This window comes from Ixodes scapularis, unplaced genomic scaffold (assembly GCF_016920785.2).
Source record: "Ixodes scapularis isolate PalLabHiFi unplaced genomic scaffold, ASM1692078v2 PGA_scaffold10__122_contigs__length_95168666, whole genome shotgun sequence".
In the NCBI taxonomy this organism is placed as follows: Eukaryota; Metazoa; Arthropoda; class Arachnida; order Ixodida; family Ixodidae; genus Ixodes; species Ixodes scapularis.
In genome coordinates, this window is record NW_024609836.1 from 12,718,448 (window position 1) to 12,790,536 (window position 72,089).

A 72,089-nucleotide genomic window follows, 5' to 3' on the forward strand; every position below is an offset into this window, starting at 1 on the left:
CAATTGCAAAGAAGACGACGTAGACGATAGAGATCCGCCAGCTCCGACTATTCAAGCTACAATGTAAATACCTCGTTCATCGACTCTTAAAGACTACCGAAACCGACAAGTTAAACTCTACGTCACTACCTTTTTCGTAACACTTGCAAGACGAAAATGCAAAACATCAGTTTTGGTATTTCGCGTGCATTACTAGGTACAAAATAAGCCTCACATGATTCTACAAAAAAAAAAAGAGAAAAAAAAGAAAAAGAGCGGTATACGAGGGCACCACCCCGTCGAGAAACACCCCTTTAGAAAAAGTTGGGAACGGTTATGCATCTCGCGAGCTTCGAGTGTGCACGCAGCCAAAAGCACGACAGAAAGCAACAACTACGTCCGGCCGCCTGGTTGCCGAGCGCCGAGCCTGATTTTCATAGGGCACGCTCCTTACGTAAAAAAATATCCGCTAGACAGGTCGAGCACGCGCCCGTACCGCGAAACGTATCCAAAAGGCCGCCACGCCGCACGCACCACTCCAGCAACGTAAGCGCACAGCGCACTGCATACAAAGGGTGAGGAGCATTTGCGCTTGCCCCACCTGCGCCCTGTCCACACCGCAGTGCGCTGCGAACACGGGAAGAACGCGAGATGACAAGCCAACGCCGCGTCAATGAAAGAGAGAAAAAGTAAAAAAAAAAAAAAAAAACACATGTCGACGAAATGTAGCAAACTATGTCGAGCATCGAATGTCGAAGAAACGATCTGCCGATGAAACATCGCACTGTCGATGAAACGATCTGTCTAGGAAACCTTGTTCGATGAACTGCGTGCCAAGAATGACGCGGCTTGCCGCATGAAAAGTGGCGCACCCTCCGTGATCGAGAGCGCGACAAAGAGATACACGGAGACGACCCCAAACCCCCAATCCCCAATCTACTCCAAACCAAATTAAGCAAAGCCATGCCAAACCAATCCAAATGAAACCAATCCAAGGACGGCTGCACGTATCAAGATAATAAATGCTGACAGTATTTTATAAAGGCCAAGATGACTGAAAAACAATGCCGACTGATGGTTCCTTAAATCGCAGCCTACTCCGGCAAGCACAGTCGATCCACAAAAGCAGAAACAACTTGAAAGAGAAGGAAAACGGCCTCCAACGGTCTCTGCTGATAGAATAGCATACGACTGACGGACACCACTGCCAAGAGGGATTATGGTGATATTTTAAACCAGAGGTAGGTCACCCTACCTAATATTACCGCCCCCCCCCAAAAAAAAAGAGAAAAAAAATTTGTTCGATGCATATGTTTATAGCATATCTATATATATGCTGCATAAACTTCCATAGAAACGCGTGTGGGTGGCACAAAAAAAAACAAAAAAAACGGGGGTGGGTGATATATGTATTAATCATTCATTGGTGTACAAATGAGTGAGTCACGCACAGCGAGGCGATGCTCTAATCACTGCGACGTTGTTTGTGTAAGCTGTCGGAAGGTGCGTTTGTGTTTTACCGCTGCCCTTGTCAGCAGGCGAAAGTTCAACACACCCCATTTCGTCAGTTTGCATTTAGTTTCTTTCGTAGTTAATCCAGGTGAACAAATTTTGGTAGATATGTGCGGAACATAAACATAGTACATTTCTTTCAAATTGGATGAGCGGTTCAGTAGTTCACTCTTTTGGGGTAGTTTCCCCGCCGCACGACCACGGCGAAGACAAACCAACGGCTTGCGAGGAACAAAAGAAAAACAAAGAAAGCAACCTATAAGCGTGTTGACCTGTGAGTGTGAGGACCTGTGAGTAAGATGAGCGTGAAGGCATGTATGAGTGTGAGGTCCGTGAGGACCTGTGAGTGTGAGGACCATGAGGAGCTGTGAGCGTGAGGACCTGTGAGTGCGAGGACCGTGATGACCTGTGAGTGTGAGGACCATGAGGACCTGTGTGATTGTGAGGACCGTGAGGACCTGTGAGTGTGATGACCGTGAGGAGCTGTGAGCGTGAGGGCCTGTGAGTGCGAGGACCGTGATGACCTGTGAGTGTGAGGACTGTGAGGGCCTGTGTGAGTGTGAGGACCGTGAGGACCTGCGAGTGTGAGGACCATGAAGACCTGTGAGTGTGAGGACCTGTGAGTGCGAGGACCGTGATGACCTGTGACTGTGAGGATCATGAGGAGCTGTGTGATTGTGAGGACCGTGAGGACCTGTGAGTGTGAGGACCGTGAGGAGCTGCGAGTGTGAGGACCTGTGAGTGCGAGGACCGTGATGACCTGTGAGTGTGAGGACCGTGAGGGTCTGTGTGATTGTGAGGACCGTGAGGACCTGTGAGTGTGAGGACCGTGAGGAGCTGTGAGTGTGAGGACCTGTGAGTGCGAGGACCGTGATGACCTGTGAGTGTGAGGACCGTGAGGGACTGCGTGAGTGTGAGGACCGTGAGGACCTGTGAGTGTGAGGACCATGAGGAGCTGTGAGTGTGAGGACCTGTGAGTGCGAGGACCGTGATGACCTGTGAGTGTGAGGACCATGAGGACCTGTGTGATTGTGAGGACCGTGAGGACCTGTGAGTGTGAGGACCGTGAGGAGCTGTGAGTGTGAGAACCATGAGGAGCTGTGAGTGTGGGGACCTGTGAGTGCGAGGACCGTGATGACCTGTGAGTGTGAGGACCATGAGGTCCTGAGTGATTGTGAGGACCGTGAGGAGCTGTGAGTGTGAGGACCTGTGAGTGCGAGGACCGTGATGACCTGTGAGTGTGAGGACCGTGAGGGCCTGTGTGATTGTGAGGACCGTGAGGACCTGTGAGTGTGAGGACCGTGAGGAGCCGTGAGTGTAAGAACCTGTGAGTGCGAGGACCGTGATGACTTGTGAGTTTGAGGACCGTGAGGACCTGTGTGATTCTGAGGACCGTGAGGACCTGTGAGTGTGAGGACCGTGAGGAGCTGTGAGTGTGAGGACCTGTGAGTGCGAGGACCTTAATGACCTGTGAGTGTGAGGACCGTGAGGGCCTGTGTGAGTGTGAGGACCGTGAGGACCTGTGAGTGTGAGGACCGTGAAGAGCTGTGAGTGTGAGGACCTGTGAGTGCGAGAACCGTGAAGACTTTTGAGTGTGACGACCGTGATGACCTGTGAGTGTGATGACCGTGATGATGACGGCGAGTGAGTTTTGGTTTTGTGTTGAACCGTGAGGATCAGTCCTGGTGATGACCTCTTTTTGAATAAATCGTGATCGTGAGTGGGCGTGAGTCCTGATTGAGGAAAAAGTGGTGATCGTGAGTTTGAGTGGGAACAGCTTAAAATGCCGACCTATGGGCGCGACGGCCCCGACTCGGAAACCGGTTCCTCCCCCGCCCCCTTGTCATCGACGAGTCGGCAGAAGGCGAGTCGCCCGCAAGCCCAGAAGCCCGAACCGGAGCAGCCGCCGCCTTCTCCTCGACATGCGACCCAGGTGTGAGTCCACGAACTCCCGTGGAATTCGCCATCGACTACAAGGAAAGCATGGAGTCGTCGCCGTCAGAGAGCGACTCCTTCAGCATCCCGGCGCTTGACCATGCGGCCAAAAGAAATCCCCCGTCCTCGTCGGACTCTGGACCCGGCCCTATTCGTTTGACGGGTACGAAGAAAAAGGTTCGACGTCTGAGCTTGATAGACCGTCCCGTGATTCGACGCCAGCCCCCGGAATCAAGAGGCCTTGCTCGTCACTAATTGTATGTCGCGTTCCAGCCTTTTTCTTTCGACTATGATTGTGTTTTTTTTTTCCTTTTAATAATGGCCCTCCGCATCTTATCCCTCAACGTCCAGAGTTCCCGGGATGAGGATAAGGAACCCGAAGTTGTTCATTTCTCTCGGGGTTTGGGCTGTGACCTTCTTTTCGTACACGAAACTAACTTCTACGGTGCTCGCAATGTCATAGATTTCAAAGCTTGTTTTTCTTTGCCTTGTTACTTTTCTCACAGTTCGCCGCGCTGCACGGGTGTGGCCGTGATTTTTTTTTCGACCGTGCTTATTCTTCTTGGGTTGCCAAAGGCATGGTAGCGCTTTTTTGGACGAGGACAAAAGAAAGAAAGACAAGACAGACACGAGCGCTGACTGCAACTATTTAATCAACATGGAAATGAGGCATATATACACGCTTCGATCCTATCAATCAACCAACCCCAGGCCTAGCCGCCACCTGCATGAACTGCACTTCCTTATCGAAAAGGTCGATAGATGCAACGCTGACACACCCTAGCCCTGCCCTTTTTATTTCGTCTGCTTATTCACTAGTAGTTTTTGCACTTCCAACCTAGACGGCAGCGTCCCTAGCCAAAATTCTAAGAGGAGTATCTATGAGACTAATAGACATTTCTATTAGACTAATAGGAACTCCTATAAGACTAATAGCAATGCCTATGAGACTAATAGACATTTCTATGAGACTAATAGGAACTTCTATAAGACTAATAGCAGTGCCTATGAGACTAATAGACATTTCTATGAGACTAATAGGAACTCTTGTAAGACTAATAGGAACTCTTGTAAGACTAATAGCAATGCCTATGAGACTAATAGCAACTCCTATGAGACTAATAGGAAACCTTATAAGGCTAATAGCAGCTTGTATGAGACCAATAGGAATCTCTATGAGACTAATATACATCTTTATCACACGAGTAGAGATGCGTATTACACTAATACAAAACATTTGTCTAATACAAATATTTATTAGCTTAATCTATGCCAGGGGTGGCCAGGCTGACCCGGCCTAAGAGCCGCATTCAAAACTACGAAAATTTCAAGAGCCTCAAGGAAGAGAGAAGGCAGACAAAGGGAGGGGGGGAAGCAAACTTTTGTCCAGAGCAAAAAACGAAATGTAAACTACTTTCAATCTATCCGAGTCAAAAGCAGTCCAACTGTACGTAAGGTAGCTGCAGCACAAGACTACCAAACCGCAGCCTGTCCTTCGATTTAAAACACAATAGATTTTTCTTTTTGGGAAAGTGCTTGTGCGACCGGGAGGGAGGCGGGTGGGCGGGGGGGGGGGGGTAGTTGAGGGAGTCGCGACTCGCGAGCCGCACTTTTACACGCGAAGAGCCGCGTGCGGCTCGCGAGCCGCAGTTTGGCCACCCCTGATCTATGTCTTCTATTAGAATAATACAAAGTTTCATAGATAATTGGACAAATTTACACATTCTACTAAACAAATGAAATGCTCATTAGACTACTTGTAACACAGCCATTCTATTACAAGATTAAATGGGCATATTAGAACAATTGAAGCTCGACAACAACAAATAAATGTGAACAAATAACTGAGATTTATTAGATGTGGAAACTCTTAATTGTCTATAGGTGAGCTGGTCCCCACCGATACTTTCAACCAGCTGGCTAACAGAAGTTACTGCGTTGTAAATTTTTTTATCAAACATCAAAGTGAATGTTCACAGCAAATTGTCTTCATTGGATGTGCAACTCGAGAAGACAAAGATGGACCATTCATTCATTCATCCATTTATTTTTTGTGCTCATGAACAGTTTTCTCTTTTGTAATGAAGTACAATATACATATCGCAAAATGGGGTACGAAAAGTCTAGTGATAATTAAGGAAACACTTGAACGCTATACAAGATGGGTTAAAAACGTCACTACATGGAGCATCTATGGTACTATAAAAAATTTTAATGTGTGTCATTGGGCAAGTTTCGAAGATTTGATTAATTTCGAGAACCGCAAGTTCCAAAAATAACAGGCAAGTTCAAAATTGGAACTTAGTTGTACCCAGTAGCAGCAGAGTCAGGAGAAAAAAGTTACAAAGAAAAAGATGTGTGTATGTGCTAGATTTATATATTAATTTCAGCAATGTGCAATCTCAATTCAAATGAACAAATGGGAATACCAATGACATCTTGATATCATTTATTCACGTCACCAAAGGCAAAATGCATGGTCCATATTAAAATGTGGCTATCAATGACAACAAAATGCCTAACACTTGTCAAGGATTCTGCAAGCAAGCAAGAAAATTCCTGATTGGGAGGAGGAGGAAGAGGACACAACTTAATTTATAATCTATTGGATTGGTAGGGTCAAGATGATACGTGGAGAGACGGCCACGTGTTAATGTAGCACACGTTTCTATGTTCTTACGTTTAGAGTAATTACGATATTTTGAAAAGAACCTGTTTAAACCAAAAGAAAATCACCAAATCCTACCATTATTTGAGATAAGTCATCATAATTTTGGGCTTGATATTATATATATTTTAAAGCATGAAAAAGCCTATGTCTAGAAACCAAAATGTCCACACGGTTCAAAAACATCATGTGCATCACAAATTTTTGGGGTTAAAGTAACAGTGACATACCACTCATTTTTTTTTTTTGTAGAATAAAATTATGCAGGATGTTGTTGTGTACCCCCAGAAAGTTTCGTGGTGCATGTGGGTGAATTCCTAATTTTTTTGCCCCCTTCCTCACTTCTATTGATCTCTGGAGCCACACTTCGGCCTCAAAAAAGGCCTCTATATCGGCTCAAACATTATGTTTCACGAATGTCAATAATAAATGCTATAGAAATGTGGCTTCCGAGGCCTCTAAATGTTGCTGTTTATCATATCATCACAACCAGGTAACGTCCTCAATTTAACTCGTGCGGCGGCACGCACGGAGGGTGGTCTTACGGCAGGTCAGACAGTCAGTTTTGAGACAGAATAAAAAGGAATGCCTAGAGATTACCACTTCTCCTTTTTGACATTGCTAAATGGTGTGGGAGATTTGACTTCGGCTTTCGCAAATCATACTTCATATTTTGAGGGAGCGTCACTTTGTCATCCGGGAAACCTAAAAAATTTTTTTTTCAATTCAATATGAGATCTCCTTTAAAGGAATGCTGAACCGAAATTTGGATGTCACAAGCTAAGGCCGACGAAGCGCTCAACAGGACACTTTGAATCTCAAAACATCACTTATATAGAGATACCTCGAACGGCTTGCCGTATTTTTGGGAAAAAAAGTGTGATTGAGCGACGAATCTGACATATCCATTCTCCCGGGAACAGTTGAGAATGAGAGAAAGCGGCTTCCCTTCTCTCATTTTCGCTTCGGTTCACCTCCTTGAGGGGACGAAGCGAAGAGGAGAGGGAATGAAAACCGCAGCAGGACCGGCCTTGTCTGCCTCGTTCAATTGCTTTCTTCTTTTCCAGAAACATGGCCATACGTTCAAAAAATCTCTGTCTGAATGATGTTATGGGGTTTATTTTATTTATTTTTTTATTTATTTATGACATACTGCGGACCTAAATGGTCCAAGCAGGAGTGAATACAGATCGTAAAATACACGACAAAAAACAGTCTTCAACAAAAGATATCAAAAAAGGCCACTAGGTTAAAATGTACAGTAAATAACAAATGCAAAAATACAGGACAAGAAGCCTCCAAGAGCAAAATACACATTACCAGTAAAAACCTATACTGTCATGAGGTAGGAAGAAGGAAGTGACTCAGTGGGCAGAGAATTCCAGTCATTGATTGTCCTTCGAAAAAAGGAAAATCTGAAAAGATTGGTGCGAGCAAGTAAGGAGTCCGTGAATGTGATTGGTGATGTCTGGTCTGTCTCGTAGCAATGGGTTTTAGACATGCATGGCGATTAATAGATAGCTTATCATTTGCAAGAAGAAACAGAAACTTTAGCCTTGCTATTTGCCTTCGTTCCAGCAACAATTCAATTTTGTTTATCTGCATTACAGAGGAGGGAGAATCTGATCGCTTGAACTTATCGTAAATGAATCTGACTGCCCGTCTTTGAACCCTTTCCAATTTATTTATGTCTTTTTTGGTAAAGGGATCCCATACAACGCTGGCGTATTCCAGTTTAGGTCTCACAAGCGTATTGAACGCTAACAATTTAACGTTAGGGGGCGTATTTCTCAACTTGTGTCTTATGAGGCCTCGCTTTCTAAAAGCGGCAGATGTAATGTTGTCGATGTATTTTGACCAGCCCAAATGCCTATCAATTGTCAACCCTAGATACTTCTAATGGTCTACCTCAAAGACGTTATAATCTTTTATTTTGTACTGAAAGGAAAGTACTTCTTTTTGTTTGTGATTCTAAGAAAGACAGTTTTCTTGAAATTCAATTTCATTTTCCATTGGTAGCACCAGTCTTGTATAGAGTTTAAGCTTGAGTTAAGTGCGAGTTGGTCATTAGTGCACAAAACATCTTTGAACAATACACAATCGTCCGCAAATAAACGAATGTTCACTCCTGGGTCCACAACAGAAACAATATCATTGACGTATATCAAGAACAATAGTGGCCCAAGGACACTTCCCTGGGGTACACCGGAAGTCACATCAAGCATCTCTGGGCAACCAGAACCAACCTCGACATACTGTCTACGACCATGTAGATAGGATCTGATCCATTTAACGATGGCTGAGTCAAGACCAATACTTTCCAATTTAAAAAGCAGTTTACCATGTGGCACTCTGTCAAATGCCTTGCTGAAGTCTATGAATACGGCATATATCTGACCAGATTTATCCAAAGTGGAGGCAAATTCGTGCACCGTGGTAACTAGCTGTGTCACTGTTGAATAGCCCTTTCGAAATCCATGTTGAAACTCGGTTATTAAGTTATTTTTATCGAGGAAGTCAGTTACCATATTTGAAATTATATGTTCTAGTAACTTACACGATGTACACGTAAGCGAGATTGGCCTGTAGTTGCTCAGAGATAAGTGGTCTCCTTTTTTGAACACCGGCACAACACGTGCTAAGAGCCAATCATTCGGCAGAACTCCCGATAAAAATGACGTGCGGAATATCACAGTTAAGAGGGAGCGCTCCTCCAAGCCCCATAGAGAATACACGCGATTTTCTGCCATTTTACGAAAATTCTCATTTAATAACCGTTACTCCGATTTTTTCAAACTTTTTTGCTATAAAAAGATTGATTCTTCGTCCAACTATCCCACAGAGCATATTTTTCATAAAAACATTTCTTATATTTTATATTAAATCGTGAAATCGGTCGGAATCGGCTGTTTTGACATGTTTACGTTAGAACGCGTTTTTAAAAACCTGTGAATTTTGAACTACAAATGTGTCTGGTGGGATATCTGCGGAATTTAACAATATTAAAATTATAGCTGTAAGTACATCTGTTCTTTAACTACATCGAAAAAACTGAACCAAGGTGTTGTGGCTTGTTTTCCTCGTTTGGACGGTCAAGACTAGTTCGACGAGCGCCGCGTGAGGGCGCCACCATTTCGCCATGCACACTGCTCTGATTTTGTATTACTCCGCGCGCATGCGCTCTTCAGTAACGCGCTTGTGGTGGTCGAGGGACGGCAAGACCCGTCCAGACAGAGTGGTTTTGTTTCTCGGGGTAAGGTGCCAGGCGAATAGCTGTGCGTGTTTTCATAACTAGAAAGGCCGTTCTCGCAGTTATGGGTCCAAAGAGGTATAAATATGGCAAGCGAAAGGTCTCGAAGTCGCAAATAGAGTTTGCACGTAAGGGACCCTCTGCTGAAACTACGGATGGTGAGGTTTCAGGTGAGGTTGAGTCATTGTGTCGTAGCGCTGCGAGAACGATTTGACTCGGGGTGTTGAAGATGCCGCTTGGGAAGCCATGCAACAGGCCGGAGTGGAAGAAGCGAGGCGCGCGAAGGAATCTGGCGAGATCGATGCCGAAGGCTATCCGCTTGTTACCGTCGTTGCAGACTGTGCGTGGTCAAAGCGATCGTAGAAGGAACGACGCTCCTTTTGGAACGGTAAGTACTACATTTCTTCCTCTAAAAGGGGCGCGAATTTTGATCGTAGATATAATATACATTTCTTTAGAGTGCGTTCGAAAGAAATCCGAAGCATGTTTTTCTCGCCGCGAAAATACATTAGTCTCTGTCGCTAGGCTACATTTGGGCGGAGACTGAGCATATGGCAATGCGTAGTTTGTTTTTATGGTGAGATGACCGGTGGTTAGAATCCCTCTCTGTTGTATGTGTATTTCTGTGAATGCAAGATTTGTTTCGGCAACTGGGGTCCGACGATTTCTCACGAAGCACTGGAAACAGTTATGCTTTTTGTGTGACTGTTTTAGTGACCGCTGTTTTATGTACTATACATTCCGAATATACGCGGTGCCATGCAGTCAGTTCGTCAGACGACGTTTTAGACAGCTCGTTTCTTCGAAGCTGCACTTTTTCAAGGATAAATCGTTCCATCGGAAATAACCGGCGTTCGTTTCATCGATACACCTTGTGACGTTTCGTCTAGTTTTTCTATCATGTGCGTGCTCGCGCTTGCGTACGTAATTGCGCGTCCGCGTCTGCTTGCGTGTGCGCGTGCATGAGCGAGGATGCTTATGTGCGTGCCCCCCATGCACATGCGTGTTTTCCTGCCTACGCGTGAGTATATATACCCGCGTATCTGTGTGCGTGTTATACGTGCATGTGCGTGCGTGTTTGCACGCGTGGGCGTTTGTCTGCTCATAAGTGCGCGTGCCTGTGCGAGTGCGCGCGTGCACGTGCGTGTGTAATTCGTGCGTACGTGTGCGCGGGTGTGCTTGTGCGTGTGTACGTGAATTTGCATCCGTGCCTGCGCGTGCATCCGCGTATCTGTGTTCGCGCATGCGTATGAGTGCCTAATTCGTGCGTGTTTGAGTGGGCGCATGCATACTTGGGCGTACGTGTGGCCAAGTACGCACGTTGTCGGACTTTGCCGGAAAGGTTCGAGAAGCTCGAACCTGGTGGAACTCGAATGTCGGCTGGTTCGCGACACCTTTAGTACTCACGTTGCGGACGGTTGGTGATTGGTCGCTGATAACTTCTCCGTAACTTTTTGCTTTATGTTTAGCGCCATTTTTTTATAATTTTATTCGTGCGATTGTAATCTTTTGCGATTAAACTCTCTGTACCCTTTCCTTGTGACCTATGAAACGATCTCGAACGCCTCGAACAACAGCGGCGCTTGCGTTCGTTCTCGGGGCTAGTAGGCAAGGAGGTTACAAGTATTTATATGACGTCAGACTGCCTTTTGATGCCGAGTCACAACACAGAAGTATGGCCACCGAAGGCAAACGCAGTTATCCCATTGGCGAGTTTGCTTTGTCTTTCTTTTTTCACAACTCTCGCGAATCAAAGTTTTGCTTTATCGTTTGGTGGTCATGTTTGTGGGCGATGACTCAGCACGTGAATAGACCCTATAACCGTTCATGGTGTTTTTCTCTGCTTTTATTTTTTAGATTGAACGATTCTGCTGCAGTGTGGAACGAACTACACGAAAGTGCTCAACCTTCTACGAAGTCTTCCGAGGAGCAGAACGTGTGGGGATCAGGACTATGGGATGATATGTTCTCAAGTCATGAAAAACTGCCCGGTCGCCAATCATTACAAATTGTCTATGAAATACTATAAGAAACGATCAGTTTCGTGAAAAATTTTATAAAAATACTTTGTTGTGCAGTGCTTGTGACTAGTTGTGATGAAGTAACGAAGGTATACATGCCGGTAGTTTGTCATATATGTATTCGATTATGTATTTATTTTTAAAGTACCTAATATACAGTGTTGTTTTTACTTAACTGGAACGTGTTTTTCTTTTAGAAGAGGGGAAGGCATTTACCTTAGTGCCGTATTCACTGTGCCTTTAGGGGGCTCGGCGAACATTACATGGGAGATCATTCTAGCGATAAGCTGTGTGGGTAAATAACTAAAATCTGCTAATCAAGTTTCCCACGAGCGGGTTTCTAGCTCGTGTTGCAATTATATATTTAAAGTCATTAGACGGTAAATAAATTTGGACGTATTGCTAAAACCCAAAGGGACTTTAGGTATCTAGGTTTTCAGTTTTTTTATGGCCAAAACATAATTGGCTCGTTTGGCCACGGGAATCGCAGTACCGCTATTTCTGCATACTTGAATAAAGCAATCACTCGCTAACACATCGTACAATATAAATAACGTGTTAATAGCAAACACAGTGTTTATAGTGAGAAATAATATTCCGGGGCGCCTCTCGCGGCACAGATCATTTGATAGTGTTTTATCAATGTCATTTATGTAATAGGCCCCTTTCAAAAAATCTGGCAACAGCGAAAATCCGCTGAACGAGTCCAACAACATTGGGCGCCCGGCGCCATTGGGAAGGACTCCGTTGCGGCCGGCATAGTTGTTTTGACTGTAGCGTTCTTGTTTCGACGATCCCTTCGCCTCTGTATGGCTGCAGGTAGCGCTTTCCCGATCACGGGTTGGGTAAACGACCTTTCCCAGCTCCCAACCGTTAAAGGTGATGAGGTATATCGCTTCTTCAAGAGCCGATCGGACTCAGAACGACAATTCGACAGAAATAACGACTTCCTCGTTGAGGGGTTCGTGGTCGCCGTATCCCTAAAGGCCAACTACGCAAGAAAAAGGTAATTACTAAGATCTTTGTAGTTACGACATCAAACATGTATTAATATGCATTAGAAAATGATAGGACCCGGTTATAATTTACGGGCTGTAGTTAGAGGTCGCCAGTACTCTCCGGATGTGCGACGAAACAGGCGCAGGGGTCCCGCTTCGCTGTCGCTCGGACAGTCGCGCGATGAAGCACACCGCATAAAAGCGACGAGCGAGCGACCAAGGCGATGAGCGTCGTTTTCTAGAAATTTAAAACCAGGCGACGCGACAAGCGACAGTGAAACATTTTCGCCGCTCGTAGCCGACTTTCGTCGCTTGTGCAGTCGCTTGTGCCGTCGCTTGTGCCGTCGCTCGACTCGTCGCTCGTCAAATCGCTCAGATGCGATTCAGCCTTTAACATAGAGAGTGGTCACGCGAGCATGAAACGCCATCTTTACTTGCGCATGGCAGGGTCGAATGCCAAAATTTACCGCCTTGATCGGTGCTTCAGATAAGCACATTTTAAACCCACTGGTAGCTTTCAATACTTTTACCTTTGCAGCTGTGGAAAGAAAAGGGACAAACTAGCGATCGCTTGTTATTTCTGTGGCACGCTTTGTACTCATTCACACATAGCGACGAAATGCTTTGCGGCTATGTGACATAAACGCCTTTGAAGTAGTGTGCCTTGCCACGGGGTTGGATGCAAAGCAAAATATTTTAAAAATGTCTGATGCAGAAGTGATCTAACTGTTTAATTTCCAAAGTTATTTGCAAAACAAAAAAACAAAACAATGTGTAATGCGCTCTGCTTAATACTTCATCGTGCATTAGTCATTGATAAAAAACAACATTAAAGCATTCTTTATTTTCTTTAGCGCAGGGATATGCTTCCTGAAAGCTTCATGCTTCCGAAGCAAAAAAAAAAAAAAAGAATGACCGTCCGTACCCCGTGGCTGCCCTAAGCGTCACTGGCAATGTTGAAGATGGCCACTGCGACTGCCCAGCATGAAGCCATACGACCGTCAGGTCATATGGCTTCATGCGTACCTAACATATAATTTACACGCGCAAGTTTGAAGCACCGCGAGCTCGTACATACCTGAAGCTAGGCGCTCGCGAAGCTATCACGTCCACAAGCGGTACCACGAGCAACATTATACTTGTATTTGATGCTTTGATTTCTTCAAACTAGCTGAAACTTGAAAACTGTAACTCCAAACGCAACAAAGTGATATTAAAAACACCTGACTCAAACACCCAAGGAGCGTAGCGTGGGAACGGTTCGTGTTCCGTTTTTGCACTTCAGCACGGAAACGTTTGCGCGGCTACGCCGCCGTCAACCGATAACGAGTACATTTACGAATACGTACCTTAATGCCAGACTTGTCCAGATACCCACTCTGCTTACAGAGGGGTGCGCAGCAGTACGTTGGCATCGTGGGTAGGAATTGACTAGCGTCTACGGCCAACGCAGCGTATACAGCGGCGCGCACTATCCTGCAGCATGGCGGCTTCCACTAGTTGCTGTTCCGTACGACAGGTGGCGCTTTTTTCTCTGATGGGTCTATACAGTATCGCGAGAAATATATTGTGTAATTAAAAAAATATTTATTATATATTGACAGTGCTACTGCCGAACTCTCCACGCCGGTCCACTTGTTAAGACGGATTTTGAAGTAATGTCTTGTGATTGTCTTTGTCGCCTCGTGTCCCATGTGTTTGTAGTTGACAAGTGTTTATTTGAATCTACGGTCAGTGCATTCAATTGTACGTTCAGTGCAGTTTCGCTTATTTTGGTCGAATTATTAAATTTGCATTTGTTTTAATTTTCTTCCCTTTAGTTGTGTCTGTGCGCCGCTGTTTTTACTCACATGAACACATATACAGGGTGATCCTCGAATCAGCCGGGACCCCTTCAACCGTCGCCGCGGACTACAGTTTGAGAACCGCTGAACTATGTGGGAACCACGAGTTTCCCGTCTCCCTATCTAGGCCTAGCACAAGCAGGCCGTGAGAGCGTTATGGCGACGTCATCCCGGATACGGGGGTAAGGCCGCATTCCTCGAAGAGGGCGTGTCTTCCCTCGCCCTTTTGGGTGAAAGTGCCTCAAGCGCACCCTTCGGAAATGATTCTGGACGTGGCCCATCTGCGGGATAAGCCACACTACCTACCCCGGGCGCGTCCACTTTCCGCTGGCTAGATAAGCGGCCACGAACGGCGGCCCGGGCTCTCGTCGGGGAAGGCTCTGGGCCACGGAGCCTCGTTCTTTTTGGAGCTTTCCCCTTTCCACGAATCTGCCTAATGCGGCAGCGTGGGCCCCCTCCAGGTGAATCTGTCTAATGCGACAGCGCCGACCTTTTCCGTTCTTTTCTTTTATTAGTTAGGCCGACGGGCACAGCGTGGTGGCACAGGAGCCAAATAAACCCGCTTCTTCAGTATCTTTGTGTTTTGGAGTGAATCCTCTCCTTGGAGTCCACGGCAGCCTCCGGACGGACCCGGCCGTAGCAGTCCTCAACATCGAGCTACGGAGTGGGATCGACCTCGTGGTGCAGTAAGGCAAGTCGAATCCCACATTTGGCGCCCCAACGTGCGGCCTGTCCGGCGACTGCAAACAAAGCAGCGCTTTCCCAATGACAGCGAACCACGCCAATTTCCGGTCAAGGATCAAACAGGTGGACAAAGGGAGAGGCGAACGCCCGACACCCGATGCCACTCAACGGCTTAGCGGCACGTCAGCCACGCAAGGACACACTGAATAAGTGTCTCGGCCGAATGCCCTCCCAGACGGAGGTGACTCAACGCCCGGAATGCGACCGAGGCATTCCCCTTCGGGACGACGCCAGCCTACTTCGCTGGGAAGAGCGCACCTGCGCTTTTCCAGGTCAAGGCCGTTCTCGAACAAAGCACGGTGACGCAACACGAAGCAAGTGCAGCTTTTTGCCTTCGACACGGCTCGCGGGGCCCACCCAGAGTGGACACCCCGTCAGCGCACAAACTAAAAGCGTATCTCGGAGCGAGAAAATGCGCTGTGCCTGCATCGCCCACTGGTAGAATACGCGGCGCAGGTGATTGCGAACAACACCGATCCCAGCCTAGCGCGGGTAGGAAGACCGCCGATGGTGCCCCTCTACGCTGCGACAACGGACCAGCAGTCAACACGTCGACGGCGGGACCTTCCCGGATCCAGAAGCGAGATCGACCATCCGCGGAGAACTACTGAGTGAGTCCTTTCATTTTTCTCCCAAGCCTTTCCGTCCCCATCGAGGGAACAGGACTGGCGTCAGAACGGTTTTCGGTAAACTAACTTTAAAGATTTTCCGATCACCCGCGATTGATTCCGGCAAGAGTCAATGAGCGTCGCACGTACCGACATCGTTAGGAACCTGTGACTCCGAAAAAAAAAAAAAAGCGACGTCGAAAACGTTGCGGAGTTTGGGAGACGTTTAACCAGCGCTACCGGACAAGCGCGAGAGGTTGAATAGCATCCCGAAAACGTGGTAGGAACCGCGTCGTAATTGCGTGTCATAAGGTGACCGCCATGCGGTCACTGGACGATATCGTGAACCACGGCACTCGGGGTGTTCGTTGGGAATCGACCGTAGCACCGATGAGTTTTTGATGCTCAGCAGAACGATCCGGGGTGTAAATATGTGAATAACTGTAAATACTTTCGCGGACTCTGCGGAGTCGGGCGGTGCGTCCGCCGGGCGGTACGCTCGCCACTAATGTCACTAAGCAACTCGTATTGTTGCAGACGGGCTTTGGCAGCCGGGCAGCGTACTCGCCGGGTCGAGCAACTCGTGCTGTTGCCGATCGGTGACGTAAATAGTCTTGTATTGCTATTGGCACGGGGTTTGTTTTTATTTGGGATTGGTTTCTGTTCTTGCTGATGCGGATAAACTCGTGCTACGGCGCTTGGCCTCTACGAACATTGCAGTTCAAGGTGGCTGTCCTGTGCGGCTGGGAGTTGCATTCGGTGCTCTCCTAGTTCGCGTTGGCCAGGGCAGCACGCGGCTCCAAGACTTTTCGAAGTTAGGTCGCTGTGCTATACCTGGCCACAGGAATTTGTGGTTTAGCCTAAGGTAGAAGCTAACATGTTTGGAAAATAATAATGTTGGCGAGCCTGCCCGATTGCAGCCCTGCATCGTTTCAATATCAAGAAAGGACAGGGTGGTGCATTTGACATTTAATTAATTAATTGGGTTGTGTGTGTGTTTATACAGCCTAGAACTTGGTCTGCCTCACAGGGGCGACGAGTCTCCCAGCTGTAGATGAGAAATTTAGCCAGTGCGGTACAGCCGCTAGCCTGGGGTCTTTAACGTGCACCACGCAGTAGTGATTTTGACATTTCATTGCGCCCGCAAATCCAAGCGATTAGGCATCGTTAGCAAAAGCAGCTACAAAGAACTTTGCCTCTTCGAATTGTCACCAACAAATCCATTGTGCGGGGTGACGCGAGTCAGCTTGGTATGTGGACATCCGTGTTCACATTAAGCGGAGTCGTGGAACTATTTTCACAATAACTTCGCAAGCCGAGCCAGTGCGATGCACGTGACTCACGGCAGAAAAGACACCGTTGTCTCTGCCTCCTTTTATCTCTGGGTCCTTGAGCACCCAGGGATTGGTCGAGTGTCCTCAGTTGGACAGCTCGACCTTGCTCGGAATTTCCGAGGTTTCTAGGGGAAAGAAACGGGAGAGGGGGCAGAGCGCAGGTTGCATTCCAGTACCAGGCGGGTGTGAGTCATGGCGCGGCCCACTAGGAGGACAACAATGCCGGGGCAGCGTCATCATTCGCCGGGGCAACGTCATCATCGCCGGGGCTGCCTGTCCCCCTGCCGGCCCGAAAGACTTTTTCACTTCCGCTGTGATCAAGATGGCGTCACGCGTCCTCCTGCTCCCTGGTTCCGTCTCCAACCCTGGGAACCTGGAGCGGGGGCTTCACGGTCATTCAAGAACTTCGAGTGTCATTCCCCGACACACTACGCCATCACGGCGACCCTGCTGCAGCCCCAACCTGCGGATTCCCTTCCCGATGTCTGGACCCCGCCTGCAAGCCACCTGCACTGCGGGTGCGCGCGCGTGCCGACGCCAACACGGGACGCGTCGTCGGGAGACGCCCCGGCGTCGTCATTGCTGGACTTCGGCCAAAACATCGTCAGGTCCCTGCGCCATGGTGAGCCACGGACTTCAACGCCGGGAGCGTCCCCGAAGATTTTCCATTTGTCAACCCCAGCATGTGGGGGTCGGTACCGGACGCGGTAGTTTTTTTTTCGGTTTCGTTTTTTTTTTGTTTGAGAGTCGGTAGGCCAATTTTGTTTTTAGTCCTTCCTCAGCCTTAAGGGGGGAGGAGTGTGGGAACCACGAGTTTCCCGTCTCCCTATCTAGGCCTAGCACAAGCAGGCCGTGAGAGCGTTATGGCGACGTCATCCCGGATACGGGGGTAAGGCCGCATTCCTCGAAGAGGGCGTGTCTTCCCTCGCCCTTTTGGGTGAAAGTGCCTCAAGCGCACCCTTCGGAAATGATTCTGGACGTGGCCCATCTGCGGGATAAGCCACACTACCTACCCCGGGCGCGTCCACTTTCCGCTGGCTAGATAAGCGGCCACGAACGGCGGCCCGGGCTCTCGTCGGGGAAGGCTCTGGGCCACGGAGCCTCGTTCTTTTTGGAGCTTTCCCCTTTCCACGAATCTGCCTAATGCGGCAGCGTGGGCCCCCTCCAGGTGAATCTGTCTAATGCGACAGCGCCGACCTTTTCCGTTCTTTTCTTTTATTAGTTTGGCCGACGGGCACAGCGTGGTGGCACAGGAGCCAAATAAACCCGCTTCTTCAGTATCTTTGTGTTTTGGAGTGAATCCTCTCCTTGGAGTCCACGGCAGCCTCCGGACGGACCCGGCCGTAGCAGTCCTCAACATCGAGCTACGGAGTGGGATCGACCTCGTGGTGCAGTAAGGCAAGTCGAATCCCACAACTAAGATGTGCAAAATATCTCGAGTTAATTCCGTGATTTGTCATATTGCAACTGCTGTTTTAGAGACAATTAATATGGGCGGCTTTATCTTGGCAGTGTAATTTGAAACGAGTTTAAATTTATCCTACTCGGAATTCGTTTTATCGTTTGGAAGAGCAAGGCTGATGAATTTTTACGACTCGTTATAGCATGAATGAACTGGCTTAGAAATAGTTACTGAACAGTGAGAGCGTCTCGTGAATTTGACTATTGGGGAAGGGATCGAACTATAGGGGCCGCTTTGTCTAGATTGTTGTCCACACAGTTGGGTGTTTATTTTGAGAGCATACACGTTGGTTATGCTCTGCAAGAGCCAGATGGGCTCTGCAAGAGCCTGACGAAGATTAAACTAGGGTGCCTCAATGACCTTCTGTTTAGAGTGATGCCACCCTTTGTAGTACCCGATGCCTACAGCACGCGCTCACGGGGAAAATACAAAGAAATCGACGAAAACAAAATGTCGCCATAGCACAGTCAGCGCCCAAGCGCGTGCAGGGACACGCTCTTTCACGCGCTTCTAAACAAAAAATAAAAATAAACGTGTGTGACAAAATGGCGAGATGCCACCACCCTAAGCAGAGCGCACATGAAGGCACCCTAGATTAAACATTGCGACTGCGAGGACGCAAGCCCCGCGTCGCCCTACGTGACGACGGACGACGTTCCTTCCCACGAACAACGGCAGTGCCTCCTCAAACCGAGAGTACTGCGCGTGGTTGCCCGACCGATCCTCGCTTCAAACAACGTGCCCATTCGCGAAGCGAGTTTCTTGGCCGTTGCACGCACCTTACGATGGACCGGAACTGGAGCTACAAGTCGTAGCAACCAATCCAGCGCATATGAACGTACCACGCGCCTCGTGCTTCGTTGTGTCTGTCCTAAAGCTGACGTGACGCTCACGCGGCATTGGATTGGCTCCGATAGCTCGTGGGGTCCTCTGCGGTCCATCGTAAGGAGAAACGGAACATACCAGGAACCCGGGGCAAAGGAGGGTCGAGGAAGAGAGATAACGAAGGGGGAATTAAATAAAAACAAAGACACGCAGAGAAAGAATGAGAGAGAGAGTGAGGAGACCCGTCCGCGCGCGTGGAAGAGGCTGCAGGTGTCTGCGCCCGCGTTTACCCGGCAGGCTTATGCGGGTTGATTTTGCGGGAAGCAGGCGTTTTTTCTTTTTCTTTTTTGTCTCGCCACCGTGAATAGGGTGCCTTCGTACACATTCGCTTGTGCGGAGTGGCGACATCTCGGCGATTTCACTGCCCGACCTTTTTTTTATTTATTTATTCTATTTTTTTGTTTATGCAGAGTATACGTGCTTTGGCATCTCTCGGTGCAAGCCCGCAATTTTGGCTATAGACGACAGGGTTTTTGCTTTGCCCACACCAGGTGTGGGCACTGCGGAATCGCAGCGTCTCGTTTTTGAAGAGAAGCCGCCTCTGCGTTGTGCGCCGTACTCAAGGCAGCGCCACCGCAGAGGGACGGCGTCGGAGCCGCGTGTCGGTGTATACTTCGTTTCACGTCATGTGCGAGCGAAGTCAAAGCTAGAAGCGCGAGCCCAAGGCTCCTAGCGTGCCGGCTTCGCACGTGCGTACGTGCGCCACAGGCGCTGTTACAAGCAGCATGCTCGCGCTTGGAGCGTTGGCTTCGCTCGCCCATAAAGTGAAACGAACTAGCCTTCTGATACCATATTCCCTCCCGAAGTTGATTTAGAAACCAAGTGTTTTTTTGTTTTTTTTTTAGTTGCACCAAAGGTACTACATGAAAAAAAAAATGACATTAGGACGCTTTTAGTTTTGCCGTTAGCTTACCCGACTTGGGCGTCACTAAGCGCAAGGTTGTTTGTAGAATTAGTTGACTAATTAACAGAGATATTTAATTAACATTTTAATTAACACTCTAAGACTTGCAAAGAATAAAGTAAACCGATTCAGAAGTCCAAGTGAGCTGGTGGATGTTCATCGTGATCCCAGGTAGTCTAAGTGCCTGCATGCGCGCATATAAAGTCGCATAAAGGTAAGCCATCCGTCCACATTTTCCTCTTCCTTCCGTTTTTTTTTTCTTTCTTTCTTTCATTAAACTTTCAAGTTGTATGATAAAGCCTCAAAGGCCATACAATGTCTCTGTCAGTTACTACAAAATATCTGTATTCCTTGGCAGAGTCCTGCCTTTTCCGTGCGGATACTTCGAAAGTCTAACTGATTATTGAATTCCTGTTGCCCACGAGGATGACGAAGGAATATGTGCAGAGAAAGACGCTTCTTTTGACGCTTACGAAAACAAAAGAAAAACGGTTACAAAACCTTTCCTCGGATCCCTGGAAAAGGTCAAGACCGCTCAAGATTTTACAACTGACAGCTGTCGAATTCGGAGTTGTTCAGATAAATCCGAATTCGCGATAGTTTTACCGGCGAGTGTTTCACGGAGTTTATAGCATTTGTCCGAAAGTTAGAGTCCCTATCTACAACCTAGGTTTAGGGCCCACCAGGTCCAATCACAGACCAGTTATAGGCACGTGTGCATTAGCGTGCTTTTCTTATACGCGCGTCGAAGTAATGCATTACGTGACTGGCTCCCGATTGAACCTAACGGGCCGTGGCGTCGGCTGACAGCCATCGCAGGACGAGACGAAATCATAGTGCTAAATTCTTCTCGTTGATAAGACTGAAGGATGTGAATGAGATGTACTGTACTTTTTGCTTCGTGGATGTTTTAATGATTTCGCGTACATAGAGCTGACTATCATGTCATGATTCGTGTGGCACCGAAATCCGGCTGGTGGATTGCTGAAATCATCACCTCATCAACCCTCCCGGAACCCGCTAGGAACCCACTTGCCAGTATTCGTTAGACCCACTGTGTCCGACCAAATCCGATCAACTGCCTCGCGCTTCGACACCAAGGCGGTTTTCGTTTGCAGCTTCTAGGCGATCTGAACCGATTATTTTATCTATACTTCAAATGGTGCAGGTGTCAGCGATTTGCACTTTGTTCAAGATACTCGACAAAAGTATTTAAGACAAGATACTAAATACCCAAGTGAGAAAGTATTTAGAGTAGTATTCAAGTTACTTTTGCGCCAAACTATTTTGAGTAAAGTGCAAATACTTTGAAAAATAATTGAATTACTTTCGAAGATACTTTATAAGCGCGCGACGAGCTGAAGTTATAACAACTAAATAAAAAAATGGGGGCATCTTGATTATATTAACTTAGCTGAAACGCATATCGTTCGATGACCTCCTAGTGTACATCTCATTTGAACCCCTAGACACGTGCAAAGGAGAAAGAAAGAACATTTAGTCTTAGTACTTCCCCTTTGGGGACAAACTTCTTCGTACGCCGGAAAAGGTATTTGAGATACTGAGTAGAAGATACTAAGCAATGTAATTAAGATAGAGTGCTAATTACTCCCAATCGAATGTATCTTCAAGATACCAAAATAACGACAAAAGTATTTTAATTACAGTATCTTGAGTAGAGTATTTGAGATACGTACAAGCCTTGCTATTTGCTTGTTTCAAGCGAACCTCCTGCCGTCATATTGCTAGCGACACAGGAGAAAAGTGGTTTGCCCGCCCTCTTGTTCAACTTACCATAAAATACGCAGTATAATTACGAAACATTTACATATATCTTTACTGACACGCGTATGTGCATATACAGAAAGCTAGTACACAACTGTTCAGGAAACGCACTGGTCGACACTTTTCAATATTTTAAAAATAAAGGTAAAACAAATAAACAGTGGGCGACACCGGTCCAAAATGTATACCTCGGTAAAAAAAGTTCCCGTGTGTCTGTGTTTCCCCAAAGCAATTCGAGAGCCAGTTCTGTAAGCTACGGAGGATGCTCGGCGAATAGCGAAGCCATTGATGTGTCTAGACTGAAAAATAGTCACCGAGGGGACACTCAGAGGCATGACACTGCTGTTGTCTGTCCGTCATAAAGACATCGTTTTTAGAGCGAAACAATAATTCGGATTCGCCATTCGCCGAGCTTCCCCCGCAGATTACAGAGATTTGTCCTCTACTCTAGGAAAAGTAGACGCGCAGGAAGTTGTGCGAGGAAAGAAAAAAGGTAGCGAGTGGCGAATATTTGTGATTGCGTGTGCCGGAAAAATATAAAAAGAACCTGAACAATACTTAAAAATTAAAAATCTCGACCAGCCAGCAGACTTCACTGAGGCCTGCATTTTCATTTTCGGAAATTTCGGCAAACTGCAGTCGTGTGGCCTTTAGCCCCATTACTTTTGCAACTGTGAATCCGTGGTCGTCAAACAACGCCAGGCCGCTTCGTCACCCAGAGCCCAAAAGCGACGTTCACGGCGCCCACCAGGATACCAGCCAAGGTCGCTGTACCGGGGCCACCCGATGCGTGATACTTGTCCGCCGCCAGCAGGCCTTTTTTCGTCTTTTTTCTCTCGGTCGAGGCAGGGCCGGCATTTGGAGTGGGCGACCTATGCAGTTGCACAGGGCGCCATTCATAGGGGGGCGCCGAAAGGGCCGCCAGGTCATGCAGGGCTCAAACCTCGAGGGGATAAAATCAAAAACAAAAAACGACCGCATCGCCGTTTGGCATTTCGGCCGCAAAACCAACGACTAAGTTCTCGTTATAATTGGCGTCCATCAACCCGCAGCCACCTGCGGATGTTGTTTTACTATAGACTTTTACTACTGTTTTACTATACTCTCCTCCGTGAGATTCAAAGCGCCATTGAATGAATCATGAACGACTAGGCAAGCGATCACCTCCGCACAGCTCTCAAATTACGAGCGGAGCAAAACCTGACTGGCAAAAAGCGATGGAGCCAGCATGCCGCACTCTTAGCGCAACTTACTAAACGGTGGCGCCAAACCCATCGGCGAGCAAATCAGTGTGTCGGAGCGAGTCACGGGACAAAATACTATTGGAACGGAGTTTTGCTCTTAGTTATCACGTGCTTCGCTCAGAGTCTCTGATTGGCTCGCAGAAAACGTAGGCTTCACCCTTTGCCAAGTTATTCTGAGCCGAAGAATGACTTCGCTCAGGAGGTCTGACCGGGGGTAAAATGAACCCGATTCCTCCCGACATTCGAGCTGCGCTTTGGGCAACGCTCGCTGTGGAGTTTCTAGCAGTAAGCTAAACAAACCAATGCCCCCTCAGCATCCGGTGAGTCTCTGTGCCCAGAGGCTTCAACCTGACTGAAAATAATATGTGTAAAGAACTTTGGATCCGCAGCTCTTTCTTTTTTTGTCTGTAAGCGACCTGCGACGACAACGGACTTGCAATGCCGATCAGTGTTGCCAACTCAAAATTCAGAAACTCGCCACAAGAATCCCGAAAACCGCGAAAAACATATAAATTTATAATGTGGCGCAAGAATGGCCGAATCACAGCAGGCAAGCCTGGTGTCCGACATGAAGCTCTAACTCTTGCAGTTCAGTTTCTCGTTTACATTGTTGTGTGGTACGACATTCTTTTTACAAGTTAATGTTGTAAGCGAGAACATGCAATGCAAAACGAAGGACATCGTAGCAACCACCCAGCTGATGAAAGCATGCAGCGATTGCATCGACAATTATCGCGATGTCGGGTACGAAACTGCAACTGGCAACTGCGAACGGTCTTCCCGAGAGCATGGGTATTGACAGTGCGATGAAACCGGCCCCTCGACTGCGGCGGAAAAAGCGCCAGTTCTGTTATGGGTGCCAAGACGAGGTTGATGACGTCGAGACAAAATTCAAGCGAGAGTTCTTCTACAAGATGATTGACACCGTGAGATGTCGATTGAAGAACGCTTCACGCGGATGGAGCAGCACGTGAGCTTCTGGGGGTTCCTTTACGGCCTCACCCGACTTCCCGACAAAGCGGAACTTCTTAAACTTTGCCAATGCCTTGGCCATGCACTGAGAGTCTGAGACACCTAGAAAGTGCAGACATCGACGGTACAGATCTCTGCGAGGAGCTGATCTAACTATGCAGCCTGCTGCCCACTGGATGCAGTGCTCGCCAGGACGTCCTCCAGTTCATTCTGGACAACCATCGTGACAAATTCCCTCATACGTGGGTGTCATTGAGGATCCTCCTCCCTTTGCCAATGTCAATGGCCACCGCTGAGAGGAGTTTCTAAAATTAAAGCTTATTAAGACATACCTAAGATCAACCATGGCAGGTGACAGGATATCGTCATTGGCAATTTCGTCCACTGAAAACAAGATAGCGTCTAGCCTGGATATGTCGCAAGACGTAGCCCAATTTGCGTTGTTGAAGGCTCGGAAGGTTGCCTTCTACGGCATTTGACATGGTTAACTTGTGCTTTTGTTTTCTCTGTCCATTAGACGTTAGCTTGCTATGGGAGACCCACAGCTGAAGTTTGGTTAATCTAAGAAATAAATGATTCTTGAACTTTGAACACGGTGCCGACAAAGCTCTCAATGCTCGCGAACGTCGTTCGTTTTTAGGACGCGGTTTTCGACTGACAACGACAAAATCGCGACCATTCGCGCTGGGTCACTGTGGCATGTTTGCTTACAACATGATGTTTGGTGCGAGAATAGTATACGTGTGTGTAAGGGGGGGGGGGGGGGCGCCACGGCTGCAGTTTGCCATGGGCGCTTGCTGCTCTAAGGCCTGCTCTGGGTCGAAAATTTGTGCTGAAAACGAAGAGACATGTAGTGGATGTATTTGGACAGAGCAGGCCTATTCAACTCAGAGTACCGCAAGATTGAACGGCTTATTATGATCATGGTTAATGCTGCTTCATTAGAGGGGCCATGCAACGATTTTGCTACTTTCACCGAATACTGTTCTGAATGAATACTTGAAGTTCATTATGGGCGGAAAGCGTGTAACAACCCTCCACAGACCTTGCGTATTCGTGCTCGTCGTGCTCTAATAAGTGATCGGTGGGCCATTGTCCGTGGGGTCCTGTGCACCACGTGACCACGCTGGAAAAAACGCACCTTTGGTGGTCACATTACCACGTGACCATGTCCCGTGGGGGTCATGTGAACATGGTCAGTTGGATCCCGCCCACCACGTGACCAAACTGCGAATAGCGCGCCTATGGGGGTCACATGATCACGTGACCTTGTTGCGTGGGGTCACGTAATTACGCAGCGACGATTAAACTTGTAGCTCATGGCGTTGCGCATGAGAATACTTGCGTGACACTTGTGTCAGTATGGTTGTGCAAAGTGCCCGAAATTCGAACTTAAAATCGCTGCAACGCAACTTTAAACCGCGTGGAAGCAAATTAGTTACGGCTTTCGGTTTTAGCGCACGCGCCAGCCTTTGTCCCTACAATAGGAGAAATAAAAGGCAGTAGATTGGGGGATAAGCGAGTGAGGAGAGGACACGTTCATGGTAGCCGGCAGGTAGACCGGCATAACATACTTGTTTGTTGCTGTTGTTAAAAAAAACATCTGTATTAAGTCTAATAAAGGAAAAATAGAAAGGGAAAACGATGGGTGGCTACCCCTATTCCGGGTCCCATTAAATTTCTATCGAGGTGCGCGCTGTCCGAGGCAGAACGAAAGTTCTTGTGTTCGTGGCTTTTATTTTCAGCGCTGTAATAATACGAATGTTGAGGAGCCAAATAAGTCATTAAGATTATCAAAATATTTTTCCTGCTTCTCCTGGCTCATGCAAATGTACTTTACCATTTGCGAAAATCAATGCCGCTATGCTCTAGAATGTAATGCGTCAAAAAGTAGGAGTAATCTCGTTAGACTGAACAAAATTACGCGTAAACTCCTCTCAATAGTGTTGTGGTAGGTCATATGATAGAGTTAGTATGCCATATGATAGTTGTCCTCTTCTAATTAGCTGCTTAGAACATCTAAGGACCTTGCATTTGCAAGAGACGAGCGATTTTATGGGAAAGGGCAACTCAGAAAGATACAAACTTACGTCCACATTCAAGACGACCAAGTTCCGCTCCTTTGTGCACTATATTGCACGTGGCAGTGCCTTGTTGAATAACCGTACTTCGGGCTCAACTGCCTTCTTTCGGAGTTGCGGTATGAGCTTGTAACAGAACACAAAATGTACTCTTTGCCTGAACCATAGGATCAGGTCCCGAAAAGCAAAGTCCAGATGCTAGCTGTCCTTTTGAATCATCGGAAAATATGTGATAGCATTTCTCGGTAGAAAGAACACGAAAATATAAAATTTAGCCAAAAGATGTAGATACGTCATGTTTTTCTTTGGGATCTAGTATAAAACTAAAATAGCAAGACCTTGAGATAGTTGCATGGTTTTCGTGTTGCACAACGAACTTTGATGTTTGCTTCAAACAACTATGAAGGTGTCAAAAAGAAAAAAAAAAGACGGGTTTATTATGGTTATCGAACGCGGTTTTATCCAGGTTCGTTTCAACGAAAGGGGTGCGGTATATCGAAGCACGGTTTAGCGAAAATGGATACATTTTATCGAGGCCTCCGTTTGAGAAATGCTGCTTGCAGGCAGCGGCAAGCTAGGCTTCCAAACAGACCGCGCTTTGTGCGGGCACCCCTCGCTATCGCTCGGGAAAAGTTTAATATAAGTTCGAGCGTGGATCGCCAAGGGTTGGTTAGCATGCGGGCGGTCGCCATTTTCTCTAAACGGCGATCCGATCTGCTGTTGTCGCGAAAACGGTGTTCGCTAAAACGATCTTCCCTCCGAAAATCAGCACATTCTTCTCTATAGCTTACAACCATGCTGGGGTGTTGTAAACTCTTCTTCTTTGACCAAGGCTGACCCCCAGTCGCCATTTTGCAGGTTGTTTCCGCCTCCGTATACTACCGCAAAATCGAACTTTTTGAGAGGCAACCCGTCAATGTTCTCCTTGAGAGCCTGCACCGTCGCTCCCGAGAAGCTAAAGCTGCACACCTGTATGCACTCATCTAAAAAGCGCGGCAGAGCCATTTCACTGGGCTGCTCCCGAAGATTGCGCCTTTCATCTTCGTCCGGACCTCAGTGAAATCTTCTAAATCTCACTTCTTTGTATACCAAGGTCGAACGCCAGAGCACGTTTTTTGAAAGCAATACACCACAAGCGCACACAAGGAACTGAATAAAGACCCAGGATCGGCTGAGTGAGAAACGGCTAGCTAGACTTATTTTTGCCTCAAACATGCAGTCCGTGTTTGAAGTGCAGGCCACTATAGACTACCGAAAAGTAGCTCCTAAAGTCATTTGTACGGAACGTGCAGATGATCTTCACCGGAGAAGAAAATTGCGGCGGAGCGCTTATTTGTACGTGTTTTACTTGTTTTGATATCTAGCATTCAACAATGCTGCAGAGTGCCACCGTGAAAACTAACACCAAACAAAAACTAACCCAAAACAAGCGAAAGAGCCAGAACCCGTGCAAACTCCGCGCGAGGTCTTTCCTTTTGTTTTTACTTTGTGCACGCGGCCCAACGCTGCCCGGTGCCGCGAGCTCCGTCCAGACGGACTTTGCGGGCACTGAAAGTGAAGGGAAACAAAAGGAGACAAACGCGCGCGTCTCCAACCGAGAAAAAGGAGGCAGGAGGCTTTGAAGTTGAACTGGTTGAACTTGAGCGCAGACGTCTCTGTCGAAGAGCGGGCCCCGGACGGACGAGTTCACCCCAAGTTGGCGGGGAGGCAGGCGAAACCAAATTCGCGCAACCTGCCGATCGCGGCGGCGGCATTTGCACCCGCAAATGAATGGGCTTGGCAACTTACGGACTCGCAAGACTTCACACTCAATGAACCGATCAAGTTAACCAGTTGACAGAAAAAAAAAAGTGAAATAAAATATTTTGCTACGCGAAAGCGGTAGGTTTTGTACTAACAGCGACAAAGCGTCTTTGCTACGTCTGATCGAACGCCGTTATATCGAGGCTCATCTTAGCGAAAGGGGTACGGTTTATCGAAGCACGGTTTAGCGAGAGGTGCGCGTTTTATCGAGGCCTCCGTTTGAGAACTGCTGTTTCTTGGCGGCGGCAAGCTAGGCTTCCAATCAGACCGCGCTTGGCGCGGTCGCCCCTCACTGTCGCTGGGGGGAAATTTATTATAACCTCAAGCTTGAGCGTGCACTACCAATAGTTCACCGCCAAGGGTTCGGCAATCTAGGCTAATGAACCAGGGGGATATCGGAAACGGCACGCCGGCTGCCGTCATTTTCTCTAAACTGCGATTGGATAAACTGATATCGATAAAACGGCGTTCCCTAAAAGGTGCTTTTCTAAACCGCATGCTTCCGCGACAAAACGGGAATCCGCGGAGGTAAGAGCGGCATCGAAACGCGCACATCTGAGTCCATTTGGACTGTTGGCGTTTTGTCATCGCCAATGGGCGATAGAATGCAAAACACCCCTGCCGCGTTTTTTTTTTTTTTTTTTTTACATTTGCCCCTGTTTTTTTTTAGGTGTGCGTGTGCTGCGTGTGTTGCTAGAAAAGTATGCCAATTATTGAGATTCTAAAAGCAAACGTTTCGCAAGATGAGGTAATCGGATAACACTAACACTGACATCATATATGTCAAAGTGATAACCTGTATCTCCCTAGGTTTACCCCCAAAATTCACAAAACGTCCTAGTACTTACACAAGATAATGACTTCGGAAGGCATTTTAGGTGTGTTTTGCTACTTTTTTTTTACTTTACGAGCTACCTTGCGGATGTTAGTTTGGAACGATACAGAGGCGTGAACTTCAAAACACTAAGTAATCAAATGACTAATGCCGAACGTATAAATGCCGGAAAATTAGATAAAAGTATGTCGTGCTAAATAAAAAAAAAAAAAAAAAACTCGTTCGTCCACAGGTAACTTAAATCGATACATGGGGATTTAATTCCCCATGTGTAATTTGTTCGGGAAATTCATAACCTCCCGAAGGGAGTTTTTGTGCAATAAGAAGAATTGTTTTTTTTTTTCATTTCCGCAGTTCAATATCGTAGCTTATCATCATGTATGTCAGCACAAATGACATTCACCAACCAAAACAAAATCACACTTTCTTCGAACGCATTGCTACATATTAAAAAAAAATAATAATAATAAAAACCAAAAGAGCAAATAATAATAGGCCTCGTGAACAATTATAGCAAACAACGAAGACATAATTTATTTTGTTTAATCTACGCGCTTCGATATACTTTGCACAATTCGGAAGGGGCATCTGGTGTTTCAGATAAGAACGGTCGAACCATATCCGGTGACCAATTTTAATTTTGACTAGAAAAATGCATCTTGCTGCCACAATGCCCAGGAAAACGGAACCGGTCGTTGTTGTTTTATTTTTTTTTCTTTAGGGGGGGGGGGGGGGGGGGGTTGCTTCCAAGAAAAAAAAAGTCAGAAACACCTGGTCAATCTGAAGCGTTGTTTGCGGATTTCGCAACATTGGCATTTCAAGCAACTTTCCCCCAAAATGTGTTGTGACTACTGGCCCAGAAATATTTACTGACAAAGTAAGTATGGGAATGATTGACCCAAATGATTTATCACGAAGTATCGACGTCGTTATTTTGAAATAAGAAATCGCACAGACGACTGCACAATAAGCCATACAGCTTAAGTTTTATCTTTTTTTCTCCGCATTTATTCAAGCCAGGATTTTCAAACTTTGTCAGCGTGTTGTCCTCTATTTGGCTAATCTTCGTGACAAATATTGTTGTCCTTGTTAGCGGAAAAAGTTTACGAAAAACGCTCAAATAAAGGCATTTTCGTAAATGTGCATAATTTTGAAAATCAATTTAAAAAGAAAGGCCATCTTCGATTTTTTCAAACTCTTCCAAGTTAGCGCCAGTGATATGTACTAACAGGATGTGCAAAAACATGTTGCATTATTTGTGTGTCTTTAAAGTTACAAGGCAAGAAAGTCTGGCCAAATGGAGGCTACCGCGGTTGCCATGAATGAGGCCTGTGCGTACGCCTAGTTGACAATTTCATTATTTTTACACAGCGTAAAACTTCTCCCGCGTGGTCAGATTGACAGCACAGAGGTGGAGGGTACTTTTGAAGTGATGAATCTTGATACGTCTTTTTTTGTCCTTATTATTAGTACAAGAGTCACAAAAATGCGCAGAAGCTGGAGCAATCGCGAGACGCTAGCCTGTCGCACGCTTCGCAGGGCCCGTTTTCTATAGCTGGCGTGTAGCGTCTCTGCGCACGCCACGCAGGGGAAACGATCGGTGCGGCTCCGATAACAGGCGTTCAGGTAACAGGATATAGGGCTCTAACACGATATTGAGGATAGGGCGCCGTACCACGGGGGCACCTTCGCGCGGCAATAGAGCCTCGGCCGTGGTGGGCCGCACACCGCACACCGCAAAAAAAAAAAAAAAAAAGAGGAAGAAAGATTTTTGTCTGTTTATAATGCAATTAAATGCAAAGGTGCAAGTGAGCTGGACAGTTCGTTTGTTTGTGACTTTTTATGCTCCCTTTTCATCACATTTTTGTGTTAGACTCATTGTAGCCGCTTCGCACTAGCTTGGCAGCAGGCCTGGGTGGAATCGAGCCTTTATTGTCCGAGTGGCTTGTTTGTAGACGCTATCGTTCGTGCTACCAGCAATTCGTGTCGCAGTGAGTTGACGCATGTATACACTGTCAGCAGTGTCAGGATTGAATTCCAGGCACGGGATGGAGGGAATCCCAGGCTGTTGTTTTCATTTCAACTGAACTCCTAAAAGTCAGCCCTTGCTAATCAATGCCACATTGGGTAATTTGGTGCTGAGGACGTCCACCATATCTGACGCACATTTTATATCTGATATATCTGATGTAGCCGGCCCTCGAAGGTTGTAAACAGTTGCATCATGGTGCTTGACGAGGCCTCCAATCCCATCGCAGGCGTTCTTGCCTCCCAGTAGCGGATACTAGCCACTTGGCCGACAGGTACTCGGTTTTAGCGAGCTCATGAAGTTGGTGCTTATTCTTGAAGTAGCTTGCTCCGCCGTCACTGACCCACGTAAAATGTGCGTAGAAAGGAGCAACGTCCTCAAGCCACTCGTGAATGTTCCCAAGGTCGTAGTATGCGCGGGCGGAATCGTGGCTGGTGTCATCACTGATCGGAGCGAAGCTACAAGTTCCTTTTTTTGGTTGTCACTATGCAAGACGTCGCATGTGAATATCTTCTCTAATAATATATGGCAACCGAAGAGGTTGTGCCCTCTAATGGTTTGGCCTCCCCTCCTTTTCCACCAATGAACGCACCCCTTTTTGTGACGTGATCCTCCGGGTGACCAATTAATCAAAAACACGAAAGATGCAGCTACACTGCCTAAAACGTGGACGGGAACGAAAATACGACGTTTCGGGCGAACGTACTTCTTCAAGTGATAGATACGAAACACGGCGAGAAACAAAGAAAGGGTCGTATACGTCACAGGGCTATACATTTGTTACTCACCGATTTTTTGTTTCTTACACGAAGATGGGCGTCCGCCCGAAACTTCGTGTATTCCTTCCCGTCCACGTCCTATTTATTGTAGCACAATAATATTTTTTTTGTGATTACGTGCCGAACATCATTATTCTCGGCAGCCCCATTTTCTTACACGCTGAGATAAACATCTGCTATCGGAACCACTTCTGTTGATTCCTTTGCTTGGCGTACACAGAGACGCTACACGCCGACTACCGAAAACGTACCCTGCTAAGCGTGCGACAGGCTAGCGTCTCTCGATTGCTCCGGCTCATGCGTACTTTTTTTTTTTTTTAAATCTTGTACGAAGAAAAAATTAACTTGCTAAACATTATCACTTAGAAACTATCGCCCACCCCTGCGCTGCCAATCTGACCACCCCGGAGCACTCTTACGGGCTGTAAACATTATGAACTTGTCAACTACGGGTATGTATAAGACACAGAAACAATGCAATAATATTTTTGCACATCATGCTCATAGATACTATTGGCGTTATTTTGGAAGAGTTAAAATATCGAAGATAGCATTTTTTAAAATTGATTTAGTAAATTGTGCATATTTAGTAAAATGCCTCGATTTGAGCGTTTCTCGTAAACTTTTCCTGCTAATCAGTACAACAATATAGCCAAATAGAGGACAACACGCTGGCAAAGTTTGAAAACGGGCTTGAATAAATGCGGACAAAAAAAAAGTTAAAACTTTGGCAGTATTGCTCAATGTGCCGTCGTCTGTGCGATTTTTTATTTCAAAATAAGGACGTCGATACGTAGTGATAAATAATTTGGGTCAACCATCCCGATACGGGCCAGCAGCCACAACACATTTTGGGGGAGAGCTGCCTGAAATGCCAATTTTGCTAAATCCACAGACAACGCTTCAGATTGAGCAGGTGTTTCTGACTTGTTTTCTTGAAGGTAAGTAACTTTGGGGGGGGGGGGGGGGGGCGGTTCCCTAAAACAAAGACCGGTTCCGTTTTCTGGGCATTGAGGCAGCAAGATGCATTTTTCTGGTCAAAATTAAAAACTGTCACCGGACACGGTCGGCCGTTCTTATCTGAAGACAGAGTCGTCCTAGAGAAAACTGCCGCGGCATAACATAACAGAATTGCATGTATATTTGACGCACAAATATCAGTAAGCTAGGTGGCCTCTTTACGTTTTATTTATGTAGAGTACGCTTGCAACATCACATTTTAATGCTTTCTTTTAGTGGGTAGAGGAAAATCGGACCCTTCACGTAACATATTTTTGTAGCTTTACTTTTTCGAGTACAAAAGAGGGATTTTAGTAGTGGAGGAGAAGTAACCAAACTTAGGAACGACTATAGAGACACGACAAGAAATGTAGAAACGAAAACTGGTGGTCAGTCAAGTGCAAAACAAGCACCCAGGAGATTTTATTCACATTGCGTGGTCGCATTTTAATATTGCAATTATGAAATTCGTCTAAACTTGGAAAATAGACGCAAGTGGAAACGTTCTCAATTGAAAGAAAGCATGTTGTTCCTTTCCTCACTCAGAATACTGTAGCGGGACTTCGTTCTTCCTCCACAACCCCAACACAGTGAAGACGATGACAAGTTAATGTTTCAAAGGCCTGCGCATAGAATGATAACATCATGTCCCTTGATTGCAGATTAGCGCAGTCTTCAGGCACGGGTCCGCCCAAGTTGAAGGACTGGAGGCGGTCACAAACTGGAGTCGATAAGACTGTTTGCCGAGCCGACCAAGTCTTGCGCTAGAACGTATAAATAGCAGATTGGTTAAAAGCAGAGTCAATAATTATGTTCAATGCAGGACACCAAGTAACAGTTGTGAGCTTCCATGAAAATTTCAAACTAGGTAATGATAGCGACGTACTTCGTCCCTCGAACACATCCGAATCTGGAAGCAATCTGTTTACAACAGAAGCTGTACGTTTATTCAGTGTGTGGTTCGCACCAACCTGAAGTACACAAAGTGATTCTCAATCGATCGTGGCAATCGCACCATTCTGATAAAGTGAAAATGTACATCACTTGCGACAGAAATCATAACTGAATGGGGACGATATAAAAAAAGTTCTTACCTCTTGATTTCGGTTTTCTTCGGGAAGGCCAGCCGACTGACATATCGCGACTGAAAAGTCTAGGCCCTCTAAATCAATAACGACCACAACAGAGCGGTCGTGCGCGAACAGCCGTCACCGCCGGATGGACAACATATCGGCGTTCAGAGTTCTGCGAATCCTCCGGAGAAGTCACTCCCCGCGAACATTCACCGACCACACTCCGCACCCCTCTAGCCCCTCGGGACGACTGCCGGCCGCGGCCCGCCGCCGCCGCTGCCGTGGGCGACTCGGCACGAGCCTCAAAAACCCGCGAATCCGCTGCGAGCATCGAATGCGACGTCATCACGTGTCATTTACGTCACCCTACCGAAGGAGACGTGAAGCGCCGTCCGCGAATTTCTCGGGGCACGGAAGCACTGTGAAGGCTGTCACTAGCGGCGTTTTGGTTGCGTTTCGACTACACTGAAGGAAATGCAACTGTAACGAACAAAAATGTGGTTTACCTTCTTTCCCGAGGAGTTTTAAGGGACACGAGCTCTCATTCCGTTGCTAGACCCAGATACGTTACGCACTCATTCGCCTCGGAGGGAGAGCGCCTCTTCACGCCTTCGACGCGCGCGCCATCTAGATTCTTCAAAAGTCCCTATCGGAGATGAAAATCGAGGAGCGCTCCCTCTTAAGAAGTGTGCTAAGGATTCCGCGAAACGACGCAGAAAGGCATTGGGTATCTTATCAGGCCCAGGTGACTTTTTCGTTTTCAAGTTCAATAACATGGAAAATACGCCTGCAAGCGATATGCAATCAGCATTCAGGTAGGACGGCTCATGATTTTTATACTCGTACATTTCAGCGTCAGAAAAAACTGACTGGAAGTATCCATTAAAATGACGAGCGATCACTATGGTGTCATCAATCACTGTACTGTCAACACATATTTGGTCGATGGGTTTTCTTTTGTTGCTTAGGTAGCTCCAAAACTTCTGCGGGTCGTTTTTAATAAAATTAGGCACAGTATTAGAAAAATAATAATCACGAGACTGCTGAACGTGCCGCCCTAGCTCGTCCTACATGTCCTGAAGGCGACCGTTGTTTCTACGTTTAGTTTTTTTAAGGCGTCTAATCCTTCACTTTAGGTGAACTATTTTCGGATTCACCCAGGGGTTAGCCCTATTAACACGCTTTTTCTTAATGGGGACAAAGTTATCCAAACAGTAGTTGCAAATAACCTTAAATTTGTTCCATAAAACTTGCACGTCTGAGTCGTTAAAACTGTCAAGTGCCAAATCCAGATTTAGGGTTTATAGCGTCCTGCCCACTGCACCTACCTTGTTCAATAAAATCTAAATTTTGGTTAAAAAAAAGTGAAAGCCGTTTACAACTCCCTGTAACGCCGAATTAGAGCGCAGCTCTTGAGGAGGAGGAGGGAAGGGTACTGGGGTGTGGGGTCAACTGACCGGAGGGAGGGGTCACGTGACCTGGGGTCACGTGACGATGACAATGCCGAGGATTTCATCAGTAACATCACTGATGACGTCATCAGTGACGATGACGTCATCGGGGGTCACGTTACCTTGGGGGGTCATGTGACCTCAGGGGAGTCACGTGACTTCGGGGGTCACGTGACCTTGGGGAGGGGGTCACGTGACCTCCGGGGGTCACGTTACCTTGGGAGGAGTCACGTGACATTGGGGGGGTCACATGACCTGGGGGGGGTCACGTGACCTTGGGGGTCACGTGACCTTGGGGTGACCTTGGTTACGCCGACGGCGACGGCGACGCCAACGGCGACGGCGACGCCGCTCAAGCCGGAAACAGGCGCCTAAGAGCTGCGCTCTAAAAAACATCCGCATAAGAAGAACCTAGGTGCATCACCTGATTCCGGGTGGGCTACCTGTTGAGATATTATGGTAGGTGTAAAACAGGCCACTAGTCACGTTCATACATGTTCGGGATAGTCGAGACGTAGCATGCATTTTCATTTTCATGAAGACACAAAGGCGACCAACCTCGCCAGGTTTCAGCATGCGGATGTCTGGCCTGGTAGAAAAGCACTTCACCAGGTGTGGCACTTTTGTAAGGCTGCGGCACACTAATTCATGGCATGACAGAACGTGCTGGCAATCAGACAGTTCGTACACTCGCTCCACAGAACAGTACGCTCCGCATTTGGTGATGAGGACAGAGTTGTTAGTTTTCTTGGGTCGCAAGTAATTGACAGAGTGCACTTGCTGCCCTTCAATCGAGATTCTCTCGTACTCAACTGCCAAATGTGGAACGCTCCCAAGTTTCAACTTGAATGCATCCTGCTCAGCGCTGTTGAACGATGTGCGCATCCTGCCCTTCCCCAGCACGTGCGTGCTTTTGTCGTTACTTTTACCTCCAATGCTGCTACAGAACGCAACTGTTTCTGCAGAGGGCTCCAAGTTCCCTACAATTCTCTTCAGTTGCACTTGCATAACGAAGCGCTCTAGGATCCGCAGAGGCACACCATTGGCATCACTGACGAGCTTAAAGGGGCACTCAAGTGGATTCTGAGATCGTCTATTTATTGTCATAACGCAATCCACGGGCTCTAAGCATCCTAAAAATCCTAAAATTACATTCAAGGGCGGCCGATTTCCCTATTAAAACTCCAATCAAAGATCGGTGTTCTGCGCCTAAGCGCACGCCGTCAGGGGCGCTGTCGGACGGGAAGGCAGCAAGGAAGGGCGTGCGCCAGCCAATCACGAGTCCCGGCGGACTGATTTCGAAATGCGCGCGTATTCGGCGGACTGATTTTGAAATGTGCGCGTATTCGGCGGACTGATTTTTACGAATGTGCGCGTATTGGACGGACTCATTTTAAAACGCTTATCGAATGGAGTCGTCGTATGGAAATTCTTCGGCGGACGGCCGATATCAGGTTCATCCCGTTACGACGCCGCTCCTACGCGCGACGCCGACGCCTCGAACGCGCCGCAAACGTAGACGACGGCATTCCACGGCGCTGCGAAGACAGCGAAGTGTCTTCGGCATCGACACCGGACTCCGGATACAAAAGAGAAGAACGCACTCGTTGACGGAACCCAGCGGCTCCCAACACAGACTGATAGGTGATACGCTCTTTATTGTAAAACTCACATGTATAGTTGATGCCAGTTGCGGTCGCTGCATGCCGATGGAGATCGTCGTCAGGTTGTCTGCCGCCGGGTGTACCATGTCGTCGTACGCAAGCAGCAGGGCCGGCGCGCTGCGTGACGAGCCACTTGGATTTCGACTCGCTGTGCCTCAGCCCGGGTGTGCTACGATTCGCTTTACACAATAGACGCAACTATGGGCAGAAGAAAATGCGAAATGCGGGGCGGCGAGGAACAAGTGAGTACGACTTATTGATCGTAAAACTTGCAATCGGCGTCGACACCGTTCCAATCATCGGCGCATGTCCGCACGGGATACCTTTCAATAGAAAACACTTAGCGGTCAATTGCTTTTTTTAATGTTCGCTTCACGTGTCTGTTTTTTTTTGTCTTGTTTGCCGTGCGTTTTCGTTCTCTTGCCCATGCCTCCCAAGCTGCACCCAAGCTGTCCTCCAGCGACACGGAGTCGGAGTTGGGCTCTGGTCCGTCGTCGGTTAAGATCCTGGCCCTCAATGATCGTATGTCTACTGCACTGGAGTTGGTGACGGAGCATTTAGCAGCCGTCACGGGCGGGATGACGCTGATGACGCGTTTCGTGGTGCTGCTAAGATACGTTCATTCACACCTACGTCACTTCTTTCTCCCTAGTCTCCTGGGAGTCCAAAACGTGCAACATAGCCCCCCAGGGTTCGACCCCCTTTGTGGGTTTACCTTTTTTTCTGTTTCTCAAACATTGTTCTGTTGAGGCATTTGGCAATATTTACATTTCTTTTCTATGATTAACAGTGAAAAGAATGAATGTTTTCAAAGAAACTTCGCTCAACTAAATGGTACGGTCCTCTCTTTCCGGACGTGCATGGGGAACAGCGAAGCTTTGGTTGCCGGCTGGACGCCGCGAAGGGGGGGGAGGGGGGCAAATGGCTAATACTGTATTTACTCGAGTAATGGTCGCACTATTTATGAACAACGCCCACCGGTCTACTTTCCCGCAGAACACATGTACAGCCAATCATTGCGTTGCGCATAAATAACATGGCGAATAACCAGATCGAGAACACGATTCTCCATACAAGTGCAATCTTCACAGATGGTATCTTCGCATGAAAACATTATCTCTGTCTTGTAAATAGCTGAAATCATGCTGTCAATCGCGGTGATTGGCAATCTGCGTGCTCCGTGGAAAAGCGAACCCTCAGGTTTTCTTCATAAACAGTGTGGCCATTACTCGGGTAAATACGGTAGTTTTGTAAGGAGCAGCCGCATACTGTCGCAGCGAAGCGACGTGAACGCCGGGGGGGTTAACAAGCTCCCAGTGATACACACTCTGTCCATCTCTCTCTCTGCATCGTGCGTATAGCCACTTCCAATCAAGGTGCACGATGTTGTGTGTATAGCCTTATACACAAACTCTTCTACGTCACGCCGCAGTGGTGGCGCTTCGGCACACTTCCGGTCTGGGGCGGTGGGCAGAAGTCGCCGCGCGAGACAGGCATTCTTGCGTTCTTTTCGGATAAACCAGACCAAAAACCTGCGTTCTCGTCAAAATGCTGCGACCGGGGCTGTAGCAAAAGAGCCTGGAAAGGTTTGAAGAGCAGCTTTCATGTGTTTCTGCCAGCTCCGTTCGTCCGAGTACGTCGATAGTAGCCGTGAAAAGGGTAAACCAGACGCCGTCGAACTACGATTGCTTGTGCGGGCAACAGTTTGTGGTCGCACATGTATTTGTTTGGTTCCAACATGAACGAGAGAAAAACGCCAAGTTGTCTGGGCCACCCGCGGGTTTAGTGCGTCTTCAAATTCACATGGCCGCCTGATCGTTCGAACTTTCGTCCGCTTTTTCTCGTCTGCTCGTTCAAACAAAAGTGGCCCGTAGACGAAACTTTGATCCGGTTATAGCAATAAGAAGCAACTGCAGGCCTCAAAAGAGTTAAGTAAACTGGGTGTAAACAATAGATACAAGGTGTTGATCATTGGTACCAGTAGCCATCACCGACTTGTTACGCTTGATCTGTTCCTGCTTCCGAATTTCAGTATCGACGTCGATCATCGCCGCTGCCTTTTACACTTTTGCAGCACGAGCGACGTTGCGATCAAAAATATCTAGAAGAACCTCATTATGATTTTGGCGTCCTATCTGCGGCGTTCACACGAATGAATCGCCGTACGTCAAATTGTTTACGCAAAGTTTAGTGGTGTAACGAGCCTTAATAATTTCGTTCAGGCGATTGAAGTGGTAAAGACATTGCTTTGAGGACGTAGAATCTACAATTCCAACGCGAAAAAGAGTATGCAGACTCACACAGACGCCGACAACGTGACAATCCAATGGTTTGTTGACGCGGGACGCGGTGCTTCTTGCCCGCACTTCATTGCACAAGCGTTCAAACTGTCGTCTGCTCTGTCAAACTTGTCTGCTTTTTGTCAGCTCGTTCAAACGGCAGCGGCCCGTAAACCAAACATTGATCCGGTAATTGAGATAACAACTAAGTGCATGCCTCAAAACACTTTTGAAGGTTGGTTGGGGTAAGTAGGCTAAGCGTAAACAGTTGATACAATAAGATGTTGATTATTGTTACCGGTGGCCATCACCGATTTGTAATGCCCGATTCTACTTGCGGTTTTCAGTATCGACGTCCACCATCTCAACTACGGTCCACGCTTTTGCAGCCCGAGCGACGTCACGACTGGAAATAACAAGCAAAATCTCATCGTGCAAGTCAGGCTTTAGCGCCCATCCCGCGGCGTCCACGTGAAGTGAATCGCCGCAAGTCACATTATTCACGCGAAGTTTTGAATCAATAATTTGGCTGAAGCCGCTCAAGTAGTCAGACATTGTTAGGAGGACATAGAATCAACAATTCCAACGCGAAGAAGATCACTGGGACTCCCACCGACGCCGAAAACAACGCAATTCAATGGTTTGTTTATGGGCAACGACGGGCTTCTTGCCCATTGCTGATGCGCAGCGCCGGTGGCGTCCGATAGGGGCGCTTTGGTTTGTTTGTAAACATGAGCTGGTGTATACCCGTGCCATGCGGGCAACTCGAATGCCATTTACAATGAATGACATTTGAACGATCGGCCAATCAGCGCGCGACACTCCGAGCGTGGGGCGTTCCACGCGCGACAGATTGCGAGCCGATTCGTAAATCACACGAATGTCATTCGTTGTAAATGGCATTCCAGTTGCCCGTGTGACACGGGTGTTAGTCATTCTATTTCCATCTCTTGAGGCGTTCCGCCGCAGCTTCCGAGAGGAGTTCCTGGCACCGGGGTGCGAGTCCCGAGTTCAGCGGGAAATCAAGTGTCGCACACAGAACCCAGAAGAAGGCCTTGTGAAGTATATTCGAGTCATGCAGGAACTGCTCAACCGAGCAGTGCAAGCTGCTCTCGAGTTGCAGAGGGTTACTCGCATTGTTCGTCAGTCACCCGTTACAACATCTGTCTTCATGGGTCCAACTACGACACCACTGAAGACCTCGTGTAGGGAACTATCGCGGCTTGCGTGGACTACAGGCCTCCCGCCCCCAGCTGCAGAAGCCTCCGAGCCGTCCTGTGCGTGGGTACCTCCCACATGCTTCGACGAAGAACAAGCAACTCTGACTCGACACCTTCCTGAAAGGGCCTGTGCCAACCTTGCCTACTTGCCCCTCGCCCTGAACCCCCTTGACTGTCGTCGGGAGGTCCAATGTTTTTACAACAAGCTGGGTCGTCAAGAGTCTAAATTCCTGATCCAGGAAGCCCCAGGCAGCTGGGATTGCCCCCCCCCCCCCCTTCCCCGGTGGCCCGCACCAGAGCGAAATTTTGCCGCAGGTGCTGCAGACCATCTCAAGCGGCCGGCTGCAGTCCCCTTACGGCGAAGGCCGGCTGCCTAACCGTCTTCGAGATTATTGAACGGCCAACAAATGCCCCAGCTTGGGCGAATGAACCAGTGAAGTTGAGAGACAGCGGCCAGTGTTGGAGAGACTGGGGTAACATGTGAAATAGAGCGGCAGAAGACCGTTGGCAGCCCAGTTCCTGCTACAACTAAGGACAGCGTGGCCGTTCTCGCAGCCAATGCCTGCACTGGTGGTGCCGGGGCCGGAGGAACCAGGGAAACCAACAGGGCCCGTGACGCTGAACTTTGAGATCTCGCTGCCGCCGGCCCAAGCTGGCGGCAGCGAGTTCCAGCTTCGGGATAAGCGAGTCGCCAGCACTCCTCTCGTCTGTGTCACTTACGACCTACAGGTCAATGCATCGAGCCTTACATGACAGTTTGTCTACTTGCTGTTCCCTTTGCCGCCCTCCTTGATAACAGAGCAGAAAGTTTGCTTATTGGGGACTTTTTTGAGCTGTGCAAAACAGAAAAAGCACCGCTTTGTTCCTAAAATACACTTCAGCAGTGCGCTGCAAGGCTCGGCATTCTATTCGACGAAGAGGCACGCTAGCATTTTTTTTATCTGCCAGGATTGAACGTGCCAATTACCATTTGGTGGAGATTTTATTGCAGGCGAAAAACTTTTGCTCGACTTTGCTGTCGGCGGCTATTGGCTGGATGGACATTCAGCTGGATGTGACCCCCTTCACCAGGCGAGAGGGCTGCATTACTGGCGGAACTCTCCCGGCTCTCTGTACAACAAGGCTTGCTGCAGCCTTTCCTGCCGGTGTCCGAGACGCCGTGCAGGTGCGTCCAGCGTCCAGGAAACAAAAGCAACAGCTAGAGAGCATCTTGCAGCCATTTTCACCAATGTACTACACGGAAGTTCTGGGAAAGACTGATGTGCTGCTGCATCGAATCGAGACTGGCGACGTTCGACCAACTGCGGTGCAACCCAAGCCCCTCATCGTCCATGTAAGAGCTCTCCTGAATGCAGCATTACAGGAGCGGATCGACACCGGAGCTGTTTGCAACTCCCAGAGTCGTTGGGCTTCTCCCGTCGCAGCCTCAACGCTGTAACGGTAAAGGATTCATACCAGTTTCCCTTGATCGACTACACGAAAGTGTTCACAACGCTTGACTGCAGTCTAGGATAACCGATATAGACCCAGATGAGGTTTCGACAACCGTTTTTACCTATCACAAGGGAGTGTTCGAGCCTTTCAAATTGTTGAGTCCTTGATACGTAAGAACGCAACTTTATTAGAGTATATATCCAGCCCGTGTGGCTGGTCGGGATTACATTCTGGAGGGTCGCTCCAACGCTCGGCGGGAACGCGCGCGGTCTCGCGGGGGCGCAGAGTCCGCAGGCGCGCGAGGCACGCGAAAACGAAACCTGACACGCGCCCGGTTCGGTGCTCTCCGGACGCGTGGTTCCATCTGGTACAACGCAGGGGAACCTCAATATACGCGACTCCTCGGTGAGGACCGGGGCGCGAGAACTCGAATACACAACACCCCTCCCCCCTAAACGAATTCTTTCAAATGGGCGGGATGGCGCGTTGTCCGACTTGATCGGCGAAGTGCGATCGGTGAGGTGCTGTTGCTCTCGGATGAATCTGTGGATCGCGCAGCAGCGGGCGAGGGTGACCCAGGAGCAGCGGCCGGGGTCAATCTGGCTTCGGCAGGTGTTTCCTCAGATTCGGTCCTAGACGTTCCCGGCATGCTGCGCCTTGCAGCCGACCCGGCGTCGTCACGAGTCTCCTGTGGATCAAGTTCCGCGCCACCAGAATCCGGAGCGCGATCACGCGTATCAGGAATGTCCGGCATGTCCGACGTTCGTCGGCGAATGTGGTCAACGTGCCGTTTCCAAGACGTGCCGTCTTGCAGCTTCACCTGATATGATACCGGTCCACTGCGAGAGTAGACGACGGCGGGAACCCAGCGTGGACGTCCCAACGCAAAGCTGCGAGCGAACACGCTGTCGCCGGGGCAGAATTCTCTCATTGTTCTGCTGCTCTGTGCGTGCTTTTCCTGGCGCTGCTCGACGTAGCGCTGATGGTCTGGGTGGACGGTGTCCAAAGCCGACCTGAGTTGGCGCGACATCATCAACTCTGCCGGGCTTCTTCCTGTCGATGTGCTTGGCAGGATATGCTGCTCAAACAGGAAGCGTGTGAGGCACACATCGATGTCAGCGCCTCTCAAGCGTCTCAGCGCTTTCTTGGTGTCTTGGACGAACCTTTCCGCTTGACCATTCGAAGATGGATGGTAGGGAGACACCAATGCTTGTCGAATGTTGTTGCGGGCGAGGAACGTGCGGAACTCCTCTGACGCAAAGGCAGGGCCGTTGTCCGAGACAACCACATCGGGCAGTCCGTGGGTGGCGAACATCCTTCTTAGTTCGCGGACAACAGTCGCTGCTGACGTGGACTTCGTAATTCGTACTTCTAACCACTTAGAATACGAGTCCACGACCAAAAAGAAGGTCTTTCCTTGGAAGGGGCCCGCAAAGTCCAGGTGCAGTCGGGACCATGGCCTGGAGCTGCATTCCCAGGGATGCACTGGAGCTTGTGGAGGCGAGTCCCTTGTGACTTGGCAAGTCGCGCAGGTGCGGACCTGCTCTTCGATTCCCTTGTCTAGGCCTGGCCACCAGACGTAGCCTCTGGCGAGCCCCTTCATGCGCACCATGCCGGGATGTGCAGAGTGGAGAATCTTTAGGATCTCGGGGCGGAGGCTAGGTGGCACAACTACGCGGCTGCCCCAAAGAATGCAGTCGCGGTATGCGGAGAGTTCGTCGCGGCGCACATAGTACGGTTGGAACTCTTCTGATGGCTTCTCGTCAGGCCATCCATGCTTGATCCATCGGAGGATGCGGGACAGCTTCGGATCATGTTTCGTCAGTCGAGCAATCCGCTCTGCGTCGACTGGCCTCTCTGGAGCAGCCTCGAGCAGGAGAACGTCCTCCAGGGGTGGAGGCTGGAAGTCCTTTGTCGGCAGAGGCAACCGGCTGAAGGAGTCGGCATTGCCCATCTGTCGACCTGGACGGTAGACCAGCTCGTAGTCGTACTGTCCCAGGAGCAGATTCCATCGGAGCAGGCGTGGCGATAGAACCGCTGGGATGGGTTTGCTGTGGTGCAGGAGCCCAAGCAAGGGTTTGTGATCTGTGTAGATCTTGAAGTGTCTCCCATACAGGTACTGGTGAAACTTCTTGACGCCTGACACCACGGCCAACGCCTCTCGGTCTGTTTGAGAGTAGTTCCGCTCGGTCGGAGTCATCGTCCTGGATCCGTAGGCGACTGGAGCTTCCAGGCCAGGCAGATTTTCATGACTCAGCACAAAACCGAGCCCGTATGGCGATGCGTCGCATGCGAGAACGAGGGGCTTGTGGACGTCGTAGTGTCTCAACACCGCTGACGATTCCAGAAGCTTTTTTGCGTTGATAAACGCCTGGTCTTCATCCGGTCCCCATTTCCATGGCGAGTCTTTGCCGAGGAGACGGTGCAGGGGTTCGAGCGTGTGCGCTGCTCCGCGTAGGAAACGGTTGTAAAAGTTCAACAACCCGAGGAAGGACTGAAGCTGCTGCTTGTCCTTGGGTGCTGGAGCTTCCTTCAGAGCCTTGACCTTTTCTTCAGTCGGGTAAATGCCTTGGCTGTCGATGCGATAGCCCAAGAAGACGACTTCAGGCACTCCGAAGGCGCACTTGTCTTTGCTCAAGCGCACTCCATCTTCCTGGATTCTGTTCAAAACCGCTCGGAGGTTGCGGTGGTGCTCTACTTCCGTTCGGCCTCCGACGATGATGTCGTCCAGGTAGACGTGCACCATTGGGAGTCCAGCCAGCAGTTCCTCCATATATCGCTGGAAGATGGCAACGGCTGTGGCGACACCGAATGGAAGGCGGGTGACTCGAAACAGTCCGCGATGCGTGTTGACCGTTAGCAAGTCGGCGGTCTCGTCGTCCACAGTCAGCTGCTGGTATGCTTGATCTAGGTCAAGGCGCGAGAACACCTTGCAACCTGCGAGGTTGGCGAAGAGCTGCTCTGTGGTAGGTAAGGGGTATGTCTCCCATTGGAGCACAGGATTGACGGTGCACTTGTAGTCGCCGCACAGGCGAATCTTGCCATTTTTCTTCACTATTGGGACGACCGGGGTTGACCAACGTGAATTACGCACTGGCTGGTAGACGCCTTGCTCGACGAGAATGTCGATGGCGGCTTCGACGCGAGGACGTAGAGCAACAGGTACCTGGCGCGCTTTGAGGAAGCGGGGTGTAGCCGCAGGGGCGACCTCGATGCGAACAGGTAGTCCTTTGCTTTTTCCCAGTCCCTCCTTGAAGACTTCAGGAAATTCGGCTACCACAACGCTGACTGGTTGCTGCCGAAGGGTTCGTTCTTCAGAGAGTTGCTTCACGCCACTGAGGCCGATTCCCAACGCAGGAAACCAGTCTCGACCGAGCAGACTGGTGCCGGTTCCTTTCACCACCAGAAGAGGAAGGCGTGCCTCTCGGGTCTTGTAAGTGACGTCAACCTCCAGTGTACCCATGATGTCGAGCCGCTCGTGGGTGTAGGATTGTAGCTGGAGTGCAGAGGGTTGAAGATTAGTGGTCGAGAGGTCCAGAACTCGGAAAGTCTCTGAGCTGATCACGGTGCAGGCGGAGCCTGAGTCCACCTCCATGGATAAAGCATGTCCGTTGATCGCAACCTCTGCGAATACAGCGGGGGTGACGGAGCTGACTGTCGACAGTGACTGAAGAACCGGAACCTCCTCCACAGGTTGACCCGTGTGGCAAACGGACGGCGTCACGTGGTATACGTCCTGATCTGGGGGATCGGTTGCTTCTGTCAGCTGGTGATTACGGCCTCTGGGCCGCCGTTCGGAGTCAGGTGGTCGCTCAGAAGCCTTGCCCTGTTTCTTTTTTCCTTTTGCCGCTTTTTTACGGCAGGCCTTCTGCAGGTGTCCTTTGTTGCCGCAGAAGTGGCATACGACACTGGCGTAGGAACAGTTTGCAGCGTCGTGTGAGCCCGTGCATCTCCAGCACTGGACATGAGAAGATCGATCGTTGGTGGAAGCGCTACCACTGGGGGGCTTCCGCGGCGCCTGTGCCACTCGGTTTTGCTCTTGGCGAGCTTCTGACCTGGTGCGACGAAGTTCTTCTGTCTTAACGGCTGCTTCCTCAGCAGCCCGAGCCATCTGAACAGCCTTGGTCAGTGTGAGCTCTGGTTCAGCCAACAGTCGGCGCTGAAGGGTCTCGTCGCGCAAGCCGCATACCAGTCGGTCGCACAGTAGACGATCAAGCCAGTCCTCAAACTCGCAATGACGAGCGAGATGCCGAAGTGCAGCGAGGTAGGCCGGCACTGTCTCTCCTTGGAGCTGATCCCGTTTGTTGAATCGAAAGCGTTCCGAGGTGACAGAGGGCTTGCTGACGAAGTGGGTATCCAGTTTAGCTACGATGTCAGCGTATGGTGTCTGCATCGGCGTCTTGGGGGCACACAGGGAGCGAAGGAGTGTGTAGGTGTCCACTCCGCAGGCACTACAGAGGATGGCTTTCCGCTTGTCATCGGTTGCGATGTTCTGAGCTTGAAAGTAAAATTCAAGCCGTTCCCGGTACACGGGCCAAGCGGCTGGCTGATCCGGCGAAAATTCAGCCAGGGCGAGGTATGGGGCCGAAGGAGCCATCACAACAGTCGGAGTATCTTTGTCCGGGGAAGACATGTCGGGTCCAAGGAGGGTGAACACAATGGAGGGTGGCCACACCCAAGAGTTCTGGTTTCGGAGCGCAGCGCAGGGCTTCACGCGCAAAACGGGACGTAGTACGCTCTGACGCCGTACATACGTGGAAGGCGAGTCCGGGGATCACTTGCCTCGTCGCCAGTTGTTGGGTCCTTGATACGTAAGAACGCAACTTTATTAGAGTATATATCCAGCCCGTGTGGCTGGTCGGGATTACATTCTGGAGGGTCGCTCCAACGCTCGGCGGGAACGCGCGCGGTCTCGCGGGGGCGCAGAGTCCGCAGGCGCGCGAGGCACGCGAAAACGAAACCTGACACGCGCCCGGTTCGGTGCTCTCCGGACGCGTGGTTCCATCTGGTACAACGCAGGGGAACTTCAATATACGCGACTCCTCGGTGAGGACCGGGGCGCGAGAACTCGAATACACAACACAAATTTGCCCGATACCTTTCAACATCGAATGGACATTAGTGTCGATGATACAAAGAGCAAGTTTGTGATGGCGTATATGAATTACGTCATTTTCCCCAATCTTTCAAGAAATACCTTGAACATCTTAGGATTGTCCTCAAGCAAATGCAATCTGCCAACTTGACAGTTCACCCTGAAAAGGAAATCAACCTTCTCGGCTTTGCTGTTAACCCGAGTTTTTCACCCCAATCGGGACAAGATGTGTGCGATAACCGATTGCCTGCAGTGATTGCCCTCGGCTCTCGAAGGCAATCACCGACTTCGCTTCGTTAGTTTTCGGGTCTTTTTAGCCTGTTTGTTGTTCAGACTCATGCCAGCGACTCTGGCCTTGGTGCAGTCGTGCTTCAGGAACACAACGGTGTTCTTCGGCCAGTTGCCTTTACCAGCCGCATGCCGACACCGGCCAAACACTACTATTATGCAATGGAAAAGAAGTGTCTTGCCATTATTTTTACCCTAAAAAAATTTAGCATGTATTTCAATGGCACATACTTTCAGACCCAGACCAATCAAGTGTTTTCCTGGCCGAATAATTTGCGGAATCAAGTCGGACGTCTCGCACAATCAGCTTCGACATTACAGGCATGCCACTAAGCCACTACATACAAGACGGGAGTTTTGTTGCGGCAGATCTGCTCTCGTGTGCTCCTTTGCAGGTCCTCCCCACTCAGGACGAACATGCATGGGTGGGAATACCTGGCATTGTGGCCGACACATCAGTCAGAATGGGGGACGTTGGTGATCAGAGAACTTTGCAAGGCACAGTGGGAGGGGAAACTCCGTCTACGGGTGTGCGAGAAGCTTGCAGAACAAAGGGTAGGCCGCACCGAGAGCAACGGTAGGTACGACTCATACTTGCTGAGAGAGAATGGACTTGTTCTCAGCTACATTTTTCAAGCAGACGATGCCGCCCATGGCTCGCCTTTCAGGATTGTGAAACTTCGAACGCCGTTCATCAGTCACTTCCATGATTCAGCCTCATCAGGTCACAGCAGCAGCAGTATGACTTGCAATAATTTACGCCATGTCGAGACTTGACCAGGAATCAGGCAGGATATACTGAAGTGTGCCCACACTTGTCCAGGATGTCAGAAGTCAAAGCCACGTGAAGGCCACCTACCAGGGTTTATACAGCCAATCGTAAGCCACTCTCCTTGGCAGATTGTTGGCTGTGACCCGTGATGGGATCGTTTCCTCATAATCCGTACAGTAATCAGCATCTTCCTGTCGTGACTGATCACTTCAAGAAATCGGTTGAATTGCTCCCTTTACAGAAGCTTCTTTCGAAAAAAATCTGGGATTGCCTTCTCGCCGTCCTTACCACAGTCGGCTTTCTTTCAGAGCTCATGGTGGATTATACTTCCGGAGCAAGGTTGTCTCGACATCTGTGCTGTGCTTGGCATGCAGTACAAGCTCACTTTTTCGCAGTGTTTATAGTCTGTTGTGCCGCCTAGCTGTTCGTTGGCAGATGCATCACATGCACAGCGAAAGGGAACATAAAAGCAGCATAATATATTATTGGTTTTCCAGGGAAACGAACACAAGACGTGTACACTTAGAGTATAGAGTATTGCTTCTTACATCTGGTCAGTGTGGTCATTGCTTCAGTTACTATGGTCAATTAAAGTGGTGTCTTTTTCTTACATTCAATCAATGGATATTGTTTCAGGTGCTTCTGGCACGCTGCCTATAGGCCGTGGATGCTATGGTTGTGACGGCGACTGGGGAAAAGCAACTGGCGACCACTGCCCTCCTGCATGGTGAAAACAAATAGGAACCGAACGCCAGCAACACTTTTTCGGGGTTCCTGTGTTCTGATCGCTGCGACTGAATAAAGTGTTTTTGTTTTACTGGGTATAAAACCATGTTTCTCTCACCACAAAAGTAATCAATGCATCATCCAACGGTTGGTCTTCACACAAATGTATTGTTAGCCGTTAGAGTCAAGTGACAACTTACTACTGGCCACTTCAAAGCTGTAATCGATTTGCATAACTTCTCACCAAGAACACTCGGGGTTTTGTTGGCTGCCATCTTTGCGGCGCTTCTGTGCAAATATTTCCATACTCCGTTTCACCTTACAACTGACTGCAGTGGACGCTACGAGCTATTGGAGCCAATGGTCAATAAGTTACAAATAGCAGTGCCCTTAGCGGTTCAGGTGCACTCTCGGAGCAGGAGACTGTCAATAAGTAGTTTCGGTTTCGCCGGGTTTAGAATCTTTCGTCTGCTATTGTCTCCACATTGCCGTTGCTCACGTCGTCGTGGATTGCTCCACACTTGTGAACGATGCACTAAGTGCCCTTTTCTTCTCGTCGCTACAAATCTGACACGGCGAATAATGAAACAATTAATATTGCTGGCACGGGTTTTGAGCGAGAACGTTCCAACGGCGAACTGAACGTAGAGCGACGTACGCCAAATGCCGTGCCAGCTCGCTGCGTGCATTTGTTTGCCACCTTGAAAACATCAACTGAGATTAGCACACGTTTTATAACACCCTTGCTTCACCAATCGCTATTTGCAATTGGTTTAACACAATACACGACGAAGCTCACTGTACGAGAACGTTCAAGCGCAAATTTGCGCCTTTTGCTACGTTGCTGTCTGAAAATTGGCCGCAGAAACAAGGGTGTTGTAGAAACAGAGTACTAGTCTCAGTGGCTGTTCTCAAGGTTGCAAACAAATGCATGCGGTGAACTGGCATGGCATTCGTCGATCTGCAGTCACTTGACTTCACCGTCATGGCGTTTTTGCTCGTCCCCCGTGTCAGAAAAAATCCTAATTGTTTCATTATTCGCTGCAGCTGATATGTAGTAACGAGAAGAAAAGGGTACTTATTGCATCGCGCGCAAGTGTGGAGCATCCACAACATGAGCAATGATGGTGCGGAGACAAGAGCACAACAGATGGACAACCCAGTGAAACTGAAACTACCCGTTGACAGTCTCCTACTCCCAGAGTGCACCTGAACCATTAGGGGCACTGCAATTGTTGTGACCGTGGGCGTCCGAGTGCGACCACATGGTCGCCAGGCAAAAGGAACACAACTACCCCGTGTGACAGCTCGTCAAAAAGTGCCTTTAATCGTAAATCAGCAACCGGAAGAAGCTTCGCTTCCGGTAAGCCCGCAGCACGACACATGTGGTGCCATCTATTGCCAGATGTCCTCACTACATCTCTCCTTCGAGCTCGAGGGAGCTTTACCTCGTGCTTTCACAAGTTAAGTCTTTGAGGAGGCTTGACTTGCCGCCCCGAACGTGTGACGCGTATACCCGGTGGGGGAGACTGCCATGTAGAACTGGGCACCACCGCTGAATCGCCTGTTGGTCTTTCGGCTACAGGAACTGGCCCGTCTGAAGTTGCAGGCTGGGTGCAAACAAAGTCGCTTGGCTGGCTGGGAGTACTGGGCGTAAACGGCACCAAGTGGCGACGGTTGCGCTGGACAACACCCCTTGGCGTCTCGACCACGTAGGAGCGCGGCCGTTTGGCCGGGCTCAGCACCCTAGCAGCACATGGTATATCTTGTACCCACACCTCTTCCCCTGCTTCCAGAGGGCGCAGTGACTGGGCGGCGTGACGCCTGTTGAAGTCCTTGCATTGATGGCTCTTCACGCTCTGGTCCCTGCTCTTGACGAGCTTTGGCGACGGCCACTTCGGCATCAGCGACGCAGGTAACCCTGGCAGCCTGGTCCGGAGACGACGACCCATGAGCAGCTCCGAAGGGCTGTAGCCGGTCACTCCGGGTGTGTCCCGGTACACCAGTAACGCCATGTGCGGATCCTCTGCCTTCACGAAGAGCTCCTTCAGTGTTCGAACCATGCGCTCTGCCTCGCCATTCGCTTGCGGGTACCTCGGACTGCTCGTACGGTGGGCGAACCCATACAAGGCTGCGAAAGAGGCGAATTCCGTTGACGAAAACTGCGGACCGTTATCGGAGACCACAGTCTCCGGAATCCCAAAGCGGGCAAAGGAACTCTTCATAGCCGCGATGACGGAGCTTGATGTTGTGGTCGCAAGACTGACCACCTCGGGGAAACGGGAATAGTAGTCAACCATGACCACGTAGTTGCGTCCTTGCAGCTCAAAGAGGTCAACCCCAATACGTTGCCAGGGGCGATCGGGTGTAGGAGTCCCGAGAAGCGGCTCGCAGCGCTGAATTCTTGTTTGGGCACAACGCTCGCACGTCCCCACCAGTTGCTCCAGCTCGCTGTTCAAGGTTGGCCACCACACTGAGTCGCGAGCCCTTGCCTTGCATCTTCCCACGCCTTGGTGGCCCTCGTGGAGTAATGTTAGCATCTCCTTCTGAAGAGTCTGAGGAACCACGATGCGACAGTCCTTCAGCAACAGGCCCTCGAAGGCTGTGATGTTGCCTCGCTCCTTCCAGAAAGCCCTAAGATGAACTGGAACGTTGGACACCTTCTTGGGCCACCCATCCTTGCAGAATCGGAGTAGGCCGGCACAGACTCCATCCTCTGCTTGGTGCTGGCGAAGGCGATCGAGGCGAGTGGATGCAAGACTTTAGATGTGCTTGAGCAGTGACCCAACGAAGAGCTCGACGGTGTCTACTTTGGTGCCGGCAGCCTGTACAGGAGCTCGGGAAAGGGTGTCTGCTGTCGCCAGGAGCTTCCCCGGTACATAGAGAACATTGTACTGGTAGGCCATAAGCCGCATCCTCAGGCGCTGAATGCGAGGAGGCATAGTGTCCAGTTCCGCAGATCCCAACAGAGTGACGAGGGGTCGATGATCTGTTTCGACATCAAACCTGATGCCACGGACGAACTGGTCGAACCTTTCAACGGCCCATGTGACGGCCAGAGCCTCTTTCTCCGTCTGGCTATACCGGGTTTCCGTCGGTGTAAGAGATCGCGAAGCGTAGGCAACGGCACGACGCTCTCCCGATGGTTGGTCCTGTAGCAGAACGGCTCCCAGTCCATACGAACTTGCATCAGCCGACACTGTGGTATGGTACGAAGGGTCGTACTGGGCCATGCAGACCTTGGAGCTCAACATGCCCTTAAGACGATCAAAGGCAGACTGCTGACTGGGCCCCCAACACCATGCACTGTTCTTTTGGAGAAGAGCACGAATCGGTGTAGTCACGTCGGACAGGTGAGGAAGAAAACGGCCTACGTGATTAGCCATGCCGAGAAGTCTCCTGACACCACTGACGTCCGCTGGGGCCTCCAAGTTGACCAGAGCCTGGACCTTGTCTGGATCGGGGCTGATACCGTCTGCACTGACTGTGACTCCCAAGAACCTAACAGTGGACGCTGAAAAGACGCACTTGGCCCTGTTCAGTTTCACTCCGGCACTGCTCAGGCGACCCAACACTGTTGCAAGACGCCGGTCATGTTCCTCTTGGGTGCGTCCGAAAACCAAAATGTCGTCGATCATGTGGACGACTCCGTCGAGACCCTCCAGGATCCTCCCCATTTGACGTTGGAAATACTCCGGAGCGGAGCAAATTCCAAAAGGAAGGCGACAGAAGCAGTATCTGCCGAACGGGGTAATGAAGGTCGTGAGGAGCTGGCTTTCGGCAGATAGCTTGATCTGGTGAAAACTGGCTGTAGCGTCGAGCTTGGAAAAGATCCGTGCAGGACCCAGACGTCCCAGGATGTGCTCCACCGATGGGAGGACGTGACGCTCCCGCTGGACCACCTGGTTAAGGCGTGTGAGATCGACACAGATCCGGTAACCTCCAGAGGACTTGGGGACGACAACGATACCAGAACACCAGTCCGTCGGATCGTCGACTTTGCGGATCACACCGTCAGCTTCTAGCTTATCCAGTTCTTCGCGGACAATGTTATGAAGGGGAATCGGAATGCGGCGAGGAACGCTGAGGGAGAACGGCTGTGCTCCTGGCTGGAGTCGAATCACATACTCGTCCTTCAGCTCACCCAACCCTTCGAAGATGTCGCTGTGAAGAGGGCTCTGCTGGTTGAGACTGGAGAGGGCGTCAACGAACTTCACCACACCCAGCTTCTGGATGGCAGGAAACCCCAAAAGAGGCGGGTCTTGCGACGGCAGGACGTAAACCCGCTCCACTACCGACTTGCCTTTCCAAGTCAATGTGGCTTGGAAGGTACCGAGAACTCTCAATGGGTGATTGCCCGGTCCAGTGAGCTGCCCTTCAGGCTCTTGGAGACTGCGAGGTGCTCCGGGAAAAGTGCTTGGCACCACCGTGACTTCGGCTCCGGAGTCCACTTTGAAGTCGACGTCGTACCCGTTGACGGCGACCTTGACAAACTTCGCTCGGCCCGCGGTCGAAACGGCATGTAGATGAACAGTGCTCAAACTTCGCTTCCGCTTCTCGCAGACATCTTCGAAGTGACCCAGGCGTCGACAGTAGTGACACTTGGCTTGTCTAGCCGGGCACTCGTTACGGGGGTGCGCTTGACGGCCGCAGAATCTGCAGTTCTTGCTGCCTTCTCTCGGCGACGACGCCGAGTCTCGCTTGGGAGACGTCTTGGGGGCCGGTTTCCGTCCTTTCTTCACACGTGCTTCATCCAGCTTCAGCTGCTCAGGTGCGACGGCAGCTGTCTCGTCACGAAAAACGGTCGCCCGCGCCTTGACGGCGTCTTCGTGGATGCGTGCTTGTAGCCGGGCCTCGGCCATGGTGAGGGTCGGACAGCGGCAGAGCTTGTCGGAGAGTCTCGAGTCGAGAAGTCCTACGACGAAGCGGTCTCTAACGAGCCTGTCCTCGACCTCTGTGGACGGATAGTTGCACTTGCGGACGAGTGCTCGAAGGGCAGTGTAAAAACTGTCGACGGTTTCCCCTCGTTCCTGGACCCGCCTGTGAAAAAGCACGCTCTCGTACACTTCGTTCGGTGGATGTACGAAGTGCGCCTTGAACTTGTCTGTTACCGCAGCGAAGGACCGCCATTCCTCTGCGGTGAGGCCTAACGTCTCAAGAACACGTCGCGCCTCTTCGGATCCCATAGTGTACAGTAACGTCCACACCTGAACTTCGTCCGACGCTTGGTAGAGGCCTGACGCAAAGCTGAAGTCTTCGAATTGTAGAAACCATTGCGGCCACTTGTCGGGGTTTGCGAAGTCGAATTTGGGCGGTGGAACCAAGCTCGGGAGTGAGACGACGGGGGCGGTGGCGGCGGCAGCTTCCGTTGTTCTCTCCTGCGACATGACGAGGAACGCAGCGACGGTGACGAGAAGACGGAAAGCGTAGCAGTGTGCGACGCGGAGACGACGAGAGGCAGGGCTAGCTGTGAGCATAGCAGCAGCGAGGAGGACGTCAGACCGGGAGGCCGGCCACTTCTGACACCATGTTGTGACCGTGGGCGTCCGAGTGCGACCGCATGGTCGCCAGGCAGAAGGAACACAACGACCCCGTGTGACAGCTCGTCAAAAAGTGCCTTTAATCGTAAATCAGCAACCGGAAGAAGCTTCGCTTCCGGTAAGCCCGCAGCACGACACATGTGGTGCCATCTATTGCCAGATGTCCTCACTACAGCTATTTTGCATATTGCCCATTCATAGCTGTTCGAGTTTCCCCATGACCTCCAAAAGGAAGCACATTTCTTTAAGATGGTTTATTTTGGGTGACTCGAATTTTGTGAATTGCAGATTATCATGAAACAGCGAGACTAGATACTAGTGAGGGGCCAAACTTTTTGCAGAATCGAAAATTCGGTGCCGAATCTTAGGCCAAATTTTCGCCGATCTTTTTTAAATATTCGGTAACAATATTTTGTTGCCAAACCTAAAAGTTTATATTTTGTATTTCAGGCAAAAGAGGTTTAGGTTTCTTTTTTTTATTTATATGGACATTTATTACTAAATAAGGTAATATTCTGCAAGATAATTGTATAGGTGTCATTTTTGCAAGTTTACTGGCAATTTTACAGTGACTTTTTGCAGAAGTGGTGTGATACCGAGGTTGGGTAGTAGCGAAAACAGCACTATATAGCTCCAAAGAGCAGAACAATGCAATCCTTTGAACCCCCAGGGTTTTACCGACAACATGGCCGACAGGGCAGCTCGGCGCAAGTCACTTGGTATTAGCGGTTACAGGAGGCGCCCAATTTATGGGAGAGCACATGGAGATCGATGCAGCAAACACAGAGTTCACACTTTTCGAAACTAGTCTGTCGTGAGGTTCGTAAAGCACTAAACACTTTATCAAAGTTTTCATAATTATGAATGCGTGTAAAAATTTTGAGAAGGCAATTTCCAAGGCCATGGCTTTTGAAACAGACGATTTTTTTACGCAGCGGAGATACTTTTTGGGTTGGCCGGAGCAGGTCACGTAAACGGTGCAACAATTTTTGTGCGCATTTTCTGAACAGCGTGAGAGACCGCCAATGCATATAACTGCTTCTGAACGATCGTCCTTTACTGTGCCACGTTGTCTGCTGCATAATGCTGCTCTGTCCATTTTTTTTTAAATTACGTTCTTATGTGGCTTGCAGCTTACCGCAAATTATTGTTATTCTTGAGGCAAAAAATACTGAAGAGAACCACACTCACAAAGGCTGACAAACACGCAGTTACCATGTCGTATACTCCACACCTTACTGTAACCGCTGGTAGTACTACACTGCCCGATGGTAACCGCACGGCATCCATTTGCAATCCATGGTTCCGTCGCATCTCACGCGTGCGCAGACATTTGCCAAATTTTTAACGAATTTTCGGTTTGGCATATCTGAATCTGATGTTCGGCAGATTCGGTCCATCACTACTAGATACAGACAGAGAGAAAGACTGGCCAAAACACGAGTGCCGACCAGATTATGTTGCATGTAAATCCTAGTCAAGGTCCTTGTTCGCAGAGCCACATTGGCTGGGAAAACTCGTACACTACGCTGTTTAGGAACAAGGCTTGCTCTTGCTCCTTCAATGCACATACGAGTCACCCAGTAAATGAATAACTGACAATCCTTTCAGTGGTTAAAATCAAACCTTTTCGCCAAGGCACAAAGGAGAATGGTGGGGACATAGGCAAATGCTGAGCGTGCATGTCTTGGCATCTGCAACAGTTACTCTTGCACATGCCGTGTGTAAATGCACTTCCAGCATGCTCCTTGGTGCTTGGCAAAACTTCTACTGTCCGAACAAACCTGTGCATAATCATTCGGCTTTGGCTAAAACTATTTTTATTTGTTTCCTCAAAGGTCAGCAAGGCAAAATAGGTTGTATCTTTGTGAACCAGTGAATAATCGAGAAGAGACAATGTTGCAGATGGGAGAGGAAACCGTAGTGTAGACTGGAAAATATGTTTACCTAATAGTAAGTCTGAATGGTATTGAACTTGTGTTAAATGTTTGTGCTGTCATGCACAGTTGCCCAGGTTTGGCTTATACAGTTCCAGTCTACCTCCTCAATGAAAGCCCAATTTATTAAAAACCATCAGGAGAGCTGCTTTGCCAAGGTGTAGACTCTTCAAGATGTCTGTGGAAGCACATGAAAAGAAAAGTCATTGCAGTATTACGTGTGAGGGACATAAAAAAAATATGCAGAGAGCATGTATTTCAATACTCGTCTGTGGTGCATCGGAACACAAGGAGGGTCACACAAGCAATGGATAGCATAAAAAGCATGAGGAACGCACCATGACAAAGCAAGCAAGCACTGTCACTGGGCAAGATTAAAAGGGGCACAAGCATGTGGACGCATGCGGAGGGAGGGTAAGCAAATGCACAAGGCGCGCAAAGATCAAACTTGTAAGTTCTAGGCGCACATACGCATAGCTTACCTCTCGAAACCTTTGGCAGAGTGGGATGGAGAGTATGTCGCACCAGAGTCTGGCATGCTGCTGGGAGCAGGAAATATGCAGTTGTATGGCACCTCGCTGCTGCAGTAGGGGACGGCAGAGTTGAAAGTATCCAACGGTACTGGCTCCTCCACGACCAGGGAGATTCATCTCGACAGTGCAGTCCCTCTGGATCCTTTCCTTGCAGGATGCAGCAGTCCAGCTGCTGAGACTAGGGCCTGCAAATAGCACTTTTATACTACAATGTTTTTCACAATGCCTGAATGATGCAATTTGGGCGATCGATAGTTTCTAACTGTTAGAAGAATGGAGAGTTGGGCGAATTGGTGGGAATTCATCGTAGGAAACAGCAAAAAACAGACGAGGACGTAGAAGAATCACATGGGACGAGCGCTGCGCTCGTCCCGTGTGGCTCGCGCACTAGCCGTTCAGTGCGCGAGCCACTCCTGGGAACCGGCACGACAAGCACAGGCACATTACAGGGCGTCTCATTTGGATGGCCGGTTTCCACATTCGCTCGTTTCGCCGTGCTTTGGCAGCGCATACACGATCCAAGCTCGCGAACGAAGCGTGTTCTCAAGTATGAAGCTCGAACCGGCAGGCCGGGGGAAAAAGAATTCCTGCCGGTGGCTTGCGAGATGTGGCAGCTGTTTGAGAAAACAGAGCCGCGCATTCTGGTACAACCAAATAAACTGCACCACAGAACACGACGACAATGAGTGTGCAGGCGAGCTGGTGGATGCTGATCATGTTCGAAATTACCCGAGTTTGTGGTAAAAGAGAGAAAACCTAGGTCCTAGAAGAAAAAAAGATCGTGACGTTATTAGGCTTAGGTGGACATCGGCTCCATTCCGGTATGGGCAGCATTGCCTTTTGTGACCCTGTACGCTTCGGTAATCCACCCCACTGAGTACAAATAAAGCATTAGTATCCTTTTGATTCAGATAACGTCATGCTTGCAAACTTTCGCATTCTGTCGCCATCACTAGCGTCTCGGTGATATTCAGCTTTCTACGATGCGTAGTTCATTTACGCAGATCGTAAAACACGGTTCTCTACAAAACACCCTCAGTTTCGAAAACGTATGTCACGCAGACTGCTGCACAATGCGACGTTCATGAAATTCACAAAAATCACCAAAACCCTTACCAGGACTTTTTCGCGGGTTCCTCGCTCGGTCCCGTCGGTGACGGGAAGCAGAAGCGTCGGCACAGCAGACTGATGGCGTCGATAACTACGGTCACCGCTGGCGAATGCCTCGAAGTTGTCCGCACAGAAACGAGGAATGTGGAGGAGGTCCTCGGTGGTCGTTTTCTTGCCTGGTGCAACGAAACCACTCGCGTCTTCGCGAACCTTGCTTCGAGAACGGGATGAAGTGGGAGCCTCGGGAAGAAAACCGGTAGACGACGGAGTTGAACTTGACGGAGCGACGCCGCCGCGTCGCCGCGCGGGCACATCACTCCCGCGTAACAAGGCAAGGAGAAAACATAGTTCGCTCGTTTTCAATCAATAATAACTGTATTACGTCACCTACATTCTAAGATTTGACATGTTCGTCAAAATATAATGTGCACGTCTCTAAAATGAGCAATATTAGTAACTTTCGGAATCTCCACGAAATTAACAACTTTTATTGGTTGAATTTTATGGCGGTGGTGGGGACACAGGATGCACTCCCCAATAGGAAATAGTGCCTGCGTATTTCTTTTGTTGCGAGTTTATTTCGGCGTCTTGCCGTCTAGAACTGGTCATTTTCATTGACTGAAGCCCAACAAACAATATGCTTCCAAAGCAAACTTCTCCAAAAAGCACTTGAGTGCCCCTTTAAGAAGCAAGCCTTTCCCCGATAAAAAATGAAGGTAGAGTGGGACCAGAAAGGGCCTAGCTGTTGCACACTCTTGGCTAGGTGGTGAAGTTGGTGAAGATTAAATGTCATAGCACTCATGCCATACAAAACTTGAGTCATCACCACAAACTCGGCCAGCAACTCTGAGGCCTTGGAAACGTCGCTCTCTTCTACCGCGTCCTTCAAGAGCAGGTACACTCCACTCACGAGGAGACAAAAGTGGTCCAGATACTTTTTAGATGCGGAGCATCTCTTGCTCGGGTCTATGTCCCGCGGCGTCGTAGTCCGCACTCACACTACGCATGCGCAACTCTCCTCCTTCCCTCTCTCCAACAGCTGCGCGCTACTCTCTCCGCTCTCTCTCTCTACCAGCTGCGTGCACTTTGCGTGCGTTTGCTTCTACTCACACCGCGCCCGCATGCGCAACTGTCCTCCTCTGGTCTCCTCTCCTTCAAGCGTGAATATAAGCAGCGGTAGCGCGCTGCGCCAACGCTGCGCGCGTTCAGTTCACCGCTGTTGACTCCACTTCACTCCGTTCTTCCGATGAGGTGTGATGGAAGCAACAACGCTACGTCCACTGAAGACAAAGCTGCGCAGCGAAGGGCACACGACGCTGAGCGCGAACGCCTGAAGCGAGCGGCAGACCCTGAACTACGGCAACGAGAAGCGGCGTCCATTCGTCGACGTCGAGCGGCGGATGCTGAACTACGACAACGTGAAGCAGCGGCGGTTCGAGAACGTCGAGCAGCAGAACCTGAGGTTCGGGACCGTGAAGTTCAACGTAAACGTATGAAGCGAGCGGCGGAACCCGACCTTCGAGAACGGGAAGCCGCGTTGGTTCGTGAACGTCGAGCAGCAGAACCTGAGGTTCGGGACCGTGAAGTTCAACAACGTTACTAATAACGTTACTAACACCGTTAATAACACCGTTAATAACGATCCGCGATTCTCCGCATCACCCCATGGTTCCCCTCGGGAAGATGGTGTAATTTTTTTGGCAAGATACCTTCCAGGCACGGGATGGCGTAGTGAAGCAGCCACCACTTCCATTCACTCGCCTTCCAAAATGGCCTGTCCACCAGAGACCTGGGCAACCGGGTAAACCACTGGGGTGGAGTTAGCTGCAAGAGCCGCTTGTCAATGATTTCCACTGTCTTTGGGGTGCCAATGTAGCACTCGAGCTGCGTGCAGGTGAGCCACTTCTCGCATATTTGCTTGGTGACACCCTCCAAGACACAGTGGAGATAGTCAGGGTTCGCACCCCAGACCAAGTCAGGTCCCGGGGCATTCATCAGCGGTGATGGCCCCTTTACTCCACGGGACGGTTCCCCTTTCTGCAGTGCTGCTGCTGCGTCCTTCCTTGAAGAGCGAACCGTCCTCTCTGGTGCCACCGCCCCATCCTCTTGCACTGGGTACCTCATGGAACCTGAAAAAGTAAAAAAATAAGAAAGAACTGGTTGGTGCAAAATGATGCTTTAAGCTTTACAATTAAGAATTATTCAGTTACTGAAGCTGAACAAAAGTGACCAAGATGAAGATTGAGCACTTTTGTCTGTTTCTCACTTTTTTATTCTTTCCTGTCTTGATTTTGTCATCACTTTCCAAATAAATTAGAATACTCACGAAACCGATTTCATCAGTTGAGAGCGTAAAATATGCAAGACTTGACAGCACAGTTCCAAGATCAATGTGACGGTTCAAAAGCTGCTTACCATTCAGGAATGTCCCCTTCTGAAGGCACCAGGTGCATCCGTAATATCCATTAAACTGTTTCATGTTCAGAACAGCAACCCTTGCTGGCGCATCGACGCAACAGCATACGATCTGTACCGTCGTGTTCACGACGTGACCGCCACTTTCCCATGTGATTGTCCCAATACGGTTGATCTCGTTGACGAACGGGTTTAGGCACATCACCATGTCGGGGTGGCCTGCACCAAACCACGTGCAGTGCTGCAAGCAGTACATTGCTCCAGCGTATGTGCACCGGCAGCTCATTGACTACGCACTGCAGGGGCCACAGTGATGATTTGTTTGAGTTAAAAACTCGTGCACCATCAGTATTCATAGTTAGTGTAATATCACAAAAGGAGCTTTTGGCAGTCTGCTTTTGATAGAGTGCTCCATCCGTCAGATCTCTCATGGTGTTGTCTGCTTTTTCGTTTTTCTTCTGGAGAGACCGGAACAGCTCTTGCGCGATACCTTCGTCGGCTAAGAGTACCTCTAGCTGCAGCTTCAGGTCGAGCGTTGTGAAGAAATTCCGTTGGGAGAAATTTTTGGTAGGGACGACGGCTTGGCAGTTCGGACATGGCGTCCCATCTTGAGTCCCAGCAACAACATTGGTGCCGCACTCCTTGCAGAAGAAGTGGTGCTTAGTCATCCGCTCTTTAAGTTTGGGCCATATCTTCCGAAGCAAAAACTTTGATCCCGGAAGCACATCCTTGCCAAATAGGAAGTTCACAAGATTGAAGAGCCCTTCCATGTTCGACCAGTTCAGGCTCGCTGCAACGCCGTAACTAATGATGCCAATCATGGCATCCGCCGCAGACAACGTGGTAAAAACTTGTGCCGCAAAACTGTGAAATAAAATGTGCAAGGTCGCTGTCACTCGCGAGCTCGTCGTCCAGAGCGGTCGTGAATGCGGTATCGGCTCCGTTGTCATCGGCTCCTTCGCTGTGGGCTCCAGGGTCGCTTTCGGCGTAGTCGCTTACCCCATCGTCGTAGACTTGGTGGTTTTCGGCTGCGGGGTCGCCGCCATCGTCGTAGGCTTGGCGGTTGTCGTCTGCGGAGTCGCCGGCTCCATCATCGTAGGCTCGGTGATTGCCGGCAGCGGGGTTGGCGGCTCCATCGTCGTAAGCTCTGTGGTTGTCCGCTCCGTGAGTGTCGGATCCGCCGTCGCCGGCACGTTCTTGTGCTATTGATACAAACGCTGCGCTTGCGAGCGGCACGGCAGTGCTTGCTCTTTTCTTGCGAAGAAGTTCCGTTGTTCTCGGTATCCGGTATTCAGCGCCAGGTTCCAGGTACTTTTTGCGTTTGCATGCGTGGGCACTGTGGCGTGAACTAGAAGGATCTGTAGCATCGAAGGAGCAACCCGCCACGGAACCGCCCGAATCGTCCGCCATTTTTCTCGTTGTTGATAAAAGTGGCTACAAGAATGGATTTCGTTGGCTATTAGCCCTGTCACCTTTGTACTTGGTGCCCTAACTGCTGGCGTTCGTTCTTGCAGCTGCGAGTTAATTGGTGGCCGCAGCGTGGCATTTAAAACATTAGCAAAATTCGTTAATAAGTATTATAATACAAATCGTATTTACAATTATTTCGTACCAGCACATGACTTCTCGGGATTGTAGTTGTCGCACTGGTGGCGCCGCAGCGGCAGCATGTCCTTCAAAAGTCCAAAGTGACAGCAGTTCTTAATACCCCGACCCTAAACATTGCGAAGTAACACGTGCGTCGGAGGTATCTTGTATTATGAGTCTCGCAGTGTTTAGCGTTACGTCCGTACTAGTTTGCGGAAACATGCATGCGTACGTCCGGTTTCAGGACGACGACGCGAAGGTCGTTGTTCCATGCAGCGACATAAAGAATTTTAGCCCAGCTGGGCTTACAGACTTCAACGCCAACCGTTGGTACGACGTGTGGTGGGAGGACGCCAGTCAATCTGGCTATTTTTCTAGCTCAAGTCATAAAGATATATGGTAAGTATCAACTCCTGTCTTAATGTGCTGTGCATTTGTAGCGTCTAGAATACCTGTTCTGTTCGCGGTTGCGACGAGCTTTCCTTCTCAACGACCCTGTGAGGTTGCTGTAGATTTGGTAGCAAAAAAAAAAAAGGAAAACAAATATATATATATATGGAGCGGGTATATTGCCGGCAGCCGGCATTATATTTTCCTCGATAGCTTGGCTGCGTAGACATAGAAAAAAAAGAATGCTGGCAGCAAACCCGTGCAGCTCGGGGGGAAAAACAGCCGGCAGTAATTCTTTTTCTGTCTGTAAAATCATAAAAAAACAGCGAGTGGGCAGGCGAACTGGTGGCTGTTGATCATGATGTAGGAAAACCAAGACTGTGGAAAAAGCAGGGAAACTTGGTCGAAGAAGAAAGACAGGAAAAGACCAAGTTTCCCTGCTTTTATCACAGTCTCGGGTTTTCTACATCATGATGTAAAATAATGCCAGCTGCAGTCAGTCTTACTGGGAGTGCACAGAGAAAAATGCCGGCTAATTTGGATAGGTTTTAATAAAAAAAATGTTTCTGTTTGTACTACATTTTAATTGCCTCAATTATGTTTAAATGTAGAGGGATCACAGAGATCAGGGACATCGAAATAGCAAATATTCATCAATGTGCATATTTTATCAGTGTCGCTTTTCACTTCTAATTCAAGTTTGTGTTTGTTATTTTAATCTGACAAGTGAAATACACACAATATGTTTTGGCTTATATCATGTGGCAGCATCTTGCTGCCCGTCTAGTTGTATTTCGTTTAGACATTAGTAAACCTGTTGAGGTAATTAAAGCATATATACCAAGGAATACTTTCGTTTTTCAGAACCCAACCAAATAAATATAATTGACCGCAGCGGGCATGCCGAGTTCCGATACTTGTCTTGCACAAGACATCATACGGCACTGTACCAGCCACCATTACTCTGTACCATTCCCATGCCCGTGCCTTCTGTAGCCTACATTTTGCACCATCGAATTTATTCGTCTCGACAAAGCCTGGAGAGAAGAAAAATTTGATGGTCCCAAGTGTCTGGTGCAGAAGGTATGGGCACTAGGCCATGGTCCGAAGCAGTGGCAGCTTACGTGACGTCAATGCAAGCCATGTATAGGTATACTGTTCCAGGAGCCGGAACAGTATCGCATACAAAAATAAGCATGTATGATATTCGCTTGATTGGAATTTTTTCCCTGGTCTGCTGTGCTGCCTCTCGTTTGCATTCATTTTTAAAACAGTTAACCCCTGCACTCCTCCCCACTCTATGGTGGGGAAGTTTTTCAAGGTTACCTGATTATGAGTTTAAGAAATAAAACCATAGGGAAATTGCAGTATACTACAATTGTAACTTTTCGTCCGTTCAAAGTTTTCCGATAGCGACACTTAGTTAAAATCAAAGCCTATAAATCGCACATCATTTAGGGTGCATATTCAGAGTAGAATATACGTAACCTGTAGACAATACATTGTTAACTAAATTGTTTAAATCAAATTGCCAGTTTATCAGATATTGCATTAAAATATAAACTTCCATTTTCTCCTTTTTCGTTTCGCAATGCTTGCATCTGAACGCCCGATTTACTTTACAGAAACAGAGATGCAGGCTAGGGAAGGCACGAAAGGAAGGAAACGAATTCCAATTCACAAACAACCATCAGACGAAGAGTCATCATCCAGCAGTGAAGAGATGCCTTAGGTATGTATTTTGAACTTAGGCTGATATAGCTGGCTGATAGCCACAGGAGTACGTAGTTTATTTTTGCCAATATGAATGTATCAGGAAGGTCCTTAGTCCTCGCAAAGACTTGTGAATTTCCTCAAATACTTGACAGCTGTTTATACTCAAGCATAACATCAGCATGTATGCCCATTCTCCTCTGCTGCCTTGTGATCTCACATGCAAAACGACATTGACAGTGCTGAGCGTAGTTCAACTTAGCTCGGCATGTGTCCTTAAACAAGTGTCCAAGCAGTGGTAGGGTTATACACACACGACGCTGTCTGAGGGACGCCAACATCAATTTTTTCACGTACGCGAGAATATAAGGCGGCAAAGCAAAGAGGAGAGGGCATGCGGAAGCTCGTTGATGTTATTCTGGAGTATAAACAGTCCTTTACTCTCATATAGAAGCAAACATTATATGTGACATGTACCTTGATCTGTTAAAACTTGTTGTTGGCCTAGTTGGTTCATGATGCAGTACAGAGGTTTTTTGCGCGACACAGGGGACAATTACAAGCGAGTAGACACGGACAAGCGCAATCCTGGGTCTCCTGGTTTTGGGAGAAGACGTCCAAATACCGGAGAACGTTTCACGAGTTCTGCAAAAAGGACCAAAATATTGTCTTGAACCTAGCATGGCCGTGCATGATTTGCTGGCGTTGAACCGACGAGTTGCTAGGAAAGCACCATCTGAACAACACGATAGCTGCCTGCTTGCGGATGTCGACGTACTCACACGGACTGTCAGCAGGGACGTCACCCGAGGTTCAAGGGACTCCTATGTGAAGGTTGTGGACTTCTTTAAAGAAAACGATCTGCGTCTCCTTCAAGCGGATAAAGAAGGTGGATTCGTTGCGATGACTGCCGGTAGGTTCAACGAGAAGGCCCGTCTTGCGGTGGAGAAGAACTTTAAAGCTGTTAAACCTAGTGCTTGCCGTGTCAAGTCCAGAGCAGTGGATATGTGCAAAAACCTTGAACTTACAAAACTAGCTAAAACCATTGGTGACTGTAAAGGTAGCGCATTGTCTGTGTTCTTTTCGGCAAAAACGCACAAAGTGGACGTGCCTTTCAGGACCATTGTCAGCGAGAAAGGATCGTGGCAGTTGTTGTTAAGCCAGTTTCTTTTGAAGCAGTTGGGGGGACTGAAAATTAAGGATCCCTTTGCAACTTCAAATGCAGAAGACGTAACGTCGTACTTAAAACAAACGAGACCCGTCGGGTACATGTTTTCTGTTGACGTTGAGGATCTGTTTTATTCAGTACCTCAGGGGCAGTTATGTGTGTCCGTCCGAGAGTGTATAGACGATAACGGAGTAGTGGCTTTTCAAAACTGGACGGGGGTGTCTGTGGACAACTTCCTGTCTTTGTTGGAGTTTTACCTCAGTTCCACCTTTATTTCTTTTGAAGACAGACCTTACATTCAACGCCAGGGCATCTGCATAGGGTCCTGTGTGGCCCCAGTGCTTTGTAATATTTTTTTGGCGCACGTTGATCGGGACTTAGCCAACCACTTTGTCGATGGCGGTGTCTTGAAGGTTTTTAGATACGTTGACGATTTTTTAATCCTTTTAAAAAAACAACACCTGCTTAGGTATGACGACTCTGTGGATGAGATTTTAACCGCTTTTAATGTTCATGGGTTGGGCCTGTCCTTTACACATGAGCTTCCAACCCATGACTCACTCCAGTTCCTGGATATAAAATTGATGTTAAAAAATAATCATTTATGCTGGCGTTATAACCCTCGAGTACAGAAGGGGCTGCTGCCGTATGACTCGGCTCACTCAAAAACTGTTAAGCGAGCCATCGCCTCCCTCTGCTTAGGGTCCGCCCTCAGGAAGTCGTGTCCACACTCTATGCACAGAAGCTTTAATGATCAGGTAGCCAGGCTGAAGTCTGCCGGTTTCCCCTGCTCGGTCATTACGGCGGTTGCTGAGACGTTGCTCCAGAAGACCAAGGAAAAGCAGAGGACGCGGCCAGAGCCGCCTCAAAGGAAGTGTAGACCAGAAGTGGTGCCATATATACACAAAGTGTCCTACAACCTCAAGAAGGTAGCGAATAGGTACAATGTACCTTTCGTATTCTCTGCGCCACGCAAGCTTGCGGGCCTTTGCCCCAGGATTTCCTCGGGAAGAGAAAAGACAAGTGGCTGCAACAAAAAGCACGCCCGACCGTTTGTGGATTGTGCCACAGTGGTGGTATACGAGATTCCGCTCTCGTGTGGGAAAGTATATATTGGTCAAACTGGTCGCTGCGTTAATGACCGCGCACGGGAACATGAATTGTCGATCAGGAATAAAGGCAATGCACACTTGCCTACTCACTGTGCCGACTGTGGGTGTGATGCGCGATTTCGGGAGATTAGGATCTTGGGTAGAGGCAAAGACAGCACAGCCAGAGAATTGATGGAAGCTTTTTATATAAAGAAGAACCATGACTGTGTCAGCGATACCTCGGTTTCTTTGTTTGAAAGTGAAGTGCAGTTTTTATCCGGGTTGCTGGTTCGATAATGACTATCGTGGAATGTGTCTTGGTGGATGACTTTACTATCTATTTTCGTTTTTTTTTCATCTGTGTAGCGTGCTGCGCATGCTCTTTCTGGATGTTCGTGGTCGATTGCGCACGAATAAAGTAGTTGCGCTTGTGCGTGTCTACTCGCTTGTAATTGTCCCCTGTGTCGCGCAAAAAACCTCTATACTACCTTGATCTGGTTGCTGCTGCAGTTATAAACTGGCCATATGACCTTAATACTTGTAAATGTGGCAATAGACTTGCTAGTGTATTTAGCACAAGGCAGTACTTGAAATTATAGTGTTTCGTTTCAGGTGAGATCAGTTATATCAGTCAATGCAAATTAGTGTTTTTCTGTCTTTCATTAAACCAATCTGCGCTTGCTCGTGCAGGTGCAGAGGAAATAGAAAAGGAAAAGAGCCCAAGAGAAGCAAATGATAGAGGTCTTCAAGCAAAATCAAGCAAGAACTCTGCACTGCACGTCAAGCAACGACGCAGAGCCAACCGAGGGCCATGAGGAGATTATTCGCCGACTGAAGCAGAGAGTGGCCGAGCTGGAACAGCAGAATTCAGCTCTTCAGGCAGCACTTTGCAGCAAGATATTTGAAAAAGGTTTGTGGCTTCAATGGTCTAGCCATTCACTCTCGATATTTGATTCCTTATCTGTTTACACGAATTGTGGAAAGCATTACTCTTTTTTACGTCATGCTCAGCAACATGGAAATTGTCAGTGCACTGTGGTCACATAGTGGTTTTGTGACAGACTATGTCACACAACCAGAAGGTCACGTGATGCACGACCATGTCCATGTTTACTTGGCAATCATCTCAACATCATTGTATGAGGTCTCTGTGCAAAGTCACCATATGGCAACTTTGAGCTAGTGGTGCAAGTGTGCAAAATTCTGAATGTTTCAAACGAATTATGTTTTACATGGCCTTTGCAATCAGGCCATGTAAAGCAGGCCTCATCAGACTAATGCTCGGTTGAATTTTCAGAATCTGAACAAGCATCACAAGGTGTGGTCAGGCAGGCTGCTCGTGTTACCACTAAGGGGGCGGCAGCAGTGGCCGTTCTTCCCCCGGAGACGTTAGGTGCGGCCAGGAAGACTATTCTGGAGGCCGCAACAGCAGCCACAGCTCCTGCTCACACCCTGGATACATCAGGTGCGGCCAGGGAGATCACGCGGGCAGCTGCTACAGGAGCCACAGCTGCTGCTCACACCCAGGAGACAACAGGCGCAGCCGAGCAGATTGGACTGGTAGATCCTGGTCTAGCAAGGGCTGCTAACAGGCAAGTTCGCCAGATCACACCTCCCAGGGATGATGGTCCAGAGACTTTTCAAGTCGTAGGAGGTAAGGTATTTCTTTTGAAACACGCATGATGTTCCCGAAAATTTGATGTATCAGCTTCCATAACTACCTGCCGTAGCAGTTTCCCCCTGTAATTCTTTGCCGAGTTGTAAATAGTGTAACATGGTGACGGAACTGAAAATAGTTATACAAACATTTGCTTTAATATTCAAGTAAACAACAGAAGTGATTGAGGCCCAATTCTACCTAGTTCAGCTTAAAATATAATTAGTTGACATTGAGTAGGGATCTACAAGAATTAAAATTTCTAATAATAGATTCAATATTGCTCTTAATTTGTAATCTAATTAAATAGTAATATTTTTAAAAGTTATTATCTGCATATAGTCTAAATGGTTTAGCGCTGTGAGTTACCCTTAGAAGTGCACTAAACAGGTTTCTGAGATAGTCAGTTCTTGGTCATGCATCGATCTACAGGCTCTCAATATCCCAAAAATCTAAAAATTACAATCCTGCACCACCGATTTCCCTATTAAAATGTGATCAAACATAGGTTTTCTGTGATATACTACAGAACCTGAACCGTTGCCGATATGTGCTCGTCAGCCAATCGCGAGCAGTGGTTTCCTGCGCCGAGTGATCCGTATGCGTGCTGCTCCTTAAATTGTTTGGGTTCCGTCCGCAGTGATTACATCAGTTACGTCGTCGTAACTACCTAATCTCTCATAGTCGGTGTCAGAGATACTACAGAACATAACCACGTTCCACAAATGATAAGAAATCGCAGCGGGAGAGAGAAAAACGTCTTCCGTGAGTATGGCAAGTGAACGCTCCGCGAAGCAGAGGAGCAAACACATCGCTCCCTCCGTGGAAGGCAAGGGGGAACATATACGCAGTTATCTCTGTCGTCATACGCTTAATAAGCGGTTTTGACATTTCAAACTTTGAACACATATTAATTGGCACAGACTACATCATATACAAAGAAAAGCAAGGGTCTTCAAAAAACGCTTTAGTGCCCCATTTAGGCGGCAGTTCCACGGCCGCCATCTTTATTCTAGGTGCTTAACATTTTATTTTCTTATGGTACTCTATGGCATGCATGCCATACATGCCCTATGATGTGACTACAGCTCTTCGTGACCTTGACTGTCTATTCATGCAGCGTCATTCCATCCACCTGCAACTAAACATAGGATCGAGTGGCTACTTTTGCACGAAGCTGCTCTTGTGTAATGAAGGTGCAATGTACATGCTGACATTCCTGTTTATAATTTGGTGACTAGCCGCTGCTGTGCGAGCAATCAGCATGAACGAAGGAGAAGCGGAAAGTTCTTTGCATCCAAGATGTCAAGAAAAAACATTTGAGAGTTTTGGTTTGCTTGCAAAAGTATCCACTATTTAAAAAACTATTGAAAAAAATATTTAATTTGGTTTTAAACATCATTAACACGCTCCTAATATGAAGCAATAATTTATGAATCTCAAGTGCAACTATTGCCTCACAATGCGGGTCATCACACCTAAGCTTGCTAATGGAATTAATATCTTAATTTCTGTTTCAGGTGCATCTGGGCCATGAAGTATGGATCCACAAGGACTGTTTCACAGACTGCATGAAGAATGTGAAAGACTCGAAGTTCGTCAGGGAGGCCTCTGTTGCCATTTTTTCAACAGCTGGCCTTTTGGGGAGGAGCGTCACTGGGGCATCCTCCGACTAAGAGCGTCCCAAAGCCTGCGCTGGAGGCTACTCGGTTGCTAGCACTCACTGGTAAGGACTTTGACCAAACGCTGGACCATTTGTTTATTACAAAAAATATTTTCTTTGAGTACCCTGAGAACTTTCTAAGGGCTTTCTGACCATTCAAGTTCCCCGTAACATACCTATCCACCAAGAGCTGACCCCCTCTCTTCTTTAAGTCCTTCTTTATTTTATTTTCCTGTTATGCAGGAGTTAGGGTGGATATTTTTGGTGAGAGGAAGAGGAGACGAGGAAGTAAGGGGCAGGGCCGCAGTATCGTTCTAGAGCAAGAAAAAATACTAGAACCTGATTGAAACCTAGGGCAAAGTAGAGCAGTTGAATAGCTAAAATATTTTACAAGCAGGATGTCACAAATTTATCTACCTGCCAGCACTCCTTACTGATGTGCACAAAGTAGATGGTGCAGAGCCTGAGAGAGCTTCCAAAACTAGCACAGAAATGGTTTGAAAGAGTGTTGCCAGATGGTGCTAATTTGGTTTTAGTGGTTGGAAGCCTAAACAGTTTGTCCTTTTGGCTTCGACTAGCTGGTGTTAGAATTTCGGTGCTCATACAACTGTCTCATGGATGCTGTCACTTTCAACAGTGAATTCATTATCTCTTTCAGGCTTCTTTGGGCACTATGTGGATACCACCTGCACCGACGAGCCAACGCGCAAGGTTCGGAAGGCAGGAATGAATAAGCTTCTCGCGAGGAAGATTGCCGATTTAGATTGAGAGGTTTCTGGAGTGAGAAGAAATTGGGAGAATAAATTGTATTATCTTAAAAAAAGCTGCACTGTGTGCCCTCATTTAGCAAGCTACGTAATGCAGTAGGAAAAAAGAATGCCGATATAACTAAAACTAATTGGCTAGATCAATAGAGCTAATAGGCTAATACAACTAATAAGACTAAAACAACTAATAGACTAATACAACTAATAGACTAATACAACTAATAGACTCATACATCTAATAGACTAATACAACCAATAGACTAATACAACCAATAGACTAATCCAAAGTGTCAATAAACCGATAGATTATTAGAAATTTCTATTACAATTTTTGCTAGGGCGTTATCTGACTCGATCATTATCTCGGTCTGCAACCGACGAGCGTTATCAACGTAAATGCGCCCGCTCAACCAGCGTTTTCATATTCCTTTTTCGCTTCGCTAGACGCGTTTCATTTAGAGGGCCGTTCTTTTATTCTTCTCGGGGACTTCAACTGCGTCATTCTTTCCAAGACGTCCGGGGGCAAGGATGGGGCCGCTCGACATGGAATGCAAAAAAATTAGACCGCCTTATTTGTCAGTTTCAGTTAGTGGATGCGTGGGAGGTTAAAAACCTTAACTTCTTTGGCACACCTGGGCGCGCCGTAGCTCCTACAGCCGTCTGGATAGGGCTTACCTCCCCGCGAACTTCCCGTTCCCTGTGACCCGGTGCGAGATCGTGCGCCTCCTGCCTGGCACGCGGTTTATCTGGGACAACCGCGCACCGCTCGTGGCACTGGCGGTTCCTGAGTACCGGGCTGGAAGCGCCCTGTGGCGCATGGACGTGAACCTCCTTCGGGATCCGTCTTCCGTTGCTGAAGTGCGTAGCAGGATCGCAGAAACTTTGAGTCAACAACTCTTCGACCTCACCCAGTGGGACGGTCTGAAAACCGCCTGGCAGGCCTTGCTGGCCTCGGCTGGCAGAAGCCGTAGAGCTCGGCAGACAGCAACTCTGGACGACCTGATAAGGCGGATGCGCATTGTTCAGCGAGGTGGGACAGGGACCTTGCTCATGCAAGAGTACCTGAGCGTGCTTCGGTTAAGTACAAGTCTCGAACCGCCAGTGCCCAATTTCTGAGGGGTAGACCTGTGTCCGACTCCGAGGTTCTGAGGTATTTGCGCGTGCCTGGAGGGGGGGGGGGGGGGGAGAGAGGCCTTTACGCGGGTTTTGGAGGTGGTCCTGCCGGACGGCAGTGTGTCATCCAGGCAGGATGATATAGACGCCGTGTTCCGGGACTATATCTCTCGCTTGTACGCTTCGGCTCCAAGCGATACCCCTCGTGAATGTGCCGCGGACATACGTCAGTTTTGTGGGGACCTCCCCGACGTTCCGACTGAGATGGGCGAGAGGTTGGTGCGTCCCGCCACCCGTCAGGAGGTGGTGGACGTTTTGCGTTCCATGAAGACCGGCTCAGCCCCGGGTCCAGGTGGCTTGCTACGGAATCTTACTCAAAGTTTTGGGACGTTTTGGGCGACGCGCTGGTCAAGGTTATTAACACATTCCTAGATTCAGGCTATGCCCCTGATTCTTTTTTGAAGTTAGACGATTTATTTTGATTCCCAAGACGCGGGTTTCTGGCTTCGATCCTCAATCCTGGCGACCAATCACGCTACTAAACGCGGATTACAAGATACTAACCTGTTTGATAAACAAGCGGCTGCAGGATATTTTGCTCGTGATCATTAGTCCGTTTCAGACGTGCAGCGTCCCCGGGCGCACGATCTTTTCTTTGACTTTGACGAGAGACCTTTTTGCATAAGCGTGTTCAAGATCTTTTAACGGTTGTTTCATCTCTTTATCAAGCCA

At 48.7% G+C, this 72,089-nt stretch overlaps 1 long non-coding RNA gene and 1 pseudogene across 1 annotated transcript; both read right to left on the reverse strand.

Moving 5' to 3' along the window:
* Positions 1–35,673: 35,673 nt before the first annotated feature.
* LOC121834886 lies at positions 35,674–60,416 on the reverse strand (annotated as a pseudogene).
* LOC120843134 lies at positions 41,727–47,008 on the reverse strand. The gene is made up of 3 exons (XR_005716094.1): positions 46,876–47,008; positions 44,338–44,342; positions 41,727–41,936 (listed from the first exon to the last, which is right to left on the reverse strand). It is a non-coding gene; the product is annotated as an uncharacterized LOC120843134 (long non-coding RNA).
* Positions 60,417–72,089: the final 11,673 nt, after the last annotated feature.